This window comes from Leucoraja erinacea, chromosome 9 (genome assembly GCF_028641065.1).
Source record: "Leucoraja erinacea ecotype New England chromosome 9, Leri_hhj_1, whole genome shotgun sequence".
NCBI classification, from domain to species: domain Eukaryota; kingdom Metazoa; phylum Chordata; class Chondrichthyes; order Rajiformes; family Rajidae; genus Leucoraja; species Leucoraja erinaceus.
The window spans coordinates 34,655,767-34,727,855 of record NC_073385.1 but is presented as its reverse complement, the minus strand read 5'-3'; positions in this window follow the sequence as shown (position 1 = coordinate 34,727,855).

Below are 72,089 nucleotides of genomic sequence, written 5' to 3'. Positions count from 1 at the left end.
AGTTTAGTAATGCACTTGCTTCATAGACAAAGTCCAATTACTGAAATGGGGTAGAGGTGAATGAGGCAGTATCCTAGTTTATGGAAGGATTGTTCGGAAGCCTGATAACAATATCTGCCGTATCCTACCTAATATTTACAATATTTGGTAGAAACACGGAACTGCAGATGCTGGTTCATACACAAAATGACACAAAGTGTTGGAGTAAATCAGTAGTCAGGCAGTATCACTGGAGAAGAAGGATCGGTGACCTTTTGGGTCCAGACCCTTCTTCAGACTGATTGTAAGGGGGGAGAAGAAGAGGGGAGAGGCAGGTCAAAGTGTGGCGGGTAGTAGGTGGACACTAACGAGAGGATTTTTTTTGATAGGCAGATGGTTAGAACAAAGGACAGAGATAAAAGCAGAAGGTATAAGACAAGGTTCAAGAGTTGCAAATTTCAAACCTAGAAGGAAGAAATTGGCTGGAGGGGAGGGAAGAAATAGTTGGAAGTCTAGGTGGGGCACAAGAGAGGAGAGGGGGTATGGGAAGGAAAAGTGGGGGATGTGGGGGAGAAAGGGGGATTGTTGGGGGGGTTTAGTTGAAGATTACTTAAAATTGGAGAATTTAATGTTCATACCATTAATTGGCCTCTGTATCATGCTTCTAGTATGTAGGGAGTGGATGTGAAAGTGGAATAACATTGAACTTGTGTGAACATGTGATTGATGGACTATGGGTCAAAGGGCTTGTTTCCATAGTGTATCAATTCAATTCATTTCAATTCAATCTGTGGGATATGAAGCAAATCAAAGTGGCATATTTCCATGCTGCGTCCCTAATCTAAACTAAACATTTTGCTATATATTGGTATTCATGACAATAAACCTAAACCTAAGGTATACTCAACCTCAAAATGTGGAGACAATTAGTGCAAAGGTGCTGCAGCCAGAACGTTAGAACAGGGATATTACAAATGACAGTCTAGTGAAGAGAAAACTTGGACAAAATTCTGTGGTTGAAGTTTTGATAATGATAGCCTGCAAAAGTGGTCTGTCAATGCAACAAAAATTGGGGATAGATGGAGGCGTAATGAGCCTGTCCGGCGGCGTAAAGGGATTGTCGGCGTAATTGACCAACGTATTAGGGTCGCTAAAAGATTTTGAACATTTCAAAATCCAGCAGCGACAAAAAAAATGTTGCGACACTTGAGGAAACACCAAGCGTTAATACGTCATCACGCTGCGTCATGCCGCGACTTTTTCAGTGACCCGACACATCCGTCAATGCCGGCAGTCGCCGAAAAAAAATCTCCCCGTATTGTCTTTTTGGTTATCTTCTGTTGGTCTTTAAACATTACCCAATCCTCTAGCTTCCCGCTCATCTTTGCTACGCTGTACTTCTTTGCTCTAATTTTTATACTGTCCTTGACGTCCCTTGTCAGTCATGATCGTCCCTGTCTCCCCTTGGAATCTTTCTTCCTCCTAAGAATGAACTGATCCTGCACCTGTATTATTCCTGCCATTGTTGTTCTACTGTCATCCCTGCTCGGCTATCTTTCCAGTCAACTTTGGTCAGCTCCTCCCTCATGGCCCCATAGTCCCCTTTATTCAACCGCAACAACTGACATCTCTGATCTACTCTTCTCCCTCTACAATTGTAGATTAAATCTGACCATGTTATGGTCACTGCCTCCTAATGGCTCATTAACCTCGAGGTCCTTTATCAAATCCGATTCATTACATAACACTAAATCCAGAATTGCCTTCTCCCTGGTGGGCTCCAATACAAGCTGTTCAAAGAATGTATCACAAAGGCACTCTACAAAGTCAGACTGACTTTTCTTGCATGTTGGTCAACAGTACCATTTACTACATGATTTTTCCCAGTCCAGGCTACTGTTTTTTTAGATTAGTCCCATTAGGGTCTTTAACTACAATTCCTTAGTTCTATCCATGCATCTCCTGTTTCAATGTCAATCGACAGTACACCAACAGGGCAACCCCAATGTCTGTCTTTTCGAGTATACCCTTGAATTGCAGCCCTGGCCCTCATGCAGCCACTCAGTAATTCCCAGAACATCAGACTTGTTAGTTTCTAACTGAGCCTCAAGCTCGTCCACTTTATTCCTTATACTTCGCACATTCATATACAGTACTTTGATCTCTGTATTCACTCCCTCCCTCGCACCACTCGCAATTGGTCCTGACCTTACTTTGTTGTCAATTCTCAAGCTTTCCTTCCCATTAATTCGAGAATCTTTTGTAATTTTTCCTGTAGCCACTTCCCCTTCAACTCCATCTTTATACTCCCAATTTGTCAACCCCTCCCCCCCTACTATTTAGTTTAAACCCACACGTGTAGCCCTAGCAAACCTGCCTGCCAGAATGTCAGTCCCCCTCCAGTTAAGGTGTAACCCGTCCCTTTTGTACAGGTCACCCCTACCCCAGAAGAGATCCCAGTGGTCTATAAATCTAAATCCTTGCTCCCTGCACCAGCCCCTCAGCCACACATTCAGATCCCCTATCTCCCTGTTCCTGTCCTCACTAGCACGTGGTACTGGAAGCAATCCAGAGATAACCACCCTAGAAGTCTGGCATTTCTGTCTTCTTCCCAACTCTCTGAAGTCATGTTGGAGAACCTCCTTCCTCTTCTTCCTGATGTCGTTTGTGCCTACGTGCACAACTACTGCCGGCTGTTCACCTTCTCTCTTGAGGATGTTCAGAATTCGGCTCGTGACATCCTGAACCCTGGCACCAGGGAGGCAACAGACCATCCTCGCATCTCGCCTGCCGCCACAGAATCTCCTGTCCGCTCCTCGGACAAAGGAGTCACCCACCACTAGGGCTCTGCCCGATGTCCGACTTGCCGGTCGAGTCCCATCTCTAGGATTGGAGCCACCGACGTGTGCGCCGCTTGGAATAGAAACATTGTCTCCCCGGACAGTTCCCAAGATGGCGTACCTGTTTAACTCATCCCTTCCCACCCAAACCACCCTCTCCCATGGTACTTTCCCCTACAACCACAGGAGATGCAACAGCTCTCCTTATACCTCCTCTCTCGACTCCGTCCATGGACCGCGACAGTGTTTCCAGATGTGGCAGAGATTCACTTGTACCTCCTCCAACGTCATCCACTGTATCCGCTACTCCAGGTGTGGGCTCCCATATATTGGCGGGACCATGCACAGGCTTAGCGATCATTTCGCTGAAGACCTCGGGTCAGTCCACTTAAACCTACATGACCTCCCGGTTCCGAAACACTTTAACTCCCCCTCCCATTCCCCCTCCTCCTCCCATTCCCACACTGACCTTTCTTTCCTGGGCCTCGTCCTCGGTCAGAGTGAGGCCCAGCGCAAATTGGATCCATTGAAGCTTTCTGTTCCGCTGAGATTAGTTTTGAGATACAGTGAGGAAACAGGCCCTTCGGCCCACCGAATCAGTGCTTGCCAGTGACCCCTGCACACTATCCTACACACACTAGGGACAATGTCTAATTATACCAAGCCAATGCACAATAGTCAGGATCGAACCTGCGTCTCTGGCGCTGCAAGGCAGCAACTCTACTGCTGCGCCATCGTGCCACCACCATTACTCCAGCATTTATGTTTAACTTCAAGCAGAATTTGGTACTGTCAAAACAATGTAGACAGTGGCCAAGAAAGGATAACATTTGTGAGATTCAAGGAGTTAGGCTGCATCCCTGGAGAACGTGGAAAGGTGACGTTTCGGGCCGGAACCTTTCTTCTGTCTTTGCGAACTCACATATTAAACTGATAAAATCAGTATAATAGGGAGTACCTCGGGTGCATTTTTTAAGGAAAAATGAAGTGGATATGTTATTATGGTGATAACATTTTCCTTGAATCTCACAAATACAAACACAAAGTTGTCTACAGTAATAAATGAAGTAAGTAAGTTTAAGTAAGTAAGTAAGTAAGTTTATTGGCCAAGTATTCACATACAAGGAATTTGTCTTGGTGCTCCACCCACAAGTAACAACATGACATATAGTGACAGTTACGAATGACTCAGAAAACACTAAACATTAATAATAATAAAACATTAATTATAAAACACCATTGATCAAGCATGTGAACCAACAAAATACCAGATCAAAGGGAGGCTACAGATTTTTGGCTGTTGAGTAGAGCAACTACTCGTGGATAAAAACAGTTTTTATGTCTGGCTGTGGCAGCTTTGACAGTCCGGAGTCGCCTTCCAGAGGGAAGTAATTCAAAGAGTTTTTGGCCAGGGTGAGAGGGGTCAGAGATGACCTTGCCCGCTTGCTTCCAGGCCCTTGCAGTGTACAATTCATCAATGGAGGGAAGGTTGCAGCCAATCGGATGATTCTGATTGGACAATTCGCTGCAGCCTCCAGGTGTCGTGCTTGGTGGCTGAGACAAACCAGACCATGATGGAGAAGGTGAGAACAGACTCTACGATGCTGTGTAGAATTGGACCATCATTGCCTGTGGCAGATTGTGCTTCCTCAGCTGCCGCAGAAAGTACATCCTCTGTTGTGCCTTTTTGACTGTGGAGTCGATGGTAGCCCCCGACTTAAGGTCCTTGGAGATGATGGTTCCCAGGAACTTAAAAGACTCCACAGATATGACTGTGGTGTTGTTAATGGTGAGTGGGGTGAGGGGAAAGGGAGCTCTCCTAAAGTTTACAATCAATTCCACTGTCTTAAGAGCATTGAGCTCTAGGTTGTTGCTACGGCACCAGGACGTCAGCTGTGACACTTCTTGTCTGCAGGCAGATTCCTCTCCATCTGGTATAAGTCCAATCAGGGTTGTGTCATCCACAAACTTGAGAAGCTTGACAGAGGTGTCTGCAGAGGTGCAGTCATTGGTGTAGAGAGAGTAGAGGAGAGGAGAGAGTATGCAGCCTTGCGGTGCTCCTATGCTGAGTGTTTGCGGGTCCGAAATGTGCTTTCCCAGCCTCACATGCTGCTCCCTGTCTGTCAGGAAGTTGGTGATCCACTGACAGAGGGGTTCAGGCACAGTCAACTTGGAAAGTTTGGAGTATATTAGCTCTGGCACAATGGTGTTGAATGCAGTGCTAAAATCAACAAACAGGATCTTCGCATAGGTCCCCTGGCGGTCTAGGTGCTGCAAGATGAAGTGCAGGCCCAGGTTGACTGCATCATCCACAGATCTATTTCACCCGATTGCAAACTGTAGAGGGTCCAGCAGGGAGTTTGTGATATTTTTCAGCTTGGCCAGCACAAGCCTTTCGAGTGGTTTCATGACTACAGAGGTCAGTGCGACAGGCCTGTAGTCATTAAGACAAGTAATCCTTGCCTTAGCAAAGGTATTTGCCTTAGCAAAGGTACTTCCAATTGAAGCTGTCAAACCACAGGTGTTGATACCATGCTGAAGGTTAAGGGGTATTTTGGAAACCAATGGTGCAGTGATCTTATTTACAGGGCTGTATTTTCAACAAATTGTTTCTATTATTGTAATATTAACCAACCATCTTTTCTAAAGATGCTTTCTCATTTGTTGTATGGTCTCAGCTCTTTGATGCAGTTTCACTGTGAAATTAATAAATTAATGTATATGTTTGTGGATGGTGTGAAGATCAATATATTGGTATTTGTTTATGACTAATAAAGATCTAGTTGAAATGAATAATTCTTTATTTCAAGGCAAATGTACATTATGTCATCACTGCTGATAATCTGATTGTGGGAAAGTGGTTATAATGGATTCACATCTACACTCGGATAACACCAACTGTTTTGGTAATTGATTCAATAGATAAGAGTATATTTTAAAAGTCTTTATTACATTTGGCAAAATAATTAAGCTCTTTGCTAGTAATTGGCCATTGACTGGCTAGAGTAAATAAAGAGTCTGCAGAGCCACTGCCGCATAGCATCAGGGACCCGGGTTCCATCCTGACCTCAGGTGCTGCCTGTGTGTAGTTTGCACGTTCGCCCAGTGACCGCGAGGATTTCCTCTAGGTGCTCCAGTTTCTTCCCACATCCCAAAGAAGTGTGGGTTTGTAGACTAGTTGGCTTCTGTAAATTACCCCTAGTGCGCAGTAAGTAGATGGGAAAGTGAGAACATTGAACTAGTATGAAGGGGCGATCAATGATCGACGTGGGCTCAGTGGGCTGAAGGGCCTTGTTTTCATGCTGTATCTTTCAATCGATGAATTTGGACAATGCAAGTAAGGAGTTTGAATCTGTGCTTTATTTATCACATTAGGAAAATAACTAGATCTCACTGTATTTATGTTATTCAGGAAAGGAGCATGTTTATCACACAAGCAGTTCTAGCTCCATGAAGCATAGATTCCATAATACAATGTCAGTGCAAGTATGACAGGTTTGTTCAAAGATCTAGCAGTGAAGATGCTTCTACTGGTTTGAAAGGAATATGATTTTGCAAAGGCTACCTTCTCACAGAAATCTAATCAACTAATAAATTGACCCATAACCAGTTTGGAGTTTTGCTTTATTAAGGACATGTGTTGGTGCACCTATATATCCTGCTTTAATTCCCAAGTGGAGGCTAGTCCAAGTGTGCTCAATTGTAGCAATAGTCAGCCATGATTCCAAATGAGTGACCATGTTATTGCACAAAACAGCGATTGCTCACTGGAACTGTGCCCAACAGGCAAACCATACATTCAATCAGAGTGCAATACTGAATTGACACCGCTACCACTATTTTGGATTCACTACTCCAACTAATGCCTCTCTTAAGAGGCATAAAAAACTGCAGATGCTGAAATTATGTGCAGAAGCCCAAATGCTGGAGCAACTCAATGCGTCAGGCATTGAGTTCTGGGGAGGGAATCGACAAACGGAACTCTCGGTTGCGACCCTTCTATCTGAAGGAAGCCCCGACCTGAAATGTAATCTGTCCATTCCCTCTACAAATGCTGCCTGGCCTGCTGAGTTTCTCCAGGACTTTGTTTTGTGCTAATGCCTTTCTTAACTCAAACAGCTCAATGAACATTCTGTAAAGAAAAAAAATGGATTTAATGTAAAGAGACAGTCAATGGTTGGTGCATGGATAATGGGACGATGGCCCTGTTTCTATGCTTAATGACATGAAGGAATCTCGAGCTTTGTTTTGAGGAATCATCACATCTTTCAGGTCAGATTGACTTCTGCTGGTTGTTTCATTGATTTGCCAGTACATTCTAGAATTCAAAATCAGTACAGAGAGTCGTGGCAAGCATTGAAATACATTTTTTTCTCTTAACAAAGCCTCAGGACATATACTCACCAAATTTGTAAAGGTTCAGAGCGGTATTGTAGGGCAGAGGGATCTAGGAGTGCAGGTGCATGGTTCCTTGAAGGTCGAGTCGCAGGTAGATAAGGTGGTTAAAAATGCTTTTGGCACTTTGGCCTTCGTCAGTCAGAATATTGAGTATAGAATGTGGGGGGTCATGTTGCAGTTGGTGAGCCCACATCTAGAATATTGTATTCAGTTCTGTGCAATATGTTATAGGAAAGATATTGTCAAGCTGGAAAGGGTTCAGAATAGATTTACGAGGATGTTGCCATGACTGGAGGGTGTGAGCTATAGGGAGAGGTTGTGTTGGTTGGGTCTCTATTCTACGGGGCGCAGGAGGATGAGGGGTGATCTTATAGAAGTATACAAAATCATGAGAGAAATAGATCTGGTATATGCACAGAGTCTCTCGCCCAGAGTATGGGGAATCAAGAACCAGAGGACATAGGTTGAAGGTGAGGGGGAAAAGATTTAATTGGAATCCGAGGGATAACTTTTTCACACAAAGGGAGGTGGGTGTATGGAACAAGCTGCCAGAGGAGGTAGTTGAGGCTGGGACAATCCCATCATTCAAGAAACAGTTAGACAGGTACATGGATAGGACAGGTTTGGAGGGATATGGACCAAACTCAGGCAAGCGGGACTAGTGTAGCAGGGACATTGTTGGCCGGTATGGGCAAGTTGGGCTGAAGGGCCTGTTGCCACACTGTATCGCTCTATGACTATGAGTTTACACCATAGAAAGTATACTGTCAGATTGCATCCCTACTTGGTTTAGGCTCTGTTGACGACTCCGGTCAAGGCAGCAAGAAATCGTAGAGAGATATAGATGTAGCATAGTTGCAGTTGCAGTTGTAGATGCAGTTTAGATGCAGTGGTGCAGCTGGCAGAGCTTTATTCAAGGCTAGAGGTTTATTCAAGGCCTTAATAGTATACACTGGGAAATTGTTTCAGAAAACCTAAAGTGCTTCAATAATTAATTGCACCTGCAGCATTTTTATATTCTCGTGACATGCTGGCAACATGCAGATTTCACATTTTTGACAAATTTTTCAGTGACCGCGTTTCTTTGTAGATTCTCATCCTTGTTTTTTTTCCTAGAGCTATCTTAACCTTTGGTTTCCTGCTATTTAGAAAATCATTTCCCCATTGTCTGATAAATGGGTGCAATAAAAGATATCACATATTTCTCTTTTATTTCCCTCAGCTTGGAGTTTACCTTTACTCCAGCTAGCTTTGCATTATGATCTGAACACTTCCTACATTTATTTATTGCCTCTCCTGACATGACCTTTAAGTTACCTTCACTATGTTGGCTTCTTTTCCCATCCTGCTTCTCCGGTGTATACTCTCTTGGGGTTTTTCAAATCAAATTACAAAACAAGCCCACTTTTCTTATAATTTCAAGAACTTCATCTGTTAGTCACCCAAGTATTTTTACATGTCTTTATTCCTCACATTATATCGGAGAGTCCTGCATTACTAGAAGCAACAGTTACACGGCCTTTTCTTGAAACATCCCATCACTTTATCACTGGTTCACAGCTGTTGCATGATAATGTGTACAAGGTTTGTTACAGGGCCAGTGGACTATTATGGAGATGGCTCAATATTTTGCACCTCTGTCTTTCTATTCTGACACTTTATCAACCTCTCAAATCTCCCGAGGATCTAATCAGTCCTTCTGCTGAGCGGGCTGCTGTGTGCAGCCTGATACAGGGCCAAGGGCAAACAAGGTTCATTGCTTACAGTGCACTGACTGACGCTGGTGCTGTCACTAAATCTTTTTTACTTAAGACATGCCTCTGCATCAAACAATGCATATCAAGTAGGTTACAGTGTAAGGGAAACTGTTATCAATCTGGCACAGGTTTGCATCAGGGGAAGAGGTCACTGTCTTGCTTAGGAGCTTGCAATCACTGAATTGCGAGTGCAAGATGAGGTTCTTTCTGACTGAATACCATAGCTGAAGATCAAAAACTTTAATGAGAATTGGATAAATTATTTTAAAAAGTTGTTAAATTGCTTCTGTTGGATTAATTCACCTTATTTTTTTCTAAAATACATTTGATGAACTTATCTGAATATGAAAGATCTTTTCTCGTCTATTCCAGTAGTGAGGTCTGAACAAAGGTACAGTCACTAACGAGGCACTGTGGAAGCCCATTCTACCTAACCTCTGCTGTCCCCAAGTTTCTCCACAGCCAAGATTCTCACCAAAGCCCTACCCTGTGTTCTCCCAGTTCTACTAGTTGAAAACAACCGACCAACATGCTGACTTCATCCACTTCACCACCAACTTCCACCCGGCACTCCAATACACCTGGACCATTTCCGACACTTCCCTACCATTCCTTGACCTCACCATCTCCATCGCAGGGGACAGACTCCTGACCGACATACCCTCAAGGTATGCAGGGTGTTTATCTGTTTTTTAATTTTTCTGATATTCAGAAATAACATAGAACACAGTGCAGTGCAGAAACAGGACCTTCTGCCCACAACATCCATGCAAACATGATGCCAAGACCAACTCTTATCTGCCTGCGCATAATTCACAACCCTATCATTACAAGTATATTCATGTGCCTATCCAAAAGTCTCTTAAATGCCACTATTGTATCTACCACCATCACCACCCCTGGCAAAGCATTTTAGGCAACAACCACCTTCCATGTAAAAAAACCTGCCCTGCACATCCCTTTTATATTTTGCCCATCTAGTTAGTATTTGATATTTCCACCCTGAGAAAAAAGTTCGGACTGTCCACCTTATCCATGCCTCTTATCATTTTATATACTTCTCTTTAAGTCTCCCTTCAACCTGCAGCATTCCAGAGAAAGCAACCTAAGTTTGTCTAACCATTCCTTGTAGCTAATATCCTTTAATCCAGGCATCTCTCTGGTAAATCTCTACTGCACACTCTCCAAAGCCTTTGCATCCTTCCTGTTGGGGCAGCCATAACTGCACGCAATACTTCAAATGTGACCTGTCCAAAGTCCTATAAAGCTGCGTTATTACTTTCTGAAATATTAAAAGAAATCAGAAATTTGAAAACAATATTATTTAAAAATCGCAAATGGTTTAAAAAGTGAAAATAAGATATTAACTAATAGCACAAAAATAACATATGTAAGTTAAAACATTAAACATAAAACATTAAAAGCAAATTAACTTTTAAAGTGTAGCTCAGATCTTCTTTTCCTTTTCACTGCTTGACAAATCCCATTGAAATCCATGGGAGTTAGGATCGTGCAACAAGTCTGATCTGCTGCATGCTGTGAGAATAAATCTATCAGCATTATATCAAAGAATCTCAACGTCTGGACCTTGCCAAGTCATTCAAAATGAAGCTCAGGCATAGAGGGATATGTCACATTCAGCGCTCCAACTGTAGCACTCGTGGTTCGTCAGGCTAGGACTTTATTGCCCCAAGCACAGGATTCTGAGGGGTGATCTGATGGAGGTGTATAAAATCAATAGGAGAATAAATAGGAGAGAATTCACTGTCTTTTAACCAGGGTAGGGAAATCAAAGAACAGAGGACATAGGTTTAAGTTGAAAGGGGAAAGATTTAATAGGAACGTGAGGGTGTACTTTTCACTCAGAGGGGTGGTGGGGGTATGTGGAGTAAGCAGACAGCAGGGGTAGTTGAGGCAGGTACCATAAGAGTATTTACAATACACTTGGAAAGGTATGAAAGGTTGAGAGGGACATGGGCCAACCATAGGAAAATGGGACTAACTTAGATGGGGCATTGAGGTTGGCATGCACAAGTTGGGCCGAAGGCCCTGTTGCCATGCTGGATGACTCTATCAATACGTAAGGCATAATATTTGACAGTGGATGTGCAGAAGTCCTCGACTGACTTTGGAACAGCTGGCATTAGCTAGTGACATCCTGCCCCATTTTCTTCTCTGTTCAAGAAGGAACTGCAGATGCTGGAAAATCAAAGGTACACTAAAATGCTGGAGAAACTCAGCGGGTGCAGCAGTATCTATGGAGCGAAGAAATAGGTAACGTTTCGGGCCGAAACCCTTCTTCAGACTGATAGGGGGTGGCGGGGAGAAGGAAGGAAAAAGGAGGAGGAGGAGCCCAAGGCTGGGGGATGGGAGGAGACAGCCCGAGGGCTGAGGAAGGGGAGGAGATAGCAAGGGCTAACAAAATTGGGAGAATTCAATGTTTTACTTCGGAGTCACGTGAGTGACTACGTGAAGAACCCGCTCAGCGCGCAGGCGCGGCATTACGTCAGCAGTGCAACAGCGGCAGGCGGGAGTCAGGCGCTCCTGCTACAAGCCTGAAAAAAGGAACGTTAGGTAAGTACTTACCTTCAGACTAAAATCGGTCTTTGCCTTGTGTTTTTTGCTCCAGGGGGAGCAAAGCAGCAGAGGGAAGCGGCCCCCGTTCGACTCCAGGGAAGGATCCGACAGTGGAGGGGGGAGAGGCGGCAACGGGACCGCACACGCTGCGGTCCACAGACACGGGTGCTGCGCTGATGCCCAGTCCGCTAAAACAGCTGTCTGACCAACAGCAGCGGACTGGAGGGAAATTTAAAAACCGGCCGGCACCCCTGCAGACTCCCGACAAGGAGACTCGCCGCCCGAGAACCGCTGAAATGCCGCCCGAAAATGGCAGACAGCCTCTAACAGCAAGGTCAGGACCAACCTCAGGCTGGAGACAGACACGGAAGATCGGATCAGCACTTCAAATAGGAAACAAGAATGTCTGTTTCCCCAAGCCAGAGGAAGGTCATGGAGCTTAAAAACTCCAGCGATACTGCCTCAGGAGCAGGGGCAAGTCCGCCAAGGGAGCTAACACTCCCACTCCAGTGCTACAGCACTGGCCATCTCCCTTGTCAAGGGATTGGTGGGAACCAGAGCTGGGCTGGTCAAGAAGAGGGGTCACTGGCTGAACAACATCGGGAGTATGCTTGAGGTACAGGATCAGGAAGAGCTGCTGGGTGTGGCCGCTATGTGGCTTCACCACTAGCGAGATGGCTTTTCAGTCTCAACTGACGGTCAACTTACTAGCTGTTCTTTTCAAAAACCCTCTCCAAGACAGGTAGTCATGAGGTGTTGGATTTCATCACGCCTCCCCTAAATTGCATTTACTCAAAGTACCCACCATTATTGGGGGATAAATTGAGCATCGCTCTTAAAAAAACCCAAATATTTTAAAATGAATTTGATATCCCTGACATCGGCTATCATTTTTGCATGCTCTTTCCAGAAGGTCAGGTAGTATGGCAAAACACCTGACCCTACTGTTCGCAGTGCTCCACAACCTCTCAGGAAGTTATAAAACCTGCCCTCAACTAAAAATTTACAGGACTGTGTGAACGCCGACCTCACAACCACAGATCCTGCTGTCTGGCTAAGTTATCAAACCAAGCCTAAAAAACTGGACAAAGTGTTCAACGTAAGAGGGCAGGGTCTGGAATGAGCACCACACGTAAACCAGTCAGCAGTACCTCTAACGCATCCACCAGCAGGGTCTACCTCATGGTACTGGTGAAAGCTCGAGGCCTGCATGCCAATCCCGTAAGCCTTTCAGGCCAGGGCCCAGAGCAGGCCCCATGGAAAATGCGCCACCCCCGCCACGTCACACGATGTGCAAGACTCGTTGGACCGGGAGGAAACAGAAGAATACCCATAACCATGGAGGTAGGTGGGTCTGGTTCCTACCAACGTATAGAAAATAGGGGCTTAATACTAACAGGGGGGAGATTACACCTGTGTTTTAAGAAGCACGGGAGTCTATCACGAGTGATCATTTTAAACTCAATGGCTTTAGTGGATACAAAAAAAAAAAAAAAAATTCATACTAGTGTAATTGCCACCAGTTCAACATTTACCCGAGAGGGTATTTTTCCCTCTCCGTTAAGGAAACGAGAGGGACAAGCTGAACTAGTGAGATAAATTATAAAGGGTATCATGGGAAACATGAACCCTTGGAATTCGTATCAAATATTCGTCACTAAACCCAAAAAGATGGTGGATGTCGCATCATGATTGACTTAACTGCACTAAGTATGTTTGTTAAGTATACATTTCAAAATGGAAACGGTGGTTACAGCCAAACGACTAATTTCCAAAGGTTACTTCATGGCAAGCATTGATCTTAAAGATGTTTACTATTTTAGTACCATTCACAAGGATCATTAGCAGATACCTGAAATTTACCTGGATGGGGCAGCTATGGCGATTAAAACGTTACCCAATGGTTTACATCAGCCCTAGATTATTCACCAAGATACTAAAAACAGCCATGGCAAAACTAATAAGAAAACCATGGATTTGGCCATGTCAGCTGTTTCAGCTACAAAACAGTTTTCTAAACCCTGGGGTTTGTTTTTACATCCAGATAAATCAAAGTTGAAGCCATCCACTATCATGGACTTAGACTTCACAATTAATTCAGTCCATATGACTGTAACTTTGCCAAAAGACAAAACGGTTGAATTGGCACAATTATGCCATAATTCAATGGTCAACAAGCAACCAACTATTCAACTAATAGCAAGAATAATTGGGAAAACGGTAGCAGCATTCCTGGCTACACAATTCGGACCATTGCATTATGAAATCTACAAAGAGCAAAGGTGATCAGGTCATGTAATTACCCACGGGAACTATATCAAAACAGTTGGCATAGTTTCAGCCCTATCATTATCTAACAGGTGGTAGATGGACTAACCTAAAGTCATCATTACTACTTACACGGGGCATTAATTATTTAGCGATGTTGGGTGCCTTTTATGGATTAAAAGCATATACATCAAATATGCATCACTGCATGTACGGTTACAAATGGATAATACTACGGTGGTGGCCTACATTAACCATATGAGAGGCATAAAATCGTTATCATGCGACAAATTGGTCAACACAATTTGGCAATGGTGTTTCAAAAAGACGTATTTGGCTGTCAACAACTTACCTATCAGGTAAGCTAAATACAGTGGCAGACACCAGGTCACGCAAATTCAATGACAACATCGAATGGATGTAAAACCCAAAGTATTTGCAAAAATTATCAAGCTATATGGCACACCAGATATCGATTTATTTGCATCGCTAAATCACCAGATACCTATGCATGTCGCTTGGGAACCAGACCAAGAGGCAGCAGCGGTAGTAGATGCCTTCATGCTGGATTGGGGAAATTCCTTCTTCTATGTTTTCCCTCCCTTCTGCCTCATCAGTCAGGTACTACGAAAAATACAGATGGACTCTGCATCAGAGTTACGATGAGGGAATACGTGCCCTCCACTCCCACCCTCATTATATGGATCAAACTAATAAATTGATGTCTCCTTTTCTTTACTATGTTTACTTCAAATAACTGTGTCTATCTGTGATTCCACACCGCTGCTTGGAAGTATGCCGCGCCTGTGCGCTGAGCGGGTTCTTCACGTAATCCCTCATCGTAACTCCTCATAAAATACAGATCAAACTTCAAACTGGTAAGTTCTCGTTTAATCTTACTATTTTACTTCGGAGTCACGTCAGTGACTACGTGAAGACTTCAAAGCTCTGTAATTTCAAACCGTGTAACAGTTTATTTCACTCATTGCCGAAGTTCTTGAGGGAAGAAGTGTGTTACCACAAAGAAAGCAAATGGCATGTTGGCCTTCACGGGGAGAAGGTAGGAATGGGGTATTGATTGTGGATGATCAGCCATGATCACATTGAATGGGGGTGCCTACTGCAGTTGTACAGGGCCCTGGTGAGACTGTACCTGGAGAATTGTGTGCAATTTTGGTCTCCTAAGAGTTGTGTCCCAGAGAGTTGTGAATCTGTGGAATTCTCTTCCACAGATGGCGCGGAGGGTAATTCACTGGATGTTTTCAAGAGAGAGTTACATTTAGCTCTTAGGGCTTAGGGAATCAAAGGAGATGGGGATATTGTTAATGTTACTTATAGTCCCTTCATCTATCCAAATGTGCTGCTATTTCATCCTTTATAATTGACTCCAGCATCTTCCCACCACTGATGTCAGGCTAACTGGTCTATAATTCCCTGTTTTCTCTCTCCCACCTTTCTTAAATAGTGGGATCACATTAGCTACCCTCCAATCCACAGGAACTGATCCTGAATCTATAGAACATTGGAAAATGATCACCAATGCATCTACAATTTCTAGAGCAACTTCCTTAAGCACCCTGGGATACAAACCGTCAGGCCCTTGGGATTTATCTGCCTTCAGCCTCATCAATCTACCCAACACCATTTCCTGTCAAATGTCAAATCTTCAGTTCCTCCATCACCCTAGATCCTCTGGCCAATAGAAGATCAGGGAGATTATTTGTGTCCTCCTTAGTGAAGACGTATCCAAAGTATCTGTTCAACTCGTCTGCCATTTCCTTGTTTTTCCCAGTTTACCTACATGTTGAAATTTCCCATAATAACCGTAGCATTACCTTTACGATATGCCAATTTTAACTCAACTTGCACCCCATATGCAGGCTACGTTTTGGGGGCCTATAGATCAGTCCCTTTAGGGTATATTTACCCTTACAATACCTAATGTAAATAGCTTGTTTTAAGCTTCCCACCAGTCTAGTTTCGGTCAATAAAATACTGGGTCAAGCACTTGCGCATCTAAACTTTATTTTGGAAAAACACAATAGCAGTTCCCCACTACTATACCTAACCACCGCAGGTTTGATCCTTGTATCTGCTTGGCCAAGCCCACCTAGCCTCGTGCAAGCAGAGACACTCCAGAAGGTCACGTAGTCCTAAGCGCTCTCCCAGAAGATTGACACAGGACCTCGTGGGAGCGGCCTTTTATAGGTCCCCGAACCTTGAGGGGCCGAACCACAAGGGGATGGTCTCTATACAGTCCAATAACAGATATCGATTAACACAGTACATGATAGACATTTCCCTAACCAAATAATACAGTGACTAATACAATGTATCTGACAAAGTTTCTAGATGCATGTTAACAGAGATGAATTATGCAACATGTGCCTGGATATTCAAGAAACCCAGATAAGGCTCAACACTTTACCCAATCAACATCTAGTAAAGTAAAGCTTTGCAACAATATTTACAATGTGTATGTCTCGTTTGCATTCACCCAATCCGGTTCATGCAATTTGCACCTAATTACTGCAGGGATGCTGCCTGACCTGCTGAGTTCTCCAATGACCTCTCTTGGACCCACAATACCTCAACTCTGGTCAAGAAGGCTCACCAGCATCTCTTCTTCCTGAGGAGACTAAAGAAGGCCCATCTGTCTCCTCAGATTCTGGTGAACTTCTACCGCTGTACCATCGAGAGCATCCTTACAAACTGTGTAACAGTATGGTATGGCAACTGCTCTGTCTCCGACCGGAAAGCACTGCAGAGGGTGGTGAAAATTGCCCAATGCATCACCGGTTCCTCACTCCCCTCCATTGAGCCTGTCCAAAGCAAGCGATGTCTGCGAAGAGCGCGCAGCATCGTCAAGGACTGCTCTCACCCCAACCACAGACTGTTTACCCTCCTACCTCCTATTCTCTTTCTTTGGCTTTTATTTAGCAACAATTAGAAACAAGATATAAATCAAAAATATAAATGGCAGATAATTGTGAATATTAAAACTACGACAAGCAGTCACAACTTCAGATAATGGAATGTGATTGCCTAGAGGCTGGAGGGAGGTCCACCGCTGGGGTATGCATACATTCTCTGTGACCGAGCATGACGTGAGGAGGGCTCTGACACGTGTGAACACGAGGAAAGCAGTAGGCCAAGATGGTATATCTGGGCAGGTACTAAAGTCTTGATCTAATCAGCTTGCTCCAGTGCTCACCACAATATTCAACCTCTCCCTGGCCAAGTCCGTGGTCCCTGCCTGCTTCATAAGATGCACCGTTGTACCAGTGCCAAAGAATGCCTCTCCAGCTTGCTTGAATGACTACCGGCTGGTGGCCCTCACCTCGGTAGTCATGAAATGCTTCGAGAGGCCGATCAAGAACTACATCTGCGCCTTCCTCCATCGCACCATGGATCCGCTGGAGTTTACATACCGTCCAAACAGATCCACGGATGATGCGGTCTCCCAGGTTCTGCACACCATCCTCTCTCACCTTGACAGCCAGAAGGGGGGCTATGTGAGGATGCTGTTCATTGATTTCAGTTCAGCTTTCAATACCATAGTCCCCACCAGACTTGTTGAGAAGCTGCTGGAACTGGGGCTGAACACTCCCCTGTGTGCCTGGGTCCTGGACTTTCTCACCGCCAGGCCCCAGGTGGTCAAGATGGGGAGACATACCTCCAACCCCCTCACCCTGAACACAGGATCCCCCCAGGGTTGCGTCCTTAGCCCCCTACTGTACTCCCTGTGCACACATGACTGTGTGGCCAGGTTCAGCTCCAACTCCATCATCAAGTTTGCTGATGATACTGTGGTGGTGGGCCTGATCTCCGATAACGATGAGAAGGCCTACCGGGAGGAGGTGGTTGATATGGCACTCTGGTGTCAGGACAACAGCCTCCTCTTGAATGTCACACAAACTAAGGAGCTGATTGTGGACTTTAGAAGGGCACAACATCCGAGGGCATACATGCCACTGGAGATAAATGGGACTACTGTGGATAGGGTGAGCAGCTTCAAGTACCTAGAAGTCCACATCACAGAGGATCTGACATGGACAACACACACTGCCGCACTGGTGAATAAGGCAAGGCAGCGCCTTTACCACCTCAGGCAGCTGAGGAAATTCTGAGTCTCTCTGAGGACCCTTCAGTGCTTCTACTCTGGGGCTGTCGAAGGCATCTTGTCCAGTAGCATCTCAATCTGGTTTTGGAACAGCTCTGCCCAAGACAGGAAGACTCTGCAGAGAGTTGTGCATTCGGCCAAACGTACTATGGGAACTACACTCACCCCCCTGCAGGACCTATACACCAGGTGGTGCAGATATAGAGCCAGCAACATAATGAAGGACTCCTACCACCCCAGCAATGGACTGTTTCAGCTGCTGCGGTCAGGCAAGTGCCTCCATTGTCACGCTGCGAAAACAGAGAGTATGTGAGAGAGGATGGTGTGCAGAACCTGGGAGTTTCTTCCCACAGTCCATCAGGACTATAAACTCTAATCTCACCAGGGATTAATTTACTGTTGTGTTGTGTCTTTAAAAAATTTTTTTTTTCTAAAATGTAAATACTGGTTCTGTTCTATTCTGTTCTGTTGTTCTGTTGTTTTTGCACAATCCGCAGGCATTGCCACTTTCATTTCACTGCTTGTATGTGTATGTGACAAATAAAGTTGACTTGAATTGACTAGTTATTAGCATCACCTGATCCATTTAAAAAGGTTTGTTAAAGGAATTTTAGAATGGGCAGAAGTTGAGCTTTTTTTCAGTGTGTGTCTATTTAAAAGTCTTTGGGCAAAAAAAAAGCTATTGTTTTTGTTGCATTGTAACAGATTAGCAAAGACATGCACATTTTTTTAACAGGATAAGGTTGTAAATGTGTACTTTATAACACCATAGCTGGTTTGCAAAACATTGGCCTGACTGATGGTGGATGAATACATGCCTGCCAGTGACAGGGAAAGTTCGGAGGAAGCTTATGGGTGGCAGAGTGCCACACAGTGCCAGAAACCCCAGTTTGGTATTAACCTTGGGTGCCGTCTGTGTGGAGTTTGCACGTTCTCACTGTGACCGCATAGGTTTTCTCCCTTTATTTTACTGGCTTTATCTTGCACCAAATGTTATTCCCTTATGCTCTGGGAATGGCTCGATTGTAATCATGTACTGTCTTTCTGCTGGCTGGTTAACATGCAACAAATGCTTTTCACTGTACCTCGGTACATGTGACAATACAGTGAAACTGAACCTTCCGTTTCCTCCCACATCCCAAAGACGTGTGGGTTTACAGGTTAATTGGTCTCCGTGAATTGCCCCTACTGTATAGGGAGTGGACGTGAAGTGGCATACTATAGAATTAGTGTAGGAAGCAACTGCTATGCTGGTTTACACCAAAGATAGACACAAAATGCTGGAGTAACACATCGGGACAGGCAGCATCTCTGGATGGAAGGAATGGGTGACGTTTTGGGTTGAGACCCTTCTTCAGACTTCACACTAATAGAATTAGTATGAAGGGGTGATCGATGGCTGGCACGGACTCAATAGGTCGAAGGGCCGTATTTTAAACTAAACTAAACTCTAAACTCTTATCTATCAATCAGCAAATAAGCTGGGTGGAGGAAAGTTGCTGAAGAAAATGTGAAGTGCGGCTGCTTGTTTCTAGTCAACAGCTCCCATTAAGCTTTTGAAAGTGAAAAATCAGATCTGCCAGTCAGCAGAAACTAGGGACTGAGATTTCTGGATGAAAAATGAGGTTTGTACATACATATCTAGGAGGGAGGTTGTTGAAAGAATAAAAATAAATCTGATCTGATAATGTTAGGCTGAGAAATGCAGCTTTTGAAATAAATAAATGTAGCCTGTCGGCACGTAACGGGGATTCAGGCTTTTGAAATAAATATACATAATGTAGCCTGTCAATGCACGTACCACGGCTTTTAAGCAGGGGTGATTATTTGTATTTTACGAAGTTATTCAATAATGGCATGTATAATGTGCAATAATGTACATCAGGGATGATGTCAATTGTAATAGTAATTCAGTACCACACAGATTCAAACCCACAAGCCAGCCATGAGCTCAAAGGCTTTATGCGGTTGAATCCAATCTGTGATTCCTGCAAGAGATTTTTTTAAATCACTAGAAAAGCACTAGAGGGTGGAATTTGACAGTGCACTGGTGCAAAATGGCTACTGATGCAATATAAGTCTATTTGTTTGCCTCTCAATTTTAATTTCCATTGATATCAAGAAAGTTATTTTTTTTGTTTTCCATTATTTGTTTTCCATTAAGTCATTATTTGTTTTCCAGACACGTCACGTATGTTTATTAAAGGAGCAACAGAACCTTTTTGGCTACAACAAAGAGCACTGAGTAAAATATTTGATTTGTCCAAGAAATTGTAGAATCTGCGAACGAAAATGATTAGACCATGTGTAATTGATTCAACTGCAGGGGAAAATGAATATTAATTCCCTACTCCCACAAGGGGGAAGAGAGATTTCATGCAGGAAAATCATCCTAATCTAACCAATCAATTATACTGAGTATTTTACGCCATGTGACAATTAGATCCTTGCCAAGGAAAGGAACATGGGTAAGGTCCTGACTGGTATATGAGAGGGGAACACAATCATGTCCAAATCAATGTGTTTCTCAGGAATATGCTGGGCCTCATCATCTGGGACCTGGCCACCTGCAATTTCTGCCTGCCTGCACATACCTTTTCTGGATGCAGATGGCTGGATATGCTGACCCCACCTCCTCCCTCCTCCCTCCAGCTAATGTGTGCATGGCTGGGGTGTGCACAGGTGCAGTCTGCACAACTGAGGTATGCACAGCTGGGGTGTGCACAGTTGTGATATGCACAACTGTGTTGTGCAAGGAAGTGGTGAGCGTGCCTGTGGTGTACAGTGCTGAGCTGTGCATGGCTGGTGTGTGCATGGCTGGGGTTACTGCAGGGCTGCGTATGTTCATGCCCGATTGTGTGCACAATTGAAGTGCATGCACGACAGTGGTGTTCACAACTAAGGTGTGCCTGGCAGTGGTGTGCACAGCTGTGGTATGCACCACAGAGGTGTGCACGGTTCTGGTGTGCACGGCTCTGATGTACAAGACGTTGGTATACATGTCTGTGGTGTGCACCACTGTGGTATGCACTACTATTGTGTGCACGGCTGGCGTGTGCACAGATGGGATGTGCACAGATGGGATGTGCACAGGTGTTGTCTGCACAGCTGAGATGTGCACAGCTGGGGGTGTCCATGGCCGTGAAATGCATGACTGTGTTGTGCACAGCAGAGGTGTGCACGGCTGCGGTCTGCACAGCTAAAGTGTGCATGACTGGGGGGGTGCATGGTTCTGATGTGTACAGCTGTGGTATGCACAGATGTGGTATGCACGTCTGTGATGTGCATGGCTGAGGTGTGTATGGTTGGTTTGTGCACTGCAGTGGTGTGCCTGGCTGCAGGACTGAGTGTGGTCATGCAAGACTGAGTGTGGTCATGCCCGATTGTGTGCACAACTGAAGTGCATGCATCACTGTGGTGAGCATGACTGTAGTGTGCATGACTGTGGTGTGCACAGCTGTGGTGTACACGGCTGAGGCCTGCACGATTGAGGCGTATATGGCTGATAACCCATTTGACATCAAATAAGCGGCAGGAGAACGAGAATGAGTACAAAGTGTGGCCAGGTTGTATTGCCCACATGGAGCAAACAAATATTAAAAGAAAGACCACCAATGCAACTGTAAGACTTTAAAAGTTTAATATTATTGATCATTATATATGGAGAATGCAATTTAAGTGAGTTTCTCTTGTTATTTCATATCCAGCTCTTAAACAACAGGAGTTAAGAAGTTCTTCCTGGCAGCACTTTTACAAGGTGTTTGGGTGTGGAGGATTCTCCTAATCATCTGCATTAAGAGACTGTTTCACTGCAATGCAGACTGGGATGGGCCAAAAATAAATCAGAATTATTTTGTGACTTAGTTAATTAATAAAGTAAGGAAATTAAGTTTTGTCGAAGGATGATTGTCTGATATGTTAACCGTTTATCTCCCTACAGAAGCCAAATGTTCAATTTTAATTAAAGAAATTAAATATGATACATCCATTAAAGGAACATTCATTTGATGTCCCAGTTAATATCACATTTGGAATGCTATTGAAGTGTTTCCATTAGTTGCAGAATGTAACAGTATTCATGCAGGTTCTTAAATTGCAAACAAAAAATCTTTTTCAAGAGCATTTAAAACATTCTAAATGAAAATGAATAGTAACAAACAAATCAGAAAACTAGTAAAGCTTTTTACTAAAAGATCACACAGGTAATGATGCCACGGGCATATTAAAATGCCGCATACATCTCGTAGCCTTTGCTCTTCAGGTTGCCTGTTAAAAGAGTTCTTGGAAGCAATCTGATCTTAATCATGAATTATTCATTCTAATTGTTCATTAAAGGCAAAATGGGAAAGAGTAGATGGGAAGTTTTCCCAGATGCAGTGAATTTTGTCCTCAAATGAGCTTAATTAACAAGTTGCGGTAAGCTAGATGCATCGATGCCATTTAAAAATCTTTCATAAGTATTAAAGGAAATTAATTTAATAGTGGCTGTGAAATTTGGTTCCATTGGCTCCAGTGAAACTGAATGTTGTAAGTGACATATACTGTGGAGTTGACCTTGCATTGCACATTCAGTGTGTGTGACCGAGAATACAATTCTGCCCCAACTGGTGCATAGATCTTTTGCATGAGCAGGTTTGTAACTTGTGCAGGTTTAAATTTAAATTTTACTTCGGAGTCACGTGAGTGACTACGTGAAGAAGGGCCGTCTGTCTGCGTGCGCGTCATTACGTCTGAACGCAACGCGCACGACGGACTGGCAGAGGCACTACGTCCTTCCAGCCGTCGGGATGGGCAGGTAAGGAAAGTTGAATTACTTACCTGCGTTCTTTCAGGCTTGAAGCTTTTTGTCGTTTCAAAGCCCAGATGTTGAGGAGACGGTCCGTAGCGGGCGACGGACTTGTTTCCCGACATTACCGCTGGTAGAACCGGCAGGAGAAAATTTGGGGAGGAGGAGCTCCATGGTGGTCCTGCAGGATTTAAAACCACCCGCAAGTCTTACAAACCCGTTGACTCAGACGGAGAGCGTCTCCCTCAATGGAGAGCATCTGAGGACGACTCTCCCACATGGAGCAATTTATGGAGAAGTTGCTCCAACAATGAACAATGAGGGAGCAGTATCATCACGGGCCTCTACAGCAGGCCGAAGGGGGAAGTACATATGGAAGAAACCACTCTGAATCAGAGTACAAAGGGGGGGGGGGGGGGGGGGGGGGGGGGGGGACCTTCCCAGGGACAAGCAGAAGTAAGTAAGTAAGTTTACTTATATAGCACTGTTTAAGTCAACTCGCATTGACACCAAAGTGCTTTCAATTCAATTCAATTCAATTCAATTCAATTCAATTCAATTTATTTGTCATTTGGACCCCTTGAGGTCCAAACGAAATGCCGTTTCTGCAGCCATACATTACAAACAAATAGACCCCAGACACAACATAATTTACATAAACATCCATCACATCGCTGTGATGGAAGGCCAAAAAAACTTCTCTCCACTGCACTCTCCCCCCTGCCCTCCCCCCCCCCCCGATGTCAGAGTCAAAGTCAAAGCCCCCGGCTGGCGATGGCGATTGTCCCGCGGCCATTAAAGCCACGCCGGGTAGTGCAAGGTCGCACACCGGGTCTTGATGTTGGAGCCCCCGGCGTGCGCTCGCAGAGTCCCGCGGCCATTCCAAGCCACGCGGGGCGGTGCTGTAAGGCCCCGCTCCAGGAGCTCTTCGACCCCGCAACTCGGGCGGGAGAAGTCGCGTTGCGGGAGCCCTGAAAAGCGGTCTCCCTCCAGTGACCCGCGGGCTCCCGGTGCCGCCGTCCGCCAGACCCGCAGTTGTAGCCTCCGAATCTCCGGAGGTCGGGCCGCAGCAGCAGCAGCGCTCCACCACCACTCCACCCACTCCGGACTCGGCCAGCTCCGCGACGGTGAGGTGAGTCGTCGGCACCAGAGCCCCCGGTCTTCTCCTGTTAAAATGAATAATAAGCTTCCATACAAACAACAGAAAATAAGTACTTCTGCAATCATCCAGGTTCCACTGGGTGCTTCCCTGGATGGAGATATAGCTAATTGACAGACCGGGTATTATGGAGAACCTGCAGGCAGCGGTACCTGATTCAGGGCTGCACAAATGTCTCCTGCTCTGAGGAGAGGAGCATCCACAGTCAGTTTCAGTCTGACCCAAAGCAAGAACCTCATTTAGGTCCGCTGGAGGGGCCATGTCAGCGCAGGTATCCTCAGGGGCCTGCGGCAGCACCTGTTTTCAGGGCTGCCAACAAATCTCACTCCCAGTGGAGGGGAGTGTGAGTGATCAGTAGGTAACTGATCTCGAATTAAAGTATGAACATACTGAAGTACATGCACATGGCCTCAAAAGCCAGCAGTTGGCAGAATATCCACACGCTACAAATGCCGGCAAGGGAACAGCGTTATCAGGGTGACTTTGGAGAAACCAGCCACCGAATCCTCTCTTCAGGTAAGACCAGAAGAAGGAAGCAAAAGCTGTCGGACCAATCAAGGTACCAACGACAAGCAAAACTTCATCAGTAGGCGACAGCACACCCCACACCTCCATAGGGGGTAAGCGATTCACTGAAGCCGGTGGTAGCTTGAAAGCTGGGCACGGAAATATGATCAGTCGTCTTTCAAGGCAAACTCAGAATTATGGCCAGAATTGCCTTACAAGGCAGGCTCAGTATGATGAGGTTTTTCAGACCAAGATCCAAGCAGAGGTCAGGAGAAACATGGAATCCACACTCCCTATCAGTCCAACTCCCAATCAAGGAGAGAAAAGGAACCCGCATCAGGGGCCTTTGGGCTTACCACAAGACCACTGGTAGCCATGGAGGTAGGTGGGTCTGGGTTTACTGAAACAAGGGATTGTGGACCAGTTACATGTTGATAATTTTACTCTTGTGTTTTTGTTCAAAATGACAATAACATGAATTTCAGATCTGGTTTTAAAAAACAGATAATAACATGTGATTATTTTTACTGCACAACATACATAGGTTCCAAGCAGACTTGGAACTCGGACCGGAGTTATTTTCAAGGCAGGCCCAGTATTATGGGCAGGATTGCCTTCCAGGACAGGTGGCAGATGGAGGATGTCACTTCATCCAGGTTTAACTCATTTGTGCAGTACAGACTTTCAGAACAGCAATTTTTTGTTACGGTCTAACAACAGTTTTATAGGAGCTTCCTATAAAATGGTCACATGGCATGCATCGACCTCAAAGATGCATACTATTCAGTGTCTATTCACAAAGAACAGGAGATATTTGAAGTTTAACTGGATGGCATGGCTCTGCCAAATGGGTTGACATCAGCTCTTAGACTATTGACTAAACTATGGAAACCAATTCTGGGTCTACAAAGGTCTCAGAACCATACAGTAAAGGCATATATGGAGGACATTTTCATTTTGGAGTCACCAAGGATTGGCAGAAGCATCAGTCAAAGCAAACCAAAACCCTGTTTGAAATACTTGGTTACCTCATCCATCCAGTTAAATCAAAATTGACACCTACAAGGGTAATTGATTACCTAGAATTTACTATCAAAAACAGTAAATATGTTGGTGACTTTGCCTAGGGGCAGACAACAATATTTAATCAACCCTGCTATGACGTGATAGTCAAATACGAGCCATCTATCAGGCAAACAGCGAGTGTAATTGGCAAATAGTAGCTGCATTTCCAGCAGTACGTCACGGGCCTTTGCATTACCAGAATTTACAGCGAGCAAAGGAACGAACACTCAGATTCCATGCAGGCCAAATTGGCAAAACTATGGATTTCCAGCAGAGGCCATTGTTGAATAACTATGGTGGATAACGAACGCGAGACAGCTCAAGGGAAATCTTGCTCGAAAGCCATCGGGGGTTCTTCAGACCTATGCAAGCGGCTAAGGATGGGGAGCCACTAACACAGTCCAGAGCTGTGGGGGCAGATGGAATGAGCAGGAATCTGTAATTTCCCAACACATGGAATGAATTACCCAGAATTGTTGGGGGCACAATATGTACTCAAGGTTTTCTGTAGTAACATGCAACCAGTGCTTGTTCAAATTCAGATTGATAACACCACTGCGGTGGCATATATCAATCACAAGGGTGGTGTAAAATCTGTATCTTACGACAGATTGTCGAACCACATTTGGCACTGGTGTATCGAGAGGAATATTTGGGTAACAGCGGTCTATCTACGAGGTAGATATAACATGGTGACAGATGCTGGATCACAAATGTTTAATAACAACACAGAATGGATGTTGAATTGGGCAGTATTTAACGAAATAACTACACGATTTGGCATACCAGATATTGATCTGTTTGCATCTAGACTAAACCATCAGTTACCCAGATATGTGTCCTGCGAGCTGGATCCAGGAGCAAAGGCAGTGGATCCTTTCTCCCTCAATTGGGGAGGATTGTTTTATGTATGCTTTCCGCTAATTTGTCTCACAAACCGATGCTGGACAAAAATCAAGCAAGACTAAGTCACAGGCATATTGGTAGTGCCAGATTGGCCTACTCAAGCCTGGTTCCCAAATAATTTTGGGAACTATAGTCCAGCCAGTTATGGCTGTACCCAAGAACAGGAACCTCCTAATGAACCCAGTTACAGGGAGCAATCATCCACTACACGAACGTATCAACTTGTTGGTCTGCAGATTCTGAGGAGGCCATTTCAAGGCACAGGACTATCCGAACAAATACAACACAGTTCGGGTAACGGATGTCTTGGAGTTTCCTATCAAATCTGTACTATAACTATAAACAAAGTTATAGTGCAATCTATAGTGCCAGAGGCGCACTCTTCTCCTATCTGATGCTGGAAGCAGGGCACGGGTCGATAGGAACGCACCCCTTTACAACAAAATTCATGAAGGGAATTTACAATTTAATACCTTCAAGGCCAAGGTACACGGACACATGGGATGTGAGCGTGGTACTAACCCTACTTTGACCCTATAGCTAGCCCTAAAGGTGGTAGGCTGACAAAGAGTCCAGATACTGCAAAAGCTACGGTTGGACTACATGACCACTAATATGAACAACATAACATTCGTAATCAGGAACCTGATAAAACAGAGCAGGCCAGGAATGCCAGGGATGAAGATCCAGTTGTTGGCATATCCAGAGGACCAACGGTTGTGTGTATGGTAACATACTAACACCACTATCTGAGAGTTACGGAGAACCTCAGAGGCTCAGAACAATCGGTCCTCATCAGCCATAAAAAACCACACCAGAAGGTGTCAACTCAAACCATCTCCAGATGGTCAAAGGAGGTAATGGTGGTAGCAGGAGTGAACATTTATATGGTTAAATCTCACTCCACCAGGGCTGCATCTTCGTCGGCAGCAAGAGCTATGGACGTGCCCCTTGACGACATCCTAGTGGCTGCAGGATGGACAAATGAAATAACGGTCCACCGGTTTTATAACAAACCCATAACCGGACAGGGGGTGTTTGCACGTACTATTTTAAGTTCTGTTTACCATTTAAGTTTACCATTTCTAGTTTCCCCCCAAGGTTAGGAGGGGTAACTATTTAAAAAAAACTTTTCTTTCATTTAAAGCATCAGTGTCTTTACTTAACTGCGTAATGTCTGAATGCTTTAATGATTACACGCATCCATGGACAATCCATTCAGTGTGTGACGCCTGGATTCGTAACCGGCGTAAAATCACAGAGCTTTGAAATTTTCACGTAGTCACTCACGTGACTCCAAAGTAAAATAGTAAGATTAAACGAGAACTTACCAGTTTGAAATTTGATGTTGATTTTATGAGGAGTTACGATGAGCGATTACGTGCCCACCGCTCCCACCCTCATACTATCAAGGTCATATGGAAGTTCTAGTTTCTTCACAATCTTACTATTCTCAGGTCTTCTTTTTACCTGTGATTTAACACCGCTGCTTTGAAGATTGACGCGCATGCAGACGGACGGCCCTTCTTCACATAATCGCTCATCGTAACTCCTCATAAAATCAAGATCTAACTTCAAACTGGTAATTTCTCGTTTAAGCTTACTATTAGAAGATAGAATAGTATAGCACAAGAACAGACCCTTCAGCCCACAATGTCTGTGCTGAACTTGGTGCCAAGACCAACTCTTATTAGCATGCACATGATCCATCTCCCTCCATTCCTCCATATCCATGTGCTCCAAAAGTGTCTTAAGTGCCATTATCGTTTCTGCCTCCACCACCATTTCTGGCAGCTTGTTCTAGGCACTTACTACCGCACATGCTCCTCTCACCCTAAAACTATGCCCTCTAGTCTTTGACATTTCCAACCTGGGAAAATGATTCTGACTATTTGCCCTATCTATGCCTCTCAATTCAATACAGAGAAGGATTACAGTACATTTCCAATTGTTCTCTTTGCAGATGTTATGTCATTGAAGAGTTTAGTTTAGTTCAGAGATACAGTGTGGAAACGTACCCATCTGCTCACCAAGTCCGCGCTGTACATCAAGTCCACCCATACACTAGTTCTATACCACACACTAGGGACAATTTCCAGAAGCCAATTAATCTACAAACCTGCATGCCTTTGGAATGTGTGAGGAAACTGGAGCACTCAGAGAAAACCCATGAGGTCACAGGGAGAACGTACATACTCTGTACAGACAACACCCATAGTCAGGATCAAACCCATGTATCTGGAGCTGTAAGGCAGCATCTCTACCGTTACGCCACTGTGCCACTCCTAAAGAAGATGGACAATGAAGTGAGCAAATTAGCAAGGGTTGCTTTGGTGTTATTTCTGCAAAGTGTCCCAATGCTTTAATTGTTTGCAGGTTATTTGTGTGCTGGTTACTGTAACTTGCCCCAAGTGTGCAGGCAGTGGACGCAAAAGTGTGAATGGGTGATCAACGCTCGGCATGAACCTTTTGGGCCAAAGGGTCTGTTTCCATACCGTATCTTTCAGTTCAATTAAATATCCAGCAGAAACTGGCCTTCACTGTCCTGATGGGTTCATCTGTTTATTCCATGTCCTTCTACCTATATTTCCTCCTCTGGATTCACAATTGTCACCTTTTCCATCCTTAGCTCGCGATTTATATAATTTCATCTCTGAAATTTGTCTAACCATCAGTCAATCACAATCATCCTCATTTATACCCACCTTTCACTTCCCAGGCATTGTCCTTCCCCCTCCTCTCATCCAGCTTCCTCCCCCCTATTGTCAGTCCAAAGAAGGGACCTGAGATGAATCGTCAACCTATCCATGTTCTCCACAGATGCAACCTGGCTTGCTGAGTTACTCCAGCACTGCATCATTTTTTAATTAAAGTTTTAACCAAAATAGCCTTAAACTATTTACTTTTAGTACTGCTTCCAGTAATCCCCTGGTGACATAGGCAATAGTAATTTCTGCACTGAATTGCTCTTATGCAAATTCTATGCCAACCAGCCTGGCAGGAAGCTGAGCAGTTAAAATATCAGGAATCGATTAAGCTCTATTCATTATAAGTCATGCAGTTCTACAGCACAGATACAGGCCTCAGCCTAGCTTGTCCATGGCAACCAATATGCCGCATTAATGCTAGTCCCAATGCTAATACCACCCTGCATTTGACCCATATCACTCTAAACCTCTCCTATTAATTTACCTGTCCGAATGTCCTTTAAATGTTGTTATAATACCCGCCTCAACTGCCTCCTCTACCCGCTCATTCTTTACACCCGCTATCCTCTGTTTTAAAATGTTGCCCCTCAAATATATATATGAAATCTTTCCCCCCTTACCTTATATCTAAGTCCTCTGGTTTATGAAGTCCCCTAATCTGAGTGAAAGACTATGTATTCACCTTATCAATTCCCCTCATGGTTTCATTCCTCCTGGGAACTCTCAGCGTCTAGCCACCGATTAAACTAGTAAATCAATTGGTGGAAAATCAGCAGCTGCCTAGATTGCTGATGTAACAATCTTGATGTTGCTTGGAGTCAGTGCTCTCTTAGCTGGGTATGAATCTCGGATCAAATACTGAGCACGAGCGTGAAGTAATATGGATGATTGAATTCCAAAATGAAAGATAAGAATGGTTGCAAAGCAGGTCAGGCAGCATCTGTGCAGATAAAAATCTGAGCTAATGCTTCAGGTCAATGGTCTTTTCTCTCCTGTTCTCACCAGTGCTAATCTGCAGCCGTCATTGAAGTACTTCATACTTCATGTCCAGGTCACAAGACTAATAGCCTTGATGATGATCTCTCCATGCCTAGTGGAGAACTGCACGTCCACTCTCTTGGCACAGATAGAGAACACATATGAGAATCTCTTCAATAAACCTTTAACACAAAGCTTCAGAAAAAGATCTCCTTAAACCACCTGAATCCATATTCAAGCCCAAACTTACTTCGAGAGGTGCCTCTTTTATAGTTGCTTAAAATGAACATTGCGACTGAGTGGCTCATTAGAAACCTCGTGTTGGTGAGAGTATAATTGCCTGGGTGTCAAAATGTCCCGACTTTGATTTTGGCTACAGCAGGTTAAATGGCCTGTCCCACCAGCATACGATAGCATGCGTCTAACGTGAACAAACTGGTCGCTTGAAGCGTATGGCCTCGCGGGGCCGGTCCCACTTCGATCGGCGGAGGCGAATGGAGTTGTGCGGGGCTGGTCCCGATATCGTGCGGGGCTCCAAAAATCTTGCACTGTCCGAAAATTGAAGCCGTACGCAGCGTCTCGACATCATATGCAGCGTCTTGACGTCGTACGCAGCATCTTGACGGCATATGCCTAGTGCATGACATTGCGCAATGATGTCACCGCCCGGCGTGCCGTTGTGTGATGAGGTTACCGCCCGATGCTGTGCAACGTTCAAATTCAGTTGGCCCGCCTCCTGCCCAGCTGATTGGTGAGTTTGACGTAAATTACGTCACGCGTGAACTTTGTTTAACTCACACTTACTGCGAACTTAACGCGAACTCCGCTTCAGTTTGGCTGTGCTAGACGCATGCAATCGCATGCTGGTGGGACAGGCCCTTAAATTTACATTGAAACACAAACACATTTGTTGAGAACTGTCAATAAAGGACAAAGACTACTGCGAGTCCTGAGGAAAGAAAAATATTGTTTAAGGACCATTAATTGACCCATGCAAGCTACCTCTTGTTAACAACTCATAGAGTTGTACAACATGGAAACAGGCCCTTCGGACCAACATGCCTATGCTGGCCAACTCTAGGAACTCTTTGATTGGAAGAAATTGAATTTTTACGAGCTCATGGGTCAGCTACAAAGTTTAAAGGTCTCTCTACCCAACTCCAACTCTGCATCTTAACACAACCTTTGAAGAGCTTTCCCAATTATATTGATGCGGTATATTTCCTATGTCCAACAAGCCCTTAACAGCACTTTCATGCAACATAACTGAAGAATATTTATCTGACCCAGTCATTTTAATGATTACCAATAGAACCAAAGAAAAGAGGAGCAGGTGTAGATCATTTGGCCCATCACACCTGATCTGCCTTTCAATACAATTGTGGCTCATCACCTTACTCTACACCTGCACCACATCAAACAATATTTCAATTTCAGTCTGAAGAAGGGTTTCTGTCTGAAACGTCGTCTATTTCCTTCGCTCCATAGATGCTGCTGCACCCGCTGAGTTCCTCCAGCAATTTTGTGTACAAACAATATTTCAAACTTGATGCCTGCTAGCTTCATTGTTTTGCTGCACGTATCAGCCATTGGCTCAACTCCCACAACCACCTCTGTTATCTATACCTCTTTTAGGGCCTTTTGCTTATTAAATGTTCCTCTGATAACGGCTTTGCCTTCATCTGCTGAAGCATCAGGTAAGCTCTGAGAATCTTCCCCTAAACCTTTCTGTCTCTTTCTACCTCTCCTCCCATGTGAGACTCTTTCTTAAACCTCTTTGATGAAGCTTTTTGTTATTTGATCTGAAGTGGCTTGTCATCAGGTTTTTGTTAGAGAATTGGGTCTGGGATTGTTATTGCTACATTAAAGTAATGATCTACTTTGAAATTATTGATTTTTGTGGATGTATATTTTTAATAAAAGATATGATGGTCATTTACAATATTTCATATTATAATATGGTGTTAGATAGGATTACCTTTGACAGGTAATGAAATTGTATAGAAGGATTTTTCATGTTTTTCACAGTTTGGTAAAATCTAACACATCTGAGGCTCGGAAACAGGTAGCTTTACTTGATGGTCATTTGTTAAGAATTTCTGAAAGTTGTTACCAGCATCAATATAATGGGAAAAGCATCTGTTCAGTTATCGTAAACTGGCATCAAAACTTGCAAATACAGCATCATTGACATTCTTCAACGCCTGTTGTGAGCTTAGCCTGGAATACTTTGGGAAACAGATGGCAACCCTGACACTGTTGTCAGTCATATAACTGTAATGACAAGTGAATTTGTCATAGTGCAGTTAGAGATTAAGTACCTTGTGACTGCAAGATTTCTACAGGTCTGTGAAGCCCATTCACTGGGTCCCTTTTATAAGCAAAAGAATGGAAGTTTATTGCTGAAGGTTTCGTAATAAGTTTCAACCAAAGTGGTAATATCACTGGTAATAGGATGTCAATCTATTCTGTTTATTATCTCTATTTCATCTGGTGTTGTGTTTATTGCACACCAATATTATAGTGAAGGGAAATCGTAACTCATTCCAACTTGCTTGATGAAGGATCCTGGAATAAGACAGAACATAAGGAAGCTATTCAACCATTTAAGGTCTGTGATATAACTGTTCAATTACTTTGCTCCTCATTTTTCATTGTCCTTTTCATGTTTATCCAAATATATTTATAATGTTACCGTTGGAAAGAACATTGAATTTTCCACCTTCTCGACCCCCTCTCCCTTTCCTGTGCCCCTTACCCCAGTGTATACTCTCATTTCTTCCCTATCCTACCCCTCTTTATACAACACCCCCATTTCCCCCCTCTCATGTGCCCTCCCACCTATATCCCTCCCTCTGGCTTTACATTTCACTCTTCTCTCCTTATCTGACACCCTTTCGTTTCTTTTTCGACTATAACCTTCATCCACCCATCTGACAATCACCCCCCTCAATTGCACCCATCTATCACTTGCCAGAATTTATCCTGCCCCCTACCTCTCTTTCCAGCTTTCTGCACTGGAGTAGCAGCTCATATGGCCTGTGGTCATAGATAGATCCCTCACCTGCATCTCCTCCATGTCCCGTTGTTCTGCTCTAGCTCCCCTTCTCCCAGATGGAACAAGGATAGATTTCCCCTAGGAAAGGCACAAACAGCTGGAGAAAATCACCGGGTCAGGCGGCATTCCTAGAGAACATGGAGAGGTGACGTTTCGGCTCAAGATGCTTCTTCAGACAGTTGTTACCTTTCACCCCACCAGCCTCAGTATCCAACAAATCGATCTCTGACATTTCCCGTCACCATCAACATAATCTAACCACCAGTCACATCTTCCCATTCCCACACCTTTCCACCTTCCACAGAGACCGCTCCCTCAACAGTCCTTGGTTCACTCATCCCTTCCCACCCAAGCCACTCCCTCCTCAGGAATTTTCCCCTCCAACTGCAGGAGATGTAAGACCTGTCCCTATACCTTCCAGGTGTGACAGGGATTCACATCCACCTCTTCTAACCTAATCTACTGCATCCAGTGTTCCTGATGTGGCCTCCTGTACATTAGCGAGACCAAACGTAGGATCAGCGACCATTTCGTCGACCACTTGCGCTTAAATTGCATAGACCTGCTGGATCTTCTGGTTGCCAAACATTTAAACTCCCATTCCCATTCCCATGCTAACCTTTCTGTCCAGAGCCTCCTGCATTGCTAGACAGAAGCCACATGCAAAATGGAGGAAGAGCACCTCACATTCCACTTGGGCAGCTTCTCTCCACAGATGCTGCCTGACCCGCTGAGCTCCTCCAACACTTTGTGTTTTGGTTACGATGCAAGGTACATACAACTACTCGCCTTACGCCAAAGGTGAGCATAATGGCAGAGTGCAAATTTCCATCTCTTGTCTAAATTTCATGTTTCAATGTAATGCACAAATGACAGAGTGGTGCTGCCCCACAAGGACGACATTGCTGCTGGCTCCCCAGGTAATCTCTCCCAGATACATAAATACAATTCAACGTAATATCTCCATGAGTGATTTGGCATATAAACTATTATTTTGATGATGCTCTCATGAGGTGCATTGTGACGTTCAACGATTCTTTATTATCACATGTATAGACTTAAGGGCCTGTCCCACGAGCATGCGACCTGCATGCGGCAAACGCGACCTAAAGGGCCGGTCCCACCAGCATGTGCCTGCATGCGGCAAGCGTGAACTAACGTAGTCGCTTGAGCTGTACGGCATACACCAAGTGCAACCAAACCAGAAGCGGGAGCCGCGCGGGGGTCGAGTGAGTGACACGGCGTCGAGGTGGCAGGCCGTTGCCGTGCAGAATTTAGGTTGCGCTTGTCGCATGAAGTCGCATGCTTGTGCGACAGGCCCTATACGGTGACATTCTTTTTTTGCATACTGTTCAGTAAAGTATTGCTATACCTAGGGGGAAGAACCCCGATTAATCCAAAGTGCATTGAATTAGTCCACTGAGACCGCATGCAGGAGTCGCCAGGTCTTGGCACCATTTTCGAAATCCAGTCCAGTCGACGAGCTAGGTCTTCTGGAGGGGGGCTCGATCCAGACGAGCCCCAGGCTGCAGCAGGGGTTCTGGCCATCATCTCCAACTGGATCATCCAGTGAACCGCCGTTCCCTCTCCTTGCCTGGCAACCTTCAGCCTGTGTCCTGGGGGCATCTTGTTCGAGCAGCCCCCGGATTGTTGTGGGGGAACTATTGGAAATGTATCCAGAGATCTCTCCAGAGATGCTGCCTGTTCTGCTTGTGGGGGAACTATTGGAAATGTATCCAGAGATCTCTCCAGAGATGCTGCCTGTTCTGCTGAGTTACTCCAACATTTTGTGTCTATCAACAGGATATGTTAACCTGCTGCTCTACCAGCTACATGCTTTTTGATGGTGTTTCCATCCATATTGGCTCTGACGTGCAGACACGCTCCAAAAAGTGCTATTATCAGCAAGTGAACGTTCTCTTCAAGTGAAGGCTTGACTAATGTCCTGACTCACTGTAAAATCAAGCATCAATGGGGCACAGAACATTGGTGCCTAAAATGGTTCCTCGTTCCACCCATTTACACCCAATTTATTGTTACAATGAAATGCAATTTCCACCTTTCATTCTGTGTGAATCACCTATTCCTCTATTTTACAGCTTCAAGTGTTACCTATCCTCTTTAAGTTGAGCAATTTAAACAATTAAATTACAGTCTGTATTTGTTGGTTGCACTCTTTCCTTTGCATTTGATGGAAGTAATTAAGTGAATTATTTAAATGCTTGCGATTGCTGTCACTTTTAATACACATTCGTTTTTTCGTATAAAGCTGTGTATTTCCCCACAGATTTTACAAAGAAAATTACATTATAAAATCCATCTTGATTTGTTAGAGTGCAGGTTATGATACACATCAGTAAAACTCAAGGTAAATGGAATTTTTGTTATAGCGCAGAAAATCCATTATGGTTTCATTTCCAAAAGCTATGAAACACTTCATATGCTACAGTTGTTTCCAATAAATAATGAGGTTTTTTACAGATTGCTTCCTATTTCCGAATAAGCTCCAGAAGTACACATTTCTCCTTCATTTCTGAGAATAGAAGTAACTTGATAAATTTTTCACCGGCAACATGTAGTCTCAAGAAATTATGTGCATAGTTCAGTGGCTGATGAATACCACAAGAAGCATGAAATCAAAGAATATGCATTACAAGGTGCCTTTCATGAACTCGAGATAGCTCAGTGCTCAGTGGAGCCATTGAGGTACCTTTTGCACTGAACTGAATGTAGCAAAGTTAGAAACATCGTCATCATTCGCACAAGGCTGCAGGGGGCTGTTGGGGAGAGGGCAGGAGGGAGGTATGGGGGTTATTCTTTTCTATTGGAGAATTCTCTGTTCATGCCGTTGGGTTGTAAGCTTGGGTTCCAAGACAAATATGAGTGCTGTTCTTCCATTCTGCATGTAGCCTCACTCTGGCTTGAAAGAAGCCAATGACAGAAAGGTACCCCCCCCCCCCCCCCCCCCCCCCCCCCCCCCCCCCCCCCCCCCCCCCCCCCCCCCCCCTCCCCCCCCCCCCCCCCCCCCCCCCCCCCCCCCCCCCCCCCCCCCCCCCCCCCCCCCCCCCCCCCCCCCCCCCCCCCCCCCCCCCCCCCCCCCCCCCCCCCCCCCCCCCCCCCCCCCCCCCCCCCCCCCCCCCCCCCCCCCCCTCCCCCCCCCCCCCCCCCCCATCCCCCCCCCCCCCCCCCCCCCCCCCCCCCCCCCCCCCCCCCCCCACCCCCCCCCCCCCCCCCCCCCCCCCCCCCCCCCCCCCCCCCCCCCCCCCCCCCCCCCCCCCCCCCCCCCCCCCCCCCCCCCCCCCCCCCCCCCCCCCCCCCCCCCAATGGACAGAGATTTCTCTCACCACCCCCATCACCTTGTTCCTTTCCCCTTCCTCCATATGCTCATCTCCTACCCCACCCGACTTTAGTCCACAACTTCCATTTTAACCAGCACTTTGTGTCTTATTCTGTGGTCCCCTTGTTCTCCATTTTATCCCTCCCCTCTTTCACCTCACTGTCTTTCTCCACTCTTACCCTTCCATCCAGCTTTACATTTCACTCCTCCTCTTCTCTCCTTATCTGACATCCTTTCCACCTTGAGCCCTTGTCACTTACTTCACCCATCTGCTAATTAACCCCCACCTCACTTTTCCAACCTTCTCCCCTCCTACTCCGTTAGTCTGATGATGAATCCTGGCCCAAAATGTAATCTGTCCATTTCCCTTCACAGATCAGACCTGACCCATTGAGTTCCTCCAGCACTTTGTGTTTTGCTCAAGATTCCAGCATCTGCAGTCTCATGGGTCTCATAAACCAAATCCAACTGAGTTGAATCAGAATTAAGTTACAATATACGAGTCACTTGGTTAAGCATGCATGTATTTTGTCATGTGTGACCCTGGGTTCGCCATTGCAATTGGTTTAGGAAGGTTGTTGAATCTTGAAAGGATTTTTAAAAGTAAATAAAGGAAAAAAAATAGAATTACCTCAATATTATTGAATAAATAGATTTTGTCTTGAATTATGATGTAGTGTCGCCTATTATTGAGATTTACAAGCTGAAAAGTATCCAACTTGCTGAGAACCAAGACACTTGGTGTCATTGAAGTTGTAGATATGGAAGTCGTTATTCATCAGGAGATTAAACAATCTCTAAATGACCACTGAGTGGTCTCCCAAACACAAAGCACATCGTTTTTAACTCTTAAGATCAATGATAACTGAAGGTGATTTATTACAATTTCAATAGCTGCAATGACCCAGCGGTCCTGTGATGATGATGTCCCACAGCACTAGAGACGCAGGTTCAATCCTGACCTTGGGTGTTGTCTGTGTGGAGTTTGCATGTCCTCTCACATCCTAAAGAAATGCTGGTCCGTAGGTTAATTGCCTTCAAATTCCCCCATGGAGTGGATAAGAAAGCAGGGTTAACATAGAACTAGTGTGAATGGGTGATCAATGGCCAGCATGGACTCAGTGGGCAGAAGGGCCTGTTTCCATGCTGTATCTTTAAACTAAACTAATGGCATTGATTAATTTGAACCTGAGAAATTGAATTACACGTTTACAACAGGAACACACTGCAACTGAGAAGACACCTTTGAATGTTCAAACATGTTTGGTGGGAGATAGTTATTCTCATGGGTGGGGCCTAAAATTAGTGTTGTGAAGGCTGACTCTCGGTACATAAAATCCGTTATTGATGGACAGAGCAACTATGCCTTTGCCCATGTTTGATGTGTCAAGTGACAAAATAAGTTTGGTTTGGAAGCATCCTTCATCTAGAAACATAGAAACTTAGAAACATAGAAAATAGGTGCAGGAGGAGGCCATTCAGTCCTTCGAGCTAGCACCGCCACAATGGTCCAAAATAACTTAGCATGAAGGTGCGTGGTTTGATGTTGGCCAAGTAATGTACTCCATTGCCTTACATTCACTTGATGCAAAAGAGAATGTCTCGTGGTTAAGTTTGTCGACAGCACTTTGTTTTCAAAGCAGACCTTTTAAGAGGAGAATCAGAACCAGAGGGCATATATTTAAAATGAGAGGCAAATCATTTAATTGGAACCTGAGGGGCAACATTTTCACAAAAAAGGATGGTGGGTATATGGAACGAGCTGACAATTGAAGCAGTTGAGGTAGGTACTATAACAGCATTTAAAATACACCTTGATCAGTGTATGAAAGGTTTCGAGGGATATACATGGACAATTGGGACTAACTGAGATGGGGCATCTTGGTTGGCATGGACAAATTGACTATGACTCTAATTACAAACTGATTATGGCCTTTAATGTATCGTAGAATAAGTTTCCCGAATGCTAGTTTTTGGTTCCATTAATACCTGCCACACAATTCTATGACTCCTAAATAATTCCCAACACACCAAGTACTGCCCTGGTACACAAAAAAGCTGGAGAAACTCAGCCGGTGCAGCAGCATCTATGGAGCGAAGGAAATAGGCAACGTTTCGGGCCGAAACCCTTCTTCAGACAAGTACTGCCCTGTAACTGTTTGGTAAATTAGAAGGTAGAATGCAATTATAAAATGGAATAGTTTTTATTCAGACTTTATTACTATGGGTTGAGAACGGAGAAAGGAAAGTAGGAGAAAAACAAATCTCAGATATGGGATATAGTACAATGGTGTGGGGACCTGTGCATTAGATTGTGTTGTGAAGATAAAATTATAGCTTGAAATTGAATGGACTTTTGCACTGGATTAACAATGCGCCAGGCCCTAGGAAAAATAATATAGAAGATAGAACATAGAAAAGTAGACAAGAGAAACAGGCCTTTCGGTCCACAATGTCAGTGCTGAACGTGATGCCAAGATAAACTAACCTGAACTGCCCACCCACACATGATCCATATCCCTCCATTCCCTGCATATCTATGTGCCTGTATAAAAGCCTCTTAAATGCTTCTATCATATTTGCCTTCATCACCATCCTTTGCAATTGGTTTATGCACACTTTTTTAAATAAAATTTGTCCCTCCCCCCCCCCCCCCCCCCCCCCCCCCCCAATATTTCTAAAATAAACTGCCTTCTCACCCATAGAATCAGCCCTTATTTTTTCCATTTTCGGCAGAGATTTCACTTTTCATTCCAAGTATCCACTCCACATTACATTTCGTCGTGTTTATGTGTACATTTTAAATCAAATCCTTTCTCCCCCCCCCCCCCCCCCCCCCCCCCCCCCCCCCCCCACTCACTCATTTTGTTGCCTCCTGCTGGACAGCGACCATAACGGCTGCTGGCGCCCGCATCTCAACCTCAAAGACGCCATTTAAAAACAGCCGCACTGCTGATTCCTGAGCCGCTCGAGTTGGAGGACCACGTCTCCCATGGGGGCTACGAGTAGGGAACGGCTGCGTTGGGGGAGCAGACCCAACGGGTCTGCACTTGGTCTAGTTCTCTATAAAAACTCTTTTTGCTAGTTTGATCATAGACTGAGCAATATGAATCACAGTCACAGAAAGATACAGCATGGAAACAGATTATTTGGCTCACCAAGTCCACACTGACATTTAACTAAAACACAAAGTGCTGGAAGATTCAGCGGATGAGGCAGCATCATGGATGAGCAACGTTTTGAGTCAGGCCACAGACTGATTGTAGCGAGGCGGAGAAGCTGGAAAAGAGAGGTGGGGCCTGGTTTGCTAATTTACAAAGACTTGCCAGGCCTTGGCTCATATGACCATTCCCTCCACTGATGCTGCCTGACCTGCTGAGTTAATTCAGCACTTTGTGTTTTGCTCAAAATTCTAGCATCTGCAATTTCTTCTGCTCTCTTTGCCGTTCAACGCCCATTTCACCAATCCTACTTGAATCTCTTTTTTAATTCTCCACACATTCTCATCAAATCCTCCGAGATAGATGGGTGAACTCCAGTGAGCTGCCTTGAAATCTCCCGATATATTCCTTGTTTATTGTGACTCCTTATTTATTGTGACTGTTCAATGACAGTGGTTTCCTGAAGCTGGAAAATCCAATTGATGCCATGTGGGGTAGAAGTATATCTGAATGCCTGTCTGATGCAGGGGAATTATCAAGACATATAAACATGCATCACAATCAGATGTACCTGGTCTAGTTTTCTAGTAAGCACAATTTCATTGGAAATGGTATTTGCAAATGAAATACATTTCATTTCAAAGCTGTAATGGTTCAGCAATCAACACTAAAGTATGGTTGGGTAATTTTTATATTTATACCACTATTATGTGAATAAGAGGCAGGCAATATAATAGGAGCAGAAGAAAGTATCTTTGAAAATTCAGATAGGGGAACATGTCATATCGGACTGCAGTAGATGTACACATACTAGAGATAATTAACAGAGGTCAATTAACATACAAACCCGCAAAGCTTTGGGATATGGGAGGAAACTGTAACACCTGGATGAAACCCACACAGTCACAGGGAGAACACACAAACTCTACACAGTTTCCACCCAAGGTCAGGTTCAAACCCAGGTCTCTGGTGCTGTGAGGCAGCAACTCTACCAGATGCGCCGCTATGCCACCTGTGCCATATGGACGGTAATTCAGGTTTAAAAAATTGCATTGTAAAACATGTTCATATATAATAAATTATGTTAAAATGGCATCATTATTTTTGCAGGATGCTACAGCAACCATTGTGTGAAAAGGAAAATAAATCTACAATGCATCAGTGAATTTTTTGATTAGTAAATTTGTTTTATTGTAATAAGGAAGAAGCATGCCTTTGTGATCAATTTAATATAATTTGTAACCAAATACCGAATAACATACAAAATGGAAAACACTGAATTATTTGAATGAGATATCTGCTGTCTTTGTAAGTTTGTTGAGCTCACACTATAGCACAGAGCAGTTAAATATTTTGGTGGTGATTAAAAAGAAAGCAAAGTAATATTAAGTATAAAAGCGATATAGTGCTAGAAAAAAAATTCAACACTTACAAAGTGTTAAGGGGCTGTCCCACTTGGGTGACCTAATCTGCGAGTTCTGGCGAGTTTGCCCTCGACTCATACTCGCAGCATGGTCGACACGAGGTCGTAGGAGTTTTTTGTAACTCCTTCATGCACGAGAGTAGTCCCTGTGTACTTGAGGCGTCAGCTAGGTCGCGGCGTATTTTTCAACATGTTGAAAAATGCCCACGAGTAAAAAAAGATGGCCATTGAAAAAATCGATACTTTTCTTACTCGTAGGTTTAGTCGTAGTAGGTCGTAGTATGTCAGCATGTTAGTCGTAAGTAATCAAGGGTAGTCAAAGGTCAACAACAGACAATAGATAATAGGTGCAGGAGTAGGCCATTCGGCCCTTCGAGCCAGCACCGCCATTCAATATGATCATGGCTGATCGTCCCCAATCAGTACCCTGTTCCTGCATTCTCCCCATATCCCCTGACTCCGCTATTTTTAAGAGCCCTATCTAGCTCTCTCTTGACAGCATCCAACGGACCTTCCTCCACCGCCCTCTGAGGCAGAGAATTCCACACTCACCACTCTCTGTGAGAAAAAGTGTTTCCTCGTCTCCGTTCTAAATGGCTTACTCCTTAATCTTAAACTGTGGCCGCTGGTTCTGGACTCCCCCAACATCAGGAACATGTTTCCTGCCTCTAGCGTGTCCAAACCCTTAACAATCTTTGAACTAGTCAAAGGTAGTCATGGATAATCTTCATCATAGTCGAAGGGAGGGTGAAGGGAGGTCGAAGGAGATCAAAGGAGGCCGTCTTCACTCTCCACTATTCGGTATCCAAAGTTAGTCGTAGCTGGTCTTCAACATAGTCAAAGGAGGTTGAGGGAGGTCTTCGACATGTCATTTTTTCAAACTCTTCCAAAGTCACCAATTAGGTCGCCCAAGTGAGAGCCCCTTTAGCACTAGACCTTCACGATAGCCCCTCCATACACAGCCCTTGGGAAATGCTGACAAGCTGACTACAGTCCGATATGACATGTTTTTCTATCTGAATTTTCAAAGATACTTTCTTCTTTCTTCTGCTCCTATTATGTTGCCTGCCTCTTATTCACATAATAGTGGTATAAATATAAAAATTACCCAACCATACTTTAGTGTTGATTGCTGAACCATTACAGCTTTGAAATGAAATGTATTTCATTTGCAAATACCAGAGCCCACTGCGTCAAAAGCAAATATCTTTGTACTGCTTTCTCATCCTGAAACAATCCAAAATTGTCCTGACCTGGTGGAAATTATGCTGGCGATCATTTCCAATGAAATTGCGCTTACTAGAAAACTAGACTAGGTATAAAGTGGATGAGAAAGTGGGATAACAGAGAACTCGCGTGAATAGTTGATCGATGGCTGTTGTGGACTCAGTGGGCCAAAGAGCCTGTTTTCAAGCTGAATCTTTAGTTTAGTTTTAGTTTAGTTTAGAGATACAGAGCGGAAACAGGCCCTTCGACCCACTGGTCCATGCCGACCTGCAATCACCCCGTACACTAGCATTACCCTACACACTAGGGACAATTTACAATTTTTACCAAAGCCAAAATAACCTACAAGCCTGTATGTCTTTAGAATGTGGGAGGAAACCAGACGCTCGGGGAAAACCTACGTGGTCACGGGAGAACGTACAAACTTCGTACAGTCTGCACGTGCCATCCAAAACTTAGTTTAGTTTAAAAATAAATAAAAAGCATACACTTATAAGTGGCTTTGGATAAAAGACTTAAAATTAATTTCTATTAAGGACATTTTGGCTGGGATGCAAAATTTAAATTCTAACAATTTCATGCATTCAGTTTTAAATGTGCATATTCTATAGATATTTAATAGATGTGGTGTTTAATAGCTTGATGTTTGTTGGGAAGAAACTGCTCGTGAACCTGGATATTCCATTTTCAGGCTCCTGTACCTTCACCTATGAAGAAAGACTGGATAGACTCGGTTTGTACTCGCTAGAATTTAGAAGATTGAGGGGGGATCTTATAGAAACTTACAAAATTCTTAAGGGGTTGGACAGGCTAGATGCAGGAAGATTGTTCTCGATGTTGGGGAAGTCCAGAACAAGGGGTCATAGTTTAAGGATAAGGGGGAAATCTTTTAGGACCGAGATGAGGAAAACTTTTTTCACACAGAGAGTGGTGAATCTCTGGAATTCTCTGCCGCAGAAGATAGTTGAGGCCAGTTCATTGGCTATATTTAAGAGGGAGTTAGATGTGGCCCTTGTGGCTAAAGGGATCGCGGGGTATGGAGAGAAGGCAGGAACTGGATACTGAGTTGGGTGATCAGCCATGATCATATTGAATGGCGGTGCAGGCTCGAAGGGCCGAATGGCCTACTCCTGCACCTATTTTCTATGTTTCTATCCAGATTGCAGGTGCGAAATGAGAGTGCGGTTAGGGTGGTGTGGGTCTCAGATGATGCTGGCTGCCTTTTTGAGGCGGCATGTCCTGTAGATCCCTTCGGCGGTGGCAGGTCAGTGCCCATGTTGGACTGGGCAGCATTCACCACTTTTTGAAATCTTGGGTGCTCAGTCGCAAAGGACATTTGATTTGCTGAACCAGACCGTTACACTACTGGTCAATATGCTCTCTACTGTGCATCTGTAGAAGTTCAAGAGAATATTTACCGACAAACTGAATCTCCTCAGATTCAGTTTTCTATTTTGTGATAGGATTGAAACAAAACTTACATTTATCACAATAATTATACCCGTGATCAACACCGTTGACTACATCTAGCTAACATTTGTATAGTTGTAAGTTTAACAGGGGCAGGTGTTCCCAGGCGTGAACCATTGTTATGCTGAGCTGCCTAATCTCAGCTACGAAAATAATGGAGACATTCTCGTCATTCTTAACACACTGGCCAGATTGTTGGGAAAAAAATGTCAGGATAATCACTCTTGATGATTTCTACTGGAATATGTAGGTATGTTACAAAACCTACCTGAATCGTGTCTGAGAATCTGTCCCAGCCCCGTGTGTGTTATTTTGGCGCTGTTTAGAGGGGGCGGGTTTAAAACGCGATTTTTACTAAGCTGTTGCAATCGAAAATGTTCAGCCTAGTAAATCATTAACAGAAAATCGCTGGAAGACCCCGTCGCAAAAGGTATTATTAGTTTTTATGGCCTTGTATAATAGTTATAGTAGTTTAAAAATCACTCTCTCAACCCGCAACCTCTCGCAGCCCCAGGGTTTTATAAAGCATACAATTAAAGGTATGTACCTTATTTTTACATTAAAAGGGGCTTCTTAAGAACCCTGTATAAAAAGTTTTCTATAGCGAATAGTTCATTTTGGGCTCTTTATATCCCGCAGTATTTTTCTGGGCATTTGAGGGCACAAATCCACTGCAATGTGAACGTTCTAAACCAGCGCGTTCACAGGAACCCACTAGAAAGCCGATTTAAATTGACTAATTTACAGCAATTGAACACTAAATTCCTTCCATTTGGCCTATAAATTGATGTAAATGAGATTTAAAAATCATGTTTTATTGTGAATTATTTGTGAATATTATTTGGACACTTAGGCTATTTAAAAATGTTAATCATTTATTAAGAAATTGATAGATGTTTAGATCTAGTAATTGAAGTTTGAAATTAGCTACAATTGGGTAACTAACTAATTATATGCTTTAATTTCAGGTCATCCAAGTAAGATTATTTTATATTTGTTTCAGAATGGTTCAATCTATGATAACTGAAAATTTCATTCAGTTCTCTTAATTTTTAAGAAGGTTATGGGCTTTTGACTGTCCTCGATCACAGCTTTTTTGTTATGTCCATAGAAAATCAATAGGGAACAAGATGCTAATTTCCGAGTATGAAAATGGCCATAACTTTTTTATTACTTGAGATATGAAAGTGAATTAGGTGTCAAATTAAACTTATTGTTAAGCTTTATCTGATGGGATAAATTGCAGACTTGATTTTTTAAATCTCAAAATTTTGTAACATTGCTAGAATATGATAATAAATGAGCATTACCTGAGTAATGGATGGGACCTACAAGTAAAGAATACTTTGCCAGGAATAAAAGGGTTTGTTCCTTAAAACTGATGGCACTCTCCTTCTTCCTATTCCCATACTATAAACATATCATGGAAACTGATGCTCAGTCCGTCAAGGCTGATGAATCTCCCAGTTGCCTTCCCTTCCCATTCCCATCTCTCTGTCCTCCGATGCCAACGTGAGGCCACATGGTGACTGGTGGAGCAGCACCTCATATTCCACTTGGCTAGCTCAAAACCTAATGTTATAAACATTGAATTGTTCAAATAGAATTTCCCACTTTCCCTGCATTCTTTCTCCTGCTCTACACCCATACCCTACTGCGCTCCCATTTCTCCATCAATTTCCAGCCCCCTGAGTCACCTTCAACCTACATCACCCCATTTCCCTTTCCCCCTTCCCCTCTCTTATTCCCTTCCACCTGCATCTCTTTATATTTCACTCTTCCTTTCTCCATATCTGAAACCCTTTTGTCTCCTTTTCACCTCTAGCCTTTGCCACTTACTCTACCTATCTGTTAATCAAAGACCCCTCATCTGCAAATACCTATCACTTGCTAGGCTTTGTCTCACCTCCTCCTCTCTCTTCCAACTTTCTCCCTCCTACTACAATCAGTCTGAAGAATGGTCCTAACCCAAAATGTCGCCTGTCCACTCCCTCAATAGATGCTGTCTGACCCGTTAAGTTCTCCAACACTTAAGTCAGGCATTAGAAGTCTGGACCTTTATCCAGAAGAAATTGAAAAAAATGTGTAGGAAGGAACAGCAGATTCCGATGTAGACCAAAGATAGACACAATATGCTAGAGCAACCATTTCTGGAGAGAAGGAATTGGTGATGTTTCGGGTCGAGACCCTTCTTCAGACTGAATAAAATGTCTGAATTGAAGCGTATTTTGTGATTACTTTGATTTGGAGCAGTGCAATTCTGATTTGAACACATTTGTTGCAAATGGTAAGTGATTAAAATAGGCTTAACTTACTTTATTTTGGTAAGAAGGGTTTTATTAGGCATAATTTTGTAATCGGGCGAGAAAAACAGAGGTATGAGCACATTCATCTTTTTGTACTAGTGGCACATTAGTTTGAATAAAAAACAAAAGTCCCGGCGTAGCTCAGTGAGAGAGGCAGCATCAGGGGGGGGGGGGGGGGGGGGGGGGTGGACAGGTGACGTTTCGGGTCAATATCCTTTTCTACTGTGGGGGGGGGGGGGGGGGGGGGCCGGGGGTGGTACACGCCCCCTCGTGTTTTGAGAGGTGGGGGTCAATCCCCCATGTTTTGTAATCTGGATTTTGGAATTTGGTGAAAAAAACTCTGCTTCCCACGAAAAAATCTCCGCTTCCCACGAGACAATGGGGTGGGACTGATGATAGAGGGCGCCGATTGGACAAGAGAGACGTCTGTCAGCAGGCAGTAGGGGAGGGGGGAGGAGGGCGGGGCATGATGATTCAGTGCGATGATTGGAGGAGGGAGGTGTCGGTAAGAGATGGAAGTAGGGGGGTGGGATTGAGGATAGAGTGCGGTGATTGGAGGAGGCAGACGTCCTGGTGGAGCAGAGCTTGAATCCGTCCGTTCGGGGGCCTTTCATCGCCTGGCCCCGCACGGCTTAAAATCGGCCACAGGATCTTCCACCACCCCGCGGTCAAGGCGATCGAGGCTCCCGATGTTGAAGCCCCCGCCGGGCAATGGAATATGCCGCGGGCGGTTTAAAGCCGCGCCGGGCGATGAAAGGCCCCGCGAATGGGCCGATTGAAGCCCCACGATTTGGGGCAGCCGTAGCTGTCGTTGCTGGAGTTCGGAGTCAGTCACCAACCAGGTCAGTTCCCGATGTTATCGTCCACAGGGCCCATGGCCGAAGGCTCTGAGGCCTCAGTTGTGTGCGCATGCGTGCGCGGCCGGCAAGAATTTGTGTCCCCCCCCCCCCAGGTTTTGACAGCGATTTCCACCCCTGGCTGGGTCAGGCAGCATCTTTGGAGATGAATGGATAGGTGATATTTCGACTTGGGACCTTTATTCAGTCTCAAAACACAGTAGCATCCTGGTTAGCAGCATTCTCATTTTAATGGCAAAAAGTCTGGAGGCTTCAGATCGATGAGTTTGGTATGGGAGGACACGTCTCCAACAGACATCACGGAACATTGACCTTAATTATTGATTCTCCAGTCAAGTTTGCAGAAACAGATGCAGTCAAGATAGTCCAGTGATGGAAGTCAACTAACACATGATTCCAAGACTCCCATTATCTTTCTTAATCAGAAAGTTAATTAGCTTTTGACACATCTTACATTAAATAAACATGGGTAATTACTTATTTTGTAAAAGAATTGGTTTTGAATGCTACAAAAGATAACACACAGCCACTCGCAGCTCATTGCTTTGACAGAGACCTTGTTGATTGTGCAATTAAGCAACTACACACACCATTGCCACATCAAGCAACAGACACAAATAAACAATTTACATTCTCATTATTTATTTTTACTTCCTATTGCCCATTGGAAGCAAGAATAACGTATAATGTATTGTTTGACTGAGATTGACGAGATTCAGTTATTAATAGAAAACTTCTTTCTCTGTAGATTTGATGCAGAAAAAGATACACAGTGCTGGAGTAACTCAACAGGTCAGACAGCATCTCTGGAGAACACGGATAAGCCATGTTTCAGATCGAGACCCTTGAATCATAGAACATAGAAAATAGAGCAGTACAGCACATGAACACGCCCTTTGGCCCACAATGTCTGTGCCAAACATGATGCCAAGACCATCACTTATCTACCTACACATAACCCATATCCCTCCATTCCCTGCATAGGCATTTGCCTATCCAAAAGCTTATTAAATGCCACTAACATATCTGCTGCAACCACCGTTCCAGACACTCACTCTGGTCTGTATAAAAAAACTTGTCCCACACATCTCCTTTAAGGGCCTGTCCCACTTTCACGAGGTAATTCACAAATTCTCCTGAGTTTTCCCCTTGATTCAAACTAGCAGAATGTTCGTAACGAGTCTGTAGAAGGTCGTAAGCGTTCATAGATATATCGTAGCGGCTCGTTATGCTAGCCGTAGGTACCCGTGGCATCAGGTAAGTCGGGACGTTTTTTCCAGCCCGATAAAAAATGTCCACGAGTAAAAAAATGGTTGGGATGAAAGAAATTGCAACTTTTTACTCATAAGGAGAGCATCGAAATAGTCGTGGGAATTCGTAGACATGCCCGTAGGAGTTCATAGGAGTTTGTGAACATAGTCGTAGAAGATCGTAGGAGTTAGTAGATTACCATGATCTTGATTTTTTTTTTTAGGTCCTTTAAACTTGGCAGAGGTGTTGAATTAAGTCGTGAAAGTGGGACAGCCCCTATAAACTTTTCCTCACTCACCTTAACGCTGTGCCCTCAAGTATTTCATTTTTTCCATCATGGGAAAAAGATTCTGATTGGCTATCTGCCTATTCCTCTTACAATGATATATACTTCTATCAGGCCTCCCCGCAATTTCTGTCAATTCAACGAAAACAATTCAAGTCTGCCCAACCTTGCTCTGTAGCTAATACCCCATAATCTAGGCATCATTCTGGTATTCCCTGTACACCCTTTCCTAAACCTCCACATCCTTCCTGTAATGGAGCAACTGTACACAAATGGTTTTGTGAATGGGAGATCTTGCCTGACAAACCTGTTGGAATTCTTTGAGGAGGTAAATAGCAGGACAGACAAAATAGAGTCAGTGGAAGTGGCTCACCTATTTTTACAATAGATGATACGGTGAAAGGTGGAGGAGTAGGTAGTGTGGAGAAAACAGGGTCTCTGCAGAAGGACTGGTTGGGAGAAAGGGCTGAGAGGCTGCAGATGGAATACAGTATAGCAAAGTGTGGTGTCATGCATTTTCGTAGTAGGAATAAAGGCGCAGACTATTTTCAAAATGGGGAGTAAATTCAGAAATTTGAGGTGCAGAGGAACTGATGGTGCAGAAGTCCCAAATAGTGAAATTAATCCTCTCCAATAGTTACCCTACCACAGATGTGAGCTTCATCCGCCTATCATTTCCTGCATTCTGTCTACTTCCCTTAAGTAAAATAACCACATTAACGACTCTTCAGTCTTCCAGGACCTCACCTGCGGCTAAGGAAGATAGAAGGATCTTTGTCAAGGCTCCCGCAATCTCTACTCCCTTCCTCTGTCCCAACCTGAAAAAGTCGCCTACCAATGTTCTCCAGAGATGCTGCCTTGCACGTTCTCTCTGTGAAAGTGGGATAACACAGAACATGGGTGATCGACGGTCAGTGTTGGAGGGCCGAAGGGCACGTTTCTATGCTGTCTCTAAAAATAATTGGATAACAGTGCTGTTTGAGAATCCTCTATTTGTTTGTCAGATAAAGACATGAAAGGCAAGGTTGATGTTCTCGATCTGTCTATTTTCCCTTGTGAATTCTTGTGGTGGTTCGCCCTTTTTCAAATGATGAGAGAAATATTGCAGTATCTCTTGATTACAGAAGCCATTATTATTGCCTACATTAAAATACAGAAATGTTGCAATGTGATGTTTCAATGCCACATAAATGCATTTTCCCTGTAATGGATTTGTAGAAGTTTGCAGTTGCAGTTAACTTTTAAATATATGCCTGTACTCAGTACATGGCAGCCCTGCATCTTTCACACTTCGGTGATTTCTCCTTTGGTTTTCAACGGTGGCTAGTGTTCAATTTAATGTTAATCTTAACATTTCAGTAAAATACTATATCTACAATGTCACTCCGACCTGCTTTTTTTCACATGAGACTGATTTGAGACAAGCAACTGGATACAAGACTGCTTTGAAAAACAGTTTTATTGTACTTGTTCTCATCTGTCATCCATATAAGATATACGCATGGCAGCTGAATGCAAATATCTTATTTATTTATCCTTAGATCGTGATATAAAGTATGCAGATTGATTCTTTGTTCAAAATGGTTAAATAGGCTCATTTGGATCACTGCATTAATGAATAAAACATAGGTAAGGAAGCAAAGATTTTTCTTTTAAAATTTGCTTCTTGAACTTCCATGATAAGAGCACAGGAAGAGGAGCACAAGGCGACTATTTAGTTCCGAGCATGATGCAGTAAGATCCAAACTTACTTCTTTAAATTTATGTTTCCACGCAATCCACAGTTTCTTTAATTCACTTACTATCCAAAAAAGTATCTATTTCTATCTTCAATCTGTGTAAAGATTGGGCATCTGCAACTAGGTTACAGAATTCCAAAGACTCACAACCCTTTTAGAGAAAATGTTTTTCTTCATTTCGATCCGAAAGACCAGACCCTGTATTGTTGAATAGTTGAATGGTTTCTCTATATATACAGAGATAGATATACACTGAAAAGCTTGTCTGCATGCTATCCAATGAAAATCATACTATACCAGGGTACAATAGTTTGTTTTGCTTCCCAATCCTCGAGCTTTCCACTAATCTTTGCAATGTTATGTCTTCCCTTTTAACTCTATGCTGTTTTTATCTTCCCTTGTCAGCTCCTCTTAATCTTTCGACCCCTTTGCGATTAAAAGATCCTATGTCTTCCGAATTGTTCCTAGAAACTCCTACCATTGCTGCTCCCCTATCGTTCCTGCTTGGGTCCCTTTCCAATCAACTTTATCAGCTCCTCGCTCCCTATGTAGTTACTTTTGCTCAACAGTAATACCGACACATCTCATTTCATCTTTTCCCTTTCAAACTGCAGATTGAATTTTATCATATTAGTGTCACTATCTCCTCGGGGTTCCTTTACCTGAAGCTTCCTAATCAAATCCCATTCATTACACAATACCAAATCCAGGATTGGCTTTTCCCGAGTAAGCTCGACTACAAGCTGCTCCCATCCAAATCTCTGTATGTTTTTATGCACAAAAAAAGCTTCCAATATTGAAATGTGTTTAGAGTAACACATTAAAATTAGAGAGAGTAGCTGGACCACATAGAATAAAGAGTGACAGTCTTGGTCTGCAGAAGGCCTGAGTTCAATTATCACTGCTGGTCATGGTGGTTGAAGCAGCGCACAACTCAGAGAGATGGAGATTACTGCAGTGGAATACAATTCACCATTGATCACGTAACCAGTGTGATTTGCAAAAGTGACTGCTGGACTGAGAAGATGTATTTCAAATAAAAAGGCACAATATCATCAGATCCTGCATGCCGCAAACAGAAACTGACAACATTTGGGAAGTACTCAGCAAGTCAGGCAGAACCTGCAATGAGAATGGATGAGTCAACGGTCTGAGTGTGTGCCTCCTTTGTTGAAAGTAATTACCTTGCAGCCTTGGAAGGGAGCTGAAATAATGACTGTAGGTTTTATAAAAGAAAGGATGGAAAATGAATTACAGACTCAGATGGATGGGAGGCATAGGAAGCAGGGCCGATTGGGAGACGGTATTAAAGCCAGGCCTGTCAAGAAATGAGCTTCAAAACCCATGTTAGCTGAAGAATAGAGTGGGAATTTTTTATTAACAGTTTCAAAGGCTCTGACTGGCAAAATGAGCACTGGCTGTTGGTGCGACTGTGTCATGGCCACTGAATTAGAAATTATTACAGTTATACGTCATTGATAAGGTCACACTTGAGGTGTTGTGCTCAGTTTTAGACATCCTGCCATAGGAAAGATGCCATTAAGTTGGAAAGAGTGCAGAGAAGATTTAAGAGGATGTTGACTCAAGGATCTGACTTGAATGGTTGGGCAAGCTAGGACTTTATTCCTTCGAGCAAAGGAGGCTGAGGGGGTGATCCTGTGATGAGGTGTATAAAGTCATGAGGTGAAGAGATATGGTTAATGCACAGTCTTTTTCCTAAGGTAAGGGAATACCTGAGGGGCAACATTTTGGGTGATGTGCAAATGGAACGAGTTTCCAGAGGGATTAGTTGAGGCAGGTACATTAGCAATATTTCAAATGCATTTGGACAGGTATATGGACAAGAAACTAATGTTTAGGCCCGGCATGGGCAAATGTGACTAGCAGAAACAAGTTGGGGCAAAAGGTCTGTTTCTGTGCTGGACTGCATTTTGTTTACATGCATTAATGCCACCTGCTGGAAATTCCGGTACAGCAACTGTGAGTTGTGTTTCCTGTCATACAGGAAGTTATCATAAACTAGGAAGTCCAGCTCAGAAAGGGTGCCTCATGGTTTTAGACAGAGTAATCCACAGTGTGTAATCCATAGCCATCCTTCCCCACAGAGATTGTTAGACGCAATGTCGGTAAGTAATTATGTTTGTTAATATCATCTTCATCTATATTACTAAAAATCTGTTCTTGACCGGTTTTGGCCATCTGTGCTGCGATTTCCGAGAGAACGCTGTCAACTACGGACGTCATTTTTGGCCACCTTGCTCAGAGCCCCTATTCGCCATATGTGTGCCGAGGATTTTTCCCGTCGATTAAAAATGATATTAATGTTTTTACAAAATTCCCCATTCTCTCTGCTGCCCCCGCTGGCGGCAGGAAGGAGGGACTATACAACCAGGAAGTGGTGTGCCACACAGTCTCTTCAAGATGGAGGAAAGCAGAGGGTCACGTTTCTCTGAGCTGTGAATAACACTGAACAAATGTCTACTCAAATGTAAGTGCCCTTAGTGGTTCTAAAATGCTTGCAGAATGTGTCTATTGGTTCTAAAGCTTGCAAACAAAAATTTCTATTAGTTCTAAAGCTTGCAAAAAATGTCTATTGGTTCTAAATTTTTCAAAAAATATCTATTGGTTCTAAAGCTTGCAAAAAATGTCTATTGGTTCTAAAGCTTGCAAAAAGTGTCTCTATTGGTTCTAAAGCTTGCAAAAAATGTCTATTGGTTCTAAAGCTTGCAAAAGCATGTCTATTAGTTCTAAAGCTTGCAAAAAAATGTCTCTATTGGTTCTAAAGCTTGCAAAAAAATGTCTATTGGTTCTAAAGCTTGCAAAAAGTGTCTATTGGTTCTAAAGCTTGCAAAAAAATGTATATTGGTTCTAAAATGGTTCATATTAGCGCTCCGGAAATGCCTCCGCACCCCCCCCCTCCCCCTCCTCCCTTCCCTCCCTCCCCCTGGTTGGCTTGGCTTGGGTGTGTCTTGAAATTGAAAGGCTCTACTTACTGCAAATGGTGGCATGAAGTTGAAATGCACTACTTACTGCAAATGGTGGATTGGTTGCTTTGGCTTGAAGTTGAAAGGCACTACTTACTGCAAATGGTGGCTTGGGTGTGGCTTGAAGTTAAAAGACACCACTTATTGCAAATGGTGGCATGAAGTTGAAATGCACTACTTACTGCAAATGGTGGCGTGGTTGCTTTGGCTTGAAGTTGAAAGGCACTATTACTGCAAATGGTGGCTTGGGTGTGGCTTGAAATTGAAAGACACCACTTACTGCAGATGGTGGCTTGGGTGCAATGGCTTGAAGTTAAAATGCATTACTCACTGCAAATGGTGGCATGAAGTTGAAAGGCACTACTTACTGCAAGTGGTGGCTTGGGTGCATTGGCTTGAAGTTGAAAGGCACCACTTACTGCAAATGGTGGCATGAAGTTGAAATGCACTACTTACTTCAAACGGTGGCATGAAGTTGAAATGCACTACTTACTGCAATTGGTGGCTTGGGTGCTTTGGCTTGAAGTTAAAAGCACTAATGTAAATGCACTTACTTCCTGTTTGCATTGTATATTGATTTTAGATAAAACGCTACCACTTGCCGCTGTCATTTTTGGCCATCTTACTCAGACGCCAAATTTGACTGAGACGCCAGCCCAAGAATCCATTTGGCGCACAATTTGCATACTAGCCCTCTGGAAACCAGTCCCTTCAGCCCACAACACCCATACTAGCGCTCCAGAAAGCCCCCCCCCCCCCAACTGGCCATCAATATTAGAATTAGTGGAGAGGTGGAATATTGCGTTGGATGACCAGCCCTCCTGTGTGATGCTAGGACCCAACGGGTCCCACTTAGTCTAGTATGTTATAAATGTTATTGAGCAGGATTGTTATTATTAACACAGTTAAGAATGTTTCATGTACCCTGGCTGGTTTCTCTCATAACAGCACCGTATTTGGTGGTGGCATCATAGTTAATGTTCTTATACTAAATGTATAACGTAACTAAACACTCTGCCGTTACTTTTTCTGCTTGTATGTTAGAGTTTCACAGTTGAATACAGTAAAGCATCAACGACATCTTGTGTCTACGGGTCTTTATTGGATTAATTGTTTAACTTGCTAGATAGCTGGATAGGGACATTCAGCGAGTCCAGTATAGTTTCCATTCTGTATGATTATGACTCTATGAGTGGAACTGGCTGACAGTGGGTTTGAGTCAAGAATCCAGGTTGACAGCTTAGATTAGAAATGCCTGCTCTTTTGGTGCCATTAGCCTCTACAAAGCAATAGGTTGATCAATGGATCGATTTTGTTGGATTCTGTACTCCAATTTAGTTTGAACTCAATTCGCAGCCACACTCTCCCATGGTTGAATTAGGTCTAATCTTCAGTATCAGAGTTGGTGCCTCTTCAGTGAACATTCAATTAACAATGAATCTTTCAAACAAGATCTTCTACAAGTATTAACAAGGACCTGCAGATGATGGTTTATACCAAAGAAAGATACAAAATGCTGGAGTAAATCAGCGATTCTTGCTATGCCTGCCTTTTTGTTGGTTATGTTGAACGAGCCTTGTTCCAGGCGTACACTGGCACCACCCCAACTCTTTCCCCACTACTTCGACGACTGCATTATGGCTGCCTCCTGCACCTGTACAGAACCCTCAAATTTACCGTGGACTATCTCTGATACCTTTCTCCACTTTCTTGATATTTCCATCTCTATCTAAGGGGACAGTCTATCGATTGATGTCTACTACAAATACACCAACTCTTACAGTTATCTAGAATTACACTTCTGCCCACCCTATCTCGTCTAAAGATCCTATTCCCTACTCTTCATTCCTTCCTCTCCGCCGCCTCTGCTCCCAAGATGAGGGTTTCCATTCCATGACATCCGGGATGTCCTCACTTTTTAGTGAATGTGGTTTTCCACCAGCCTCTGCATCCAACACATCATCCTCCAACATTTCCATCACCTCCAATGAGATCCCACCACATCATATCTTCCCATCTCCACCATTTCCCCTTTCTACTGAGACTGCTCCCTCCACAATTCCTTGGGTTTGCTCATCCCTTCCCACCCAAACCACACCCCCAGGTACTTTCCACTGCAACCAAGGGAGATGTAACACCTGTCCTTAAACCTGGCCCCTCGCCTCCATCAAGGGACCCTGGGAGTCGTTCCAGGCAAGGCAGAGGTTCACCTGCACTTGCTATAACCTCATCGACTGCATCCAGTGTTCCCAATGTGGCGTCCAGTACATCGGCGAGACCAAGTGTAAAATCAGCAGCCGCTTTGCCGAACCCTTGCACTCTGTCCATCAAGGCCTACTGGATCTCACGGTTGCTAACGATTTTAACTCCCCTTCCCATTCCCATACTCTGAACTTTCTGTCCTGGGCCTCCCCCATTGCCAGAATGAGGTCACATGCAAACTGGAGGAACAGCATCTCCTTTTCCGTTTGGGTAACTTATAACCCAACAATATGAACATTGAATTCTCCAATTTTGAGTAACTAACCCATAAGAACTGGCTTCCCTCCATTCTGCCCTGACAATGCCCCCTGCCTTCTTTCTTCCATCCTCCCCTCCCCTGAACCCTGGCTAACCTCGCACTGATTGCTCCCCTTCCCCCCTCCACCTATAAAATTCACAAGTTTTTTATTCTCAAGCGTAAACCCCTGTCTCACGGTGCGAGTCCACCTATGAGTGATCCCGAGTTAAAAACAAATCAAACTCGTGGTAATCACGTATAATTAACGTCACGGGAACGTCGGAACTCGTGGACGTAACTTAGCGACTCGTAACGTTAACGGCAGGTACTCGGGAAATTTGTTAACTCGTGAAAAATTTTCAACATGTTGAAAGATTTCCACAAGTCAAATTTAGTCTTGAAGGAAAAATTTGAAACTTTTAAACTCGTTGTAATACCGTAGTAGCCCGTGAGTTTACCGTAGTGACTCGTGAGTATCTCGTGGGTTAGGCTTGAGTGCCAGAAGTGACATGTTGAAGATTAGTCAGATCTTAATGGAAAATGTTACAGTGATCTAACAATTCACTGTTACAGAGCAAAAAGCACTCACCGGGGATCTGAGAAACAGTGGCAAAAGGAATGAACCATGCAGTGTGGGGAAAGCCGTATTGCGAGATTTAATTAGTTCCCTTCAGAACTTTAACTTTTCACATTGAAACGGTGCCATGAATCCTTGTTAGGTTAATACACTTTTTATGGAGAAGCAGATATATGGGACAGGTGTCCCGTCTCAGGATATCTATCTGACAAATTAACATCAGTTATTGAAGGCTGATGCGTTATACAGGGGATTTTCTCAGGCATCACTTTCCACCCAGTCTACCCGCATTAGAGTGCAATTGGTCAACACAATGTTGTAAATGGGATGTTTTATTTTATAATTTTATAAATGGGAATTTTATAAATGTTACAAATTATAAATGTGAAGGAACTGCAGAGGCAGGTTTAATCCGAAGAAGGGTCTCGACCCGAAACGTCACCTATTCCTTCTCTCCAGAGATGCTGTCTGCCCCGCTGAGTTACTCTAGCTTCTTGATAAATGAATCGTTGGAAGCTCCTTCGTGGCGTGTTGCTATTCAGAGTTTTAAGTGTATTTGTACTAACCCGTGCAATGTGCTTGTCAAAGATAGGAGGCGTTCAGTGGGGAAGTTCGCAAAATAAGTTCACGTTCAAGAAGGAACTGCAGATGCTGGAAACTCGAAGATAGACAAAAGTGCTGGAGAAACTCAGCGGGTGTGGCAGCATCTATGGAGCGAAGGAAATAGGCAACGTTTCGGGCCGAAATCTTTCTTCAGTTTGAAGAAGGGTTTCGGGCCGAAACATTGCCTATTTCCTTCGCTCCATAGTTGCTACCGCACCCGCAAATAAGTTCACAAGCTGCATTGGTAATTAAGACCAGAGTTATTTTTGTGTGTTATGTAAAATAAAAATTTCAGGTTCTTTACATCACATGCATTCTCCTAAAAAGTTACCCACAACTTTACGTTGTAAATGGGTTTGTTTCAGTCCAGCAAAAACACATAACATAAATCCTTAATGACATTTCTTAGAAACACAGCGAGAGAGTGTGCGAAGTTGATGGGATATGCCTCCAATTATTAACTAACCCCTGAGTTTAAATTGAAACTTGGGCCAGGCGCTGGGAAACTCTGCGACACCACTGCTGATGACATCTGAGCTTTGTCTTTCATTCAGAGGTTCACGGGCGGGCTGGGGTCTGAAAACTTTGTTTCCCAGGGCTGGGGTGAGTGTGAAAGGGGTGGTTTCTGGGCAGATCTGCATAGTCAGCAATGTTTTGATCCGCTGCTTTTTATACAGTTTAAGTCGTGACGGTGGGACAGCTGCTCTGATGGAGATACTGGGTGAGTAGAGAGACACACACTGCTATCCCTCTGGTCAACGGACCTTGCTGTCAGGGGTAAAAATAACGTTAATGTTCAATTTACTTAATCTTTTTGTTAGACGTTTACCAACGTTTTGATGAGAGATAAATTAAGTGAATAAAACAATCTTACTAGACACAAAAAGCTGGAGTATCTCAGCCAAGCCGGAAGCATCTCTGGAGAGAAGGGTCGAAATGTTTTTTCAGTCTGAAGAAGGGACTCGACCAGAAACGTTATCCATTCCTTCTCTCCAGAAATGCTGCATGTCCCGCTGAGTTAGTCCAGCATTTTGTGTGTATCTTTGGTGTAAACCAGCATCTGCAGTTCCTCCCGACACAAAACAGCCTATGCCTTTCAATGATTGATGCCAGACCCTGAACAAATGTAGTTCAAATGGACTTTTGAATGCAATTTTGGAAGGATTGTTTCTTGAAACAAACTGCTCTAAAAGTTTGAAGGAAGGAATTGCAGATACTAGTTTAAACCAAAGATAGACACAAAAAGATGGACTAACTCAGCTGTTCAGGCAGCATCTCTGGAGAAAAGAAATAGGTGATGTTTCGGGTCAAGATCGTTCTACAGGCTGGATCTTTTTATAGTGGAAAAAAAAATGCATGACATCATTTTTAACCATGTGATGATTTTTCTACACGTCGGTAGTCGTTGTTGGCTCAAGAGTAACTCAGGGGAGGAACTTAGTGTAGACAGCTAGTGCATGTGCCTTTAACATAGTGACCTCACCACCCTTAACCACTCCCCTTATTAGGTGTATAATTGCATGTTCCCTCCCTGGGGTCTCTCTCTCTAGCTCCAGTGACAGACCACGTACAGCTAGTATAGCAATTATGTGAACAGTTAATAAAAGCTACAGTTAAGACAATGTGTTGTTGAGACTTCTTTACATGGTGTCTCAGCTGTGAGACCCTGCGCCTCCTGTTTGCCGGTTTTCTTTTAGTTTATACCCCAGTACCCTTATCCTGTTTCCTTCCCTCGTGCCATGGCAAACTCGTGCCGCAAGCCCGACCCGCTTGTATTTGATGGGGACATTGCCCATCGATGGGATGTCTTCCGACGTGATTTTCAGCATTATGTGACCATTGCCCACCCTGCTGCCACCGCTGAGACGCGTGCATCTCTGCTCCTCAACTTGGCCGGTCCCGACGCCCTGGAACGGTCCGAGTCGTTTGTGTATGCTGCTGGTGAGAGTGCCCTCGATCCGGTATGTCTCATTGCTAAGTTCACTGCCCTGTGTGATGTTCCCACCAACTCTATTTTGGAGCGTTTCAAAATGTTTGGCCGTCGGCAGAGCGCTGACGAGTCCGTCACTAACTACATCGCCGCGTTGAGGCACCTGGCTCGGCGCTGCCGCCTTAATGCCCTGACCCCCGAGCAGCTGACTCGTGATATCCTTGTATACGGCCTCCGCGATACCAAACTGAGAGCAGAACTTCTCAGAATGCCCGAACTTTCTCTGGATGCGGCTCTACACGCTGCACTCATGGCTGAAGCTGTCGCCTCTACCCTGCCACCCGAGGGCACTCATGTCGACTTAGCCTCTGCCACCGGCCGCCCAAGAAACGTTGCCCCTACGGCGACAACAGGGTCCACCCCCACCCAGGTCAGGAGTCGCCCGCCGCTGCCCCAACTGCAACTTTGCTACCCATCAATTCAACGTGTGCCCTGCCCTGGGGAAGACCTGCAATTTCTGCAGAAAGCTAAATCATTTTTCTGCAGCCTGCCGAGCCCGCGGGAATCAAGCCCCCCCTTTTCGGAGAGTGCCGGTCAACCTTGCTCAGGCTGATAGTACTGTCTCAGAGCACCTGCCTGATGATCTCACCCTTTCTGATATCAGTTCCTCCGAAGGGGAGGCCAGCGTGTTTTCGCTTCTAGACTCTCATGCTTTGGTTGCTAACCCTTCTGTCCGTGTGACCGTTAATGGTACGACCTTCTCAGCTAAGTTGGACACAGGCGCTTTTGGAAATGTTATGTCAACAAGCCTGTTTCGCAAGATAAGGTCTGGTGAGAAAGTGTCTCCTGCTCACTCCCGCCTGCATGCATATGGGGGAGCTGTACTCGTTCCTGTGGGAAAGACAACTTTGCACTGCAAGGTCCTGGAGGCCTCTCGGCCCCTCACTTTCTACCTGCTAGATTCCGACAACGTGACCCTGCTCGGCGCCCGAGCATGCCAGGACCTCGGTTTGGTCTCCTTTCATCACGACATCCATCAGGTACAGACCCTCATGGACCCCCTGCGTGAATACCCTGATCGCTTCGATGACAGGCTGGGTAAGCTGCCCAGCTGCTACAAGATTGCTGTCGACTCCAGCATAGAGCCTGTGGTCCGCCCGCCACACCGCGTCTCCTTCGCCATGAAGGACAAGGTGAAGTCTGCGTTACTGAACATGGTCTCCAAGGGCATCCTGAAAGAGGTGAGCGAGCCCACCCGGTGGGTCTCCACCATGGTGGTGGCGGCCAAGAAGGACAAATCTGAGATTCGCATTTGCATCAACCCCAAGGACCTGAACCTGGCAATCAAACGCCCGCACTACCCGATGCGCACAGTAGAGGACGTCGCTGCACAGGTTGGCCCGGCCACTGTCTTTTCGGTCCTCGATGCCAAAAGCTCTTTCTGGCAGATACCGTTAGATGAACGTTCTTCCTACCTGACGACCTTCAGCACACCGTTCGGAAGATTTCGATTTCTGCGCATGCCATTCGGCATCAACTCTGCCAGTGAGGTGTTCCAGCGGACCATGGAGCAGCTGTTCGCCGGTCTGCCGTGTGCTATCATAGTTGACGACATCCTGGTCTATGGCAAGGACGTGGCTGAACACGACCTGAACCTCCGTAAAGTCCTAGATCGGGCCCGGGACATTAATCTGAAACTCAACCCAAAGAAATGTCGATTCCGCGTTAAAGAAGTCACTTACGTGGGCCACGTCTTTACCGCCTCGGGGCTGAAGCCCGACCCGGAGAAAACTGCTGCCGTCTCTGGAATGTCCCCTCCTACCGATGTGCCCGCTCTGCAGCGTTTCCTGGGCATGGTGAACTACCTGGGGAAGTTTATCCCCGACCTCAGCGAACTGAGTGCGCCCCTGAGGGAGCTCATCAAGAAGGACACTGCCTGGGCTTGGTTCCCGCAACACCAACGCGCCTTTGACGTCCTGAAGTCCCGACTGGTCAGTACCCCCACACTCAAGTTTTTTGACCTACAGCACCCCATTGTTCTCACCTGTGACGCTTCCAAGTTTGGCCTCGGCGCCGCTTGCATGCAGCTCCACGACGGTCAGCAGCTGCCCGTGTCCTATGCGTCCCGCACCATGACCCCTGCCGAGCAGCGCTACGCTCAAATTGAAAAAGAACTCCTTGCTGTGGTGTTTGCTTGCTCGAGGTTCAAGGACTACATTCTGGGCAATACCTTCACGATTGAAACGGATCACCAGCCGCTAGTGACCATTCTTAACAAGCCGATCCACGCTGCTTCCTCCAGGTTGCAGCGTATGATGTTGCAGCTGCAACGGTTTACTTTTACCATCGTTTACCGAAAAGGCAAAGACATGTTCGTTGCCGACACACTGTCCCGCGCCCCTCTGCCTTCCTCTGCCCGCCACCCCTACGAGTCGTCGGACCTAATGGTGCTTAATGTCAACTTTGTGCCTTCCAAGCAGATGCAGTCCCTCGTCTCCCACACTGCCAAGGATCCTACCCTGCAGCTACTGTCCGACATCATCATCCAGGGTTGGCCTGAACGCCGCTCCTCCTTGCCGGCCAGTGTAGTCCCATACTTCCTGGTCCGCGATGAGCTCGTCCTGCACGACGGCGTGGTGGTTAAGGGGCACAAGGTCGTAGTGCCCGAGTCACTGAGGGTTGCCTATTTTCAGTCTGCCCACAACGGTCATCCTGGGGCCGAGGCCACTCTGTCCAGCGCCCAGGGCCAGTTCTACTGGCCCAGCATGGCCAACGACATCCGGGAGTGGGTCTCTGCTTGCCCTTCTTGCAACAGCCTGGCCCCACATCAAACAACGTCCGCCGCTGCTGCAACAACCTGCCCCTGATCTCCCCTGGACGGCGGTCGCTACTGACATTTTCGAGTGGCGTGGGAAACACTTCCTGGTCCTCGTCGACTCCTATTCCAACTGGTTTGAGGTCGACCAACTCCACTCCCTTTCCTCCTCGGCTGTCATCGGGAGGCTGCGTCGCCACTTTGCCACGTTTGGCTCCCCTGCTCGCCTCCAATCCGACAACGGCAGCCAGTTCACCAGTGCCGAGTTCCAGCGTTTCGCTTCTCAGTGGAACTTTAAACATTTTACCAGCAGCCCTGAGTACCCGCAAAGCAACGGCCTGGCGGAGCGTGCAGTCCGCAGTGCTAAGGGTTTGCTGGAGCACTGTCGGCTGTCCAAGTCGGACTTCCACCTGGCCCTACTTAATCTCCGCAACATCTCCCGCGACCCTGCCCTGGGTTCGCCGGCACAACGACTGCTGTCTCGCAGAACTCGCCCCCCCCTCCCTGTTGCCCAGCAATCCCTTGTTCCCTCTGTTCTCCCCCCTGCTACTGTCCAGGAGCGTATCACCACCAAGCATGACTCGCAGAAGCGCTCCCACGACCAGTCCTGCCGCCCCCTGCCGCCTCTGTTTCCCGGCCAGATCGTCCGGATGCAGACTGCCTCTGGCCACTACAAGCTCGCCACGGTGGTCGGTGATGCCGGCTCACCGCGGTCTTACTTGGTGGACCACGACGGGGTCATCTACCGCCGTTCCCGCCAGCATCTGCTGCTCGTTAACGAGCCCCGACCTCCGCCTGCTGCCCCCTTCTCCCCTCCCTTGTCTGTTTCCGCTCCTGCCGTTCCGCAGGTGCCCAGATCCCTCCCTTCGCCGTTGATTAAGCCCCCGTCTCCGCCTCCCAGCCCTCGTTCTCCCTCTCCCCCGCCGGCGGGTGGGTCTTCTCCTGCCTCTTCTCCCCCTGTATCCCCGGTTCGCTCGCCTGCCCCGGCCCCGGCTGCTCTTGTTCCTGCAGGGGGAGGAGGTGGCGAGCTTCGCACCCGGTCAGGCAGGCTGGTCAAGCCGCCTGTTCGCTACGGGGATTTTGTTTAGCTCTGTAATCATTGTATGCCTGCTTGTAGCGCATGAGACGTGGTCGCCCTGTCACTGTTATATTGCTTTGTTCCAAGAGGAAGGATGTAGACAGCTAGTGCATGTGCCTTTAACATAGTGACCTCACCACCCTTAACCACTCCCCTTATTAGGTGTATAATTGCATGTTCCCTCCCTGGGGTCTCTCTCACTAGCTCCAGTGACAGACCACGTACAGCTAGTATAGCAATTATGTGAACAGTTAATAAAAGCTACAGTTAAGACAATGTGTTGTTGAGACTTCTTTACACTTAGTATCTCGGGAGAGGAACTTGGTACATCGCAGAAATGAGAAGTAAATGGCAAACTTAGACGTACTCGTGGGAACTCGTTTAAACTCGTGGACATAAACTTGGAATCTCGTAGACAACCATGAGTGTGATTTTTTCTTTCACTCGGGATCACTCGTGGGTGGACTCGCAGCGTGAGACAGGGCCATTAACAATTTGAAACTCTTTATACTTTTCGGTCTCACACCTGCCTCTTCATCACTGGCCTTTGTTTAACAATCTGCCTGTCAAAAAATCCCTTTGCCTGTGTTCACCTATTACTAGTCTGAAGAAGGGCCCATCTGTGTCTATCTTCACCTATTACCAACCATGCTCTGCCCTGCCCCTCCTCAATCCCACCTTCGTTTCCCGCCTTCCCCCCCCCCCCCCCCCCCCCCCCCCCCCCTCCCCAATTGTATCTCTAGCATTGGAGATAAATTTAAAAAGGTGGATAATGGTTGCAGAATATGTAATGTTCTCGGTAATGTTCAGAAAATATTCAACATGTCATAAGAGCAGAATTAGACCATTCAGCCCATCAAGTCTACACTGCCATTCAATATTGGTTGATCTGTCTTTCCCTCTTAACCCTGGTCTCTTGGATTCTCCCCATAATCCTTGACACCCTTACTGCTTAAAAAACTAAATTTTCATCTTAAAAATACTCAATGACTTGGCCTCCTCAGCCATCTGTGGCAATGAATTTCACAGATTTAGAGAATATCACAAAGATTCCTCCAAAGGTGGCTTTGGTGGCAATACATTGATGGCATTGCAATTATTTGTAAATTATTGGGTCACACTTCTTTCAGTTGTGAATCTCCAGGTTCAAGAACAGCTTCTACCCATCAAACTTCAGGCTCTTAAACCACCCTGCACAACAATAGCCACAATCCTATCTCTGCACCAAACTACTAGGAACTTGGCATAAGGTTGCCTTACCTTCAGCTTACACTTTTATGGGCTGGTTATATAATTTGTTGTATTATTGTTTATGGTATATTTGTTTGTTTGTTGTGTTGTTGTGTTAATGTGTCAAAGAAAATACTGCTCCCCCGGGGCTTAAATTATATATTTGCAGAGTCTAAATTCTCTCTGCAAATGAAACGGGTTTTACTAATGGCTTGTTGTAGAATGTTTGGAAAGTTCTTTCCATGGACCACCCCGCTGATGCCAGGATGTGGTCCAATGGCACGTCCATTCTGTTAGCCGCCGAAGGTGGAGTGAAATGTGTAAATATCCTGGTGGAGTGAGATGTGAAAATATCAGTATCCACTCCAGCAGCTCCCAATACCTGTTTGAGCCATCTAGAGATGGTTTGACTCGACACCCGACCATGTGGCTTTTTGTGGCTGACCCATAGTGCCCTTTTCTCTCCCTCGGGAATCTTTGGTTGTGTTGATATATAGTAGTAGGTGAGTCATGATACGTACACGGGGGTCAGGTTGGTACGCCCAGAATTCCATAATGAGTCCTGAAGTTCCTGGTCTGCTCTGTTTCACCAGCTCCTGAATGGTGAATGTTATTTGGTCTGATGTTATGAGTCTGAGTATGTAAAGTGACTGGACACTTTGTGCTGAGGCTAACACCATCAGCATAGCCGTTTTCAGGGTTAGCTGTTCCAGAGTGGTGGCCATCCCCTTAGGTATGTCAGGACAACGCTGACATCCCAGATCTTGGTATACCTAGGTCTAGGGGGGTTTGTTTTGAAGATCCATCTCATTAATTTGGCCACCAGCGGATGAGACCCTATGGCCTGTTGTCCTGGTGCCTGCCCCAAATAGGCTGACAGTGCACTCTTAGCACAATCGATAGTGCTATAGCTCAGACCTTCATCGTGGTGAAGGCTGGCCAGGAACTCCAGTACATTTGTTATGGTTGTTGATCTGTATGTTGTCCGTGTTCTTGAGCAGTATGTTTCCCATTTTCTGATACTGGAGAGATATTGTTTCTTGGTGGAAAGTCGGTGAGATGCTGTCATCGTGTCCATGGTCCTATTTGACAATCCCAGGTCCAGTGAAGGTCTTTTTAGAATCTGCAACCCAACAGGTTTATTGTGTCTACTAATTTCCCAATTACTCTTGCCACTTGTCGAATGGTTGGTTGATTGTTAACCATTAATTTGCTACAGGTTTGTGCCAATGCTGCTGATTTTTCTTTTGGCATCGTTACAGACATGTGGACTGAGTTAATTGTGAATCCCATATAGTCCATAGTTGTGGATGGCATCAATTTAGATTTATCTGGATGTACAACAAAGCCCAAGGTTTCAAATAAATGTTTAGTAGCTAATACTGCTGAATTAACTAATTCCATGGTTTTGCCTATTATCAAAATATCATCAAGATATGCCATGACAATATGTTTTTGTTTTCTTAATATTGCCAGGGCTGGTTTTAATATCTTGCTAAACAGTCTTGGGGCTGATGTTAGGCCATTAGGCAATGATTTGTACTGCCATTGTTGCCCCATCCAGTTAAATTTTGGGCATCTACGATGATCCTTATGAATAGGTACTGAATAGTATGCATCTTTTAAGTTGATGCTTGCCATAAAGTATCCTTTGGTAATCAATTGTTTGGCAGTCACAAATGTTTCCATTTTAAAGTGTATATACCTCACGAAAGTATTCAATGTGGTTAAGTCAATGATGATACGACATCCACCATCTTTTTTGGTTTTAGTAAATATATTTGATACGAATTCCAAAGGTTCATGTTTAGATATCTCTATGATTCCCTTTGTATGTAACCTCACCAGTTCTGCTTGTCCCTCAAGTTTTTCTTTTAGTGAGAGGGTAAATCCCCTTTGGGGTGCATGCTGAACTGGTGGCATATTTTCTTGAATAAATTCAATTTTATATCCTTGAATACTTTTTAGTATATAATTATCAAGTGTGATAGTCCTCCATGCTTCCAAAAACAGGTGTAGTCTCCCCCCTGTTAGCAAAATCCCCCCACCTTTTATGTACTGGTAGGAACCAGACCCACCTACCTCCATTGTTATTGGTAGAGTGTTCACTTCTTGGGCTTCTGGTTCCTTGTCTGTCGGGGTGGTGCTGTGGGAGGGTGGCGCATTTTCCATGGGGCCCACTCTGGGCCCTGTCCTAAAAAAGACTTCTGGGGATGATATGCTGGCCCCGAGTTTTCATCAGACGCCTACTGGTGGTTGCGTAGGGGTACTGCCGTCTGGGTTGCGTGGTTTTGCTCGTTCCGGGACCTGCCCTCATGAGACCAAATGCCTTGGATTCTTCATCCAGATCTTTGACTTGCTTTGGTAAGTCTTTGCCAAATAGCAGGATCTGTGGTTCTGAGGTCGGCGTTCTACACAGTCCTGCGAATTTTGGGTTGAGGACAGGTCTTATGGCCTCCTTCCGAGGTTGTTGATCTCATACTGTGTGTTGCATAGCAGATCCAGGGTGTCCTGTTGATTGGTTGTCATGTCAACCCCGTCCACGGAACGAGCACATGAAGTGATGGCCGACGTCAGGAGCTTCAGTATTTTTTGCAATTTAAGTTCTTGGGTTCTGATACCCTTCCCAATGTACCCCCAGATTTGACTGTTAACGGCAGGCACATTGAGCGAAATGCAATTTTCGGGAGGCGTGTAGAGATCCAACGCCTCATTGACTACCTGTTCTTGCAGTGGTTTAAAGGACAGGTAGTCAATGCAATGTTTTCAACCAGAGATTTGTGAATCTGTGGAATTCTCTGCCACAGAAGGCAGCAGAGGCCAATTCACTGGATGTTTTCAAGAGAGAGTTAGATTTAGCTCTTAGGGCTAAGGGAATCAAGAGATATGGGGGAAAAAGTCAGAACGGGGTACTGATTTTGGATGATCAACCATGATCATGTTGAATGGCACTGCTGGCTCGAAGGGCCGAAGGGCCAAATGGCCTACTCCTGCATCTAGTTTCTATGTTTCTATGTTTCAATAAGATGTGGTTGATTAACAATTTTTGTCATGGCCAGCAGGATGTGGTGAGCACACACTTGCTTTTTACTTAATAAAACAACCTTACTGAAGAATGCTTGTTAGTCATGTGGCATGCAACCCTGGATCACAGCATACATAATAAAATTGGATTCGTCACATAAGAGAACCATCTGTTCTAGCTGAAAACTGAGTGTTAACAGGCATAAGGAGTTGGAATCATATGGTGTAACACAATTGTAAAAAATAACTGTTTCAGGACTGGACGAGGGTTGGTCAAGACTATAAATAATGATCTCCTTTTCTTTTCACTATTTTCTCTCTCAACTTTCTTCATTTACTCGTTTTCTTTCTTCACACACTATATATTTCACATTTTTCTATCCTTTACTATCTAACCTCTTTTTCTTATTCTCATCTTTTTTCAATGTAACAAAAAAAAAAAAAGAAGTTGTACATAAAATGTATTATGAAAAATATATATTAGGCACTTTGGTGCCATATGACTGTGCTTACTTCTAATAAAATAAAATAATAAAAAAAAAAAAAAAACAGGCATAAGGAGTTGGAAACCCACCCTGGGTCCAGGAAATCTATCCTAGGGTAGATGCTTCTCCCTTCTTCATTCTTAAGGGCCTGTCCCACTTAGGTGATTTTTCAGCAGACTGCCGGCGACTGTCAAGTTCGCGGCACTCGCCTGAAAAACCGGGAACTGGAACGACGACTGTGAGAGTGGAACACACAAACACATCGCAAAGGCGGGGGCCAGGGAAAGCGGGGTAGCACTGTCTGTAATTCACACGGTGCAAAGCCAAGGTGATACAGACACACACTGCGATGAACAGGAAGGTTAAGATGGCTAGCACAGTGTACGGTAAGTGCTTTAAAAGGGGTGCGGGGGTGGGTGAGGACTGTGCTCAAAGGCCTTCATGGCAATTGATGTTAGTGCCACAGGTCTAAAATCGTTCAGACAGCTCACCTTGGAGGACTTGGGCACAGGGATGATGATGGATGATTTGAAACACTGCAGGACTCTACATTGGCTGAGGGAGGTGTTAAAGATGGAGGTGAACACAGGAGCCAGCTGAGCTGCACAGTAGTTGAGAGCAGCAGGGCTGAGGTAGTCTGGCCCTGCCGCTTTTCTTTTATTAAGATTTTTGAAGGCCGCTCTAACTTCCTCCTCAGAGATGGTGAATGGTGCTGAGTTAGGTGGAGGGGGAGGCATGGATGGCGGGGTGGCATTATCAAAGCGTGCATAAAAAATGTTCAGTTTTTCCGGTAAATCCGGATCCTCATCTGGGATGGGAACAGGATGTTTTTTGTAGTCCGTCATCTTCTGTAGATTTTTCCGGACTTCTCTTGAATTATGAGTTTTGAATTGTTGTTCCAATTTCTTTGAATAAGCTGACTTTGCCTTCCGTATTGCAGACCTGAGTTCATATTTTGCTGTTTTGTACTGATCACTGTTTCCAATTGTGTAGGCTGCATTCTTCTTTTTTCGAAGAAGTTGTATATCCTTGTTGAACCAGGGTTTACCATTACTGGGTATTGTGACCGTTTTGTAGGAGACGCATGGTTCTTCACAGTAGCGGACGTATGACGTCACCAATCAGTGTACATGTCGATGTTGTTGCCGGATGCGTCGAGGAAGAGGTCCCAGTCAGTGCATTCAAAACATCCCCTTAACGTTTCGATGACATCCTCTGACCAGGACTTAACGGTTATTGTTTTGGGCTTGATGGATTTCAGTTTTGTGTTTGTATGCGGGGATGAGCAGCAGCATTACATGATCGGATCTGCCCAATGGAGCACGAGGAAAGGCACGGTAAGCGCCAGTGATGTTAGTGTAACAATGATCCAATATTGTATTCTCTGCTCGGGCATGTAACTTGCTGAGTGTAGTTAGGGAGTTCTTTAGTTAGACAGCTGTGGTTGAAGTCGCCCGAGGCTATAATGATGGAATCAGGACGTGAGCTTTCCATAGAGGAAATGTGCTGTGCTAACTTATCCATAGCTGTGTTAGCCGTGAAGGGGGTAGAAGGGGGGAGAAATCAGGGGAAAAGGGGTGGAGAAGGAGTGGAGACTATTTTAAGAAGCCAGACAGCTTTTAATAAGCCAGAGATACTCAGCTGTGAAACTTGGCGGACAATTAACATTACCGGTCGGCTATCCTTGGTTCTGAAAACTCGTGCTTACATTTTTTTTCCCCAATGAGCCAATCAAAATGCCCGGCCAGCAAAAGCGATTAACTAAAACTACCTTGACTATCCATAACTAGATGGCGACCCCACTACAACTGCACCTACAACTACAGGATTATCAATTTTCTCCATTCTTGTAAGACAGCCACTCTACCTCTGTGCCACCCTCTACCTCTATGCCACCGTGCCACTGTGCCTGAGTAAAGGCAGCGACTGAAGCAGTGATGACTGCCCAGAGCTTATCGGGGGAGGCAGAGATATGACTCCAGGGCTGCCTGGCCACCCTATGCAGTCCTGCGATGTCGCTATCTACCTGTGATGTTCCTTCTGGCCAATTTCATTTGAGTCCAAGAGTAGTAATGTCTCATGCGGTTACATGCGGTTAGGTATTGCATTGATGATGTTTGCCACCAGCAAAATGTCATTTAAATAAATGTTGCTGCTGTTATTATCTTCTGTGATTGACTTATTATGCAGTTATTTGAGAAAAAACACAATATTTCAAGAATATTTTAAAAACCTCATTCATCACAACATGTTTCTTGTAATTGCTTCCTACTGTAACATTCAAATTTCATCATATCCTACTCCTGTAAATGTGAGATACTAAGAGTGTTGGTTGTGTATGGACTATCAATGCCAGGTTCTTGTCACATTGCTCGATGTTATATTATCTTTATGGCTGTAATGATGCCCAATAAATAACTAACCATTTGTTTGTAATTATTGGGAAACATTTCATTTGCTATATTCTTGCTAAATAATTCAATAATTCCAATGAAAGTAATTTACTTTTACATTTTATGTTGCTCTAAAATGTTGGCCACCATTAGTCATGTCTGGAACCACTCTCTTGTAGCTTAGGCACTTGAATGGTAACACACAGTGATATATGACCTAATCTATGTCAAGCAGAGATGCCATTTTGTTTTACTTCACATGCTAGCAAAACTTTCCACTTCCACAAGCAAGGCCCACCGGCATACCTTAATGGAACTCATAAAATATGAATTATCTTGCACTCAGTCAAAATGTTCTGACTGTACAAGAAGTGCTTATTTTCTCATTCTTGTATGACTCACAGTGTGTCTGGTCGTATCATTTTTAACTGGGATTATTTTAAGAATGTCAACAACCACACATATTTCACTGACTAAATTCTTCAGTGATGGGTTGAAACTGGTTGGATTTCAGACTTGCCACTGTGCAGGCAGCACCTGCCTTGACCACTTGATAGAAGGTTACATAGAAACATAGAAATTAGGTGCAGGAGTAGGCCATTCGGCACTTCGAGCCTGCAAAAGGTCTCCATCGCAGGTAACAGACTACTAACTGACATCCTCTACAAACCCACTGACTCCCATGGCTATTTGGACTACATTTCTTCCCACCATGCTTCCTGCGAGGACTATATCCCCTACTCCCAATTCCTCCGTCTACGCCCAGGATGAGGTGTTCCAAACCAGGGCATCAGAAATGTTCTCATTCTTTAGGGAACGGTGGTTCCCCTCTTCGACTATAGATGAGGCTCTCACCGGGATCTCCTCTATAACCCGTAGCTCCGCTCCCACTCCCCATCCCCCCCACTCGTAACAAGGACAGAGTCCCCCTTGTCCTCACCTTCCACCCTACCAGCCGGCACACACAACAGATAATCCTCTGACATTTTCACCACCTCCAACGGGATCCCACCACTGGCCACATCTTCCCATCTCCTCCACTTTTGGCTTTCTGCAGAGACCGCTCCCTCCGTAACTCCTTGGTCAATTCATCCCTTCCCACCCAAACCATCCCCTCCCCTGGTATTTTCCCTTGCAACCACTGGAAATGCTACACTTGTCACTTTACCTCCCCCCTCGACTCCATCCAAGGACCCAAGCACTTTCCAGGTGAGGTAGAGGTTCACCTGCATCTCCTCCAACCGCATCTATTGCATTCCCTGCTCTAGGTGTCAACTGCTCTACATCGGTGAGACTAAGCGCAGGCTTGGCAATCGCTTTGCCCAACACCTCCGCACAGTTCGCATTAACCAACCTGATCTCCCGGTGACTCAGCACTTTCAACTCCCCCTCCCATTCCAAATCTGACCTTTCTGTCCTGGGCCTCCTCCATGGCCAGCGTGAGTTCCTCTGCAATTTGGAGGAGCAGCACTTCATATTTCACTTGGGTAGTTAACACCCCAGTGGTATGAACATTGACGTCTCCAATTTCAGGTTGTCCTTGCTTTCTCCTTCCTTCCCCTCCCCTACCCAGCTCTCCCTCAGCCTACTGTCTCTGCCTCTTCCTTATTCTTCCTGTCCCCCCGAACCCCCACATCAGTCTGAAGAAGGGTCTCAACCTGAAACGTCACCTATTCCTTCGCTCCATAGATGCTGCCTCGCCTGTTGAGTTTCTCCAGCATTTTTGTCTACCGAAGGTTACATAAGGTCATTTTTATATCACATGAATTGGTACCAAAGCAAGTGATTATGGTTACAGGACCCCATGTAGCTGTTGTACCATTGAACTGAGCTCGTCATACCTTTCTGAGCTCTTAATTAAGAGCTCGCAGCTAAGATGGGATAGTAAATAAGGCCTTGGTGGAATTCTGCTATTTCTCAATTTGCATTGAGAAATAGCAGAAAATAGTTCAGAATTTGAGGACAAAGCATCCCCTTCAAAATATTCCATCCAATGACATACAGATTAGATAAGATTTATCAAAAGGGCCTGTCCCACTTGGGCGACATTTTAGACGACAACCTGAAAAGAGGTTGTTGCGTCGTGGTCGGGTCGTGACGCGTGGTGGCACGTGGTGATGCATGTAGTGATGCACGGTGTCTCCTTGCCACCCCAGGATTTTGGAATGTTTGAAATCCTCGCGCGACACCTGCGTGTCTTACCGTGTCTTGCTCCCTTTTGCACGATGACGTATGGGTGATGCATGGTGAAGCACGGTGGTATGCTAATTTATTGTGCATCATCGTGCGTCCCCATGCGTCAGT